This window comes from Mus musculus, chromosome 7, assembly GCF_000001635.26.
Source record: "Mus musculus strain C57BL/6J chromosome 7, GRCm38.p6 C57BL/6J".
Taxonomy (NCBI): domain Eukaryota; kingdom Metazoa; phylum Chordata; class Mammalia; order Rodentia; family Muridae; genus Mus; species Mus musculus.
This window is the reverse complement of record NC_000073.6, coordinates 89,483,698-89,555,786: the sequence shown is the minus strand read 5'-3', so window position 1 is coordinate 89,555,786 and position 72,089 is coordinate 89,483,698. Positions and strand designations below refer to the sequence as shown.

Genomic DNA, 72,089 nt, shown 5'->3' with positions numbered 1-72,089 from the left:
TATAACATAAACACACACACACATATACATATGTATATATACACATACATACATACAAGCATACACAATACACACAAATAAATGGAAGGTCTAAAAGATACACAATATTTATGAAATAGTTGTGGGCTGGATTTAAATGTTTTATAAAACACATGAAATATGAGGCACTGAATGATTTAACTGTCTAAACCAGGAATAAACAACATGCATGAAGTCTGATTTAATCACAGATCATTAACATCTTCACCGACTCCGCTGCAGAGTAGATGTGAATGAAGGCCCTGGCTACCCAGTGGCATCAGTGACAAGCTCTAGCTGTTCCCTCCACCATTGTTCAGGCTTATGGATAAAGACAGCATGTGCTCTTGGCCGGGCTCTTTTCCTCTGTGTAGTCCCTTTGATCCCTTAACAACACCATCAATAAGGAAGGCCAGCACAGCAGGCAGGGCATATGAACCCCCCAGCCTAGCACTAATGTAGTGTGGCTTTTCCTCTTTAACCATACCTTGGCTCAGAGTGCTACTATATCTTTCCTCCTTTCATCTCACTAGAGTTTTAAAGCCCTGCTTTTTTGTACTGGTGTTCTGACCCAGAACTTTCGCACACCAAGCAAGTACTCTAATACTGAGTCTCTCCCTGTACTTCTGACCTCTCCATATAATGATCCATTTGAGTCAGGCACTGTCGTGTCCACCTATAAGTCCCACTTTTGAGGGGTACAGGCAGGAGGATCAGGAGTTCCTGGTCATCCTTGGCTAAAAAGCCAGCTTTTGAGGCCAATTTAGGTTACGTAAGATGATGATGATGATGATGATGATAATAATAATAATAATAATAATAACAGTTATTATTATTATTATTTAAGCATTTTAAACTGCCTATTGTAGTTTGTCGTAATTGTTTTATGGCTTTTGGTAGGAATTGCTAATTGTCTGGCACCTTGACCTCTTTACAGATAAGGAAATTTAAAGATGTAAAGGGTGTCTGCCTTGCCACAGGTCACATAGGTCTTCATCGAAGTAACAGGGATGCACATAGTTTCTCCTATGCAAAGCCTAGTTGTTTCCCCCTCAACAAGATCCTAATGGAAAAAATATATCAGTATTTCATTATACTAAGTTGGAGGCTTATTGTGGGTCTCTAAGGTTACAGAGGAGGATCCAAGGATGCTCTGAGCAGCCATTTCTCTAACAAAGACTGTTTTGATGAAACTATGGTCACTTGACATACCCATGCTGGGCACATCCTAGTACAGATGACAGTTACCATTGTCTGTTTCTCATCAATTATATAAATACACGCTCCTATGGACAAGACTCCCTGCTAGAAGATAAACTGAAGCTCAGGTGGTTAGAAGTTAGGTCCAGGAAAGGGGCCACCTGGGCTGAGAAAGACTTGGTTGTTGTCTTTACACTTTCCCAGAGCTGGACTTTCTGCCAGATGTTAGCCTCTGTGATTGGCCCAAGTGTTTACTCTGGCTCTTTCAGCTGTGAACTTTTAGATCAACTCTAGATTGGCTTCAGTCTGTAGATTGCTTTCTTCAAATTAATAGTTAACTCACATAAACACTATTAGTCTCCTTTCTGTTCTCTTCCATCGTACCTTTGAAACCATGTGCAAATAAATACTGGCCAGAGTGCTTTTCAGGCTGGATGCAGAAGGCCTTTGTAGAGAAAGCAGGTTCTCCATTAATGGGAAAAACTGTGAATCTCATTTTATTTACGACAGGTTAGCTCTTGTGGTAAAACTCAGGAAATCTTGCACAAAGCCTTCAGAGATGTTTAATGTTTCTGCAGATTTTCACTGCCTTTTCTCTTGTTTTCATTTCATCCATTCAACCTACAGTCTTTGATTTCACCCCAAGTCACTAGGCTAGAAAAACATCACAATGACCACGCCTCAGGTTTATGAACTTCAGAGCAGAATAGCACAATACAATCCTGTATTTGTCCTTCCTGGTATTGTGGGGTTTTGTTCTACATGGGTGGTTTTGCATGGGTAGATACAAATAGAGCCAACAAGACCAAGTTCTCAGTGTGGAAACAGCACAGTGCTCAAACACTTGAGTAAAGATATGGTAAGTAATTTGTACTTGGATTCTCTTTATTACCCTGTATTGTTCACGTTTTTTTATAGTCATCTTTTGTTGATTTTTTAACCAGTCTTTGAAAACATCCATATTTATATATTTGAAGAGAAATAGCAATACTTTACAAGTCCTTTATTGTAAGCAAGGTTATTTTATGATCATACTCTTAGTTGAGCTTCCCTGCACCTCCAGGGAATTGGTATTATCTTTTTATTCCCTCTGTGCATTGCTCAGTGTAACTGTGTGCACAATGTTACGTTGTTAATGAATGGCAAGATACAGATGTGGCCTCTGTGTGTATGTGCATGTGTGTGTGTGTGTGTGTGTGTGTGTGTGTGTGTGTGTGTGTGATGGGACAGGTACTTGTTGTACTTATTAGTGTGGATTTGTGTAGATGTGCATGCATGTAGAGGTCAAATGTTGATAGTGAGTTTCTTTCCTAAATTGTACTCTACTTTTATTTTGAGAAATAGGATCTCTTCCACTTGGAAGGACAACTGGAATTGGGGCCAGGGCATCTCCGTGACAAGCTAGAAACCTAGGACAATGGAAAGCTCTAGGAATCTATGAGGGTGATCCTAGCTAAGACTCCTAGAGATGGGTGATATGGAGCCTGAACTTTTCATCTCCTATAACCAGGCAAGACTTCCAATGAAGGGTCTAGGTCATCAACCCAGCCACAAAACCTTCGACCTAAATTTTTTCCTGACTATAAAGATGTACAAGGGTAAAATGGAACAGAAATTGAAGGAGTAAACAACCTGCGACTGGTCCAGCTTAAGATACGTGATGAGGATCCCACTAAAATCAGGGACAGAACAATGCTGCCCACTTTCTCCTTATCTATTCAACATAGCACTTGAAATCCTAGCTAGAGCAATAAGACAACTAAAGGAAGTCAAGGAGATACAAACTGAAAAGGCAGAAGTCAAAGCATCACTACTCTTGTATGATATGATAGTACACATAAAAGACCCCCCAAAAAGTCTACCAGAGAATTCCTATAACTGATAAACTAGTTCAGCAAAGTGGCTGGATATAAAATTACCTCACAGAAATTAGTAGCCTTTCTTTATACAAATAATAAATGGGCTGAGAAGGAAGTTAGAGAAACAATACCCTTCACAATAGCCACAAATAATATAAATTATCTTGATGTAACTCTAACCAAACAAGTGAAAGACCTGTTTGACAAGAACTTCAAGTCTCTGAAGAAAGAAATTGAAGAAGCTATCAGAAGATGGGAAGATCTCCCATGCTCACGGATTAGTAAATTGAACATAGTAAAAATCTTACTAAAAGCAATCCCCATCAAAATTCCAACAGTTTCCAAAGTGTCCTTGTGGTATGGTGAAACATCTCTTAGGTATATGCTCAGGAGTGATGTAGCTGGATAAAAAAAAAAAGAGATACGTGATGAGGGGCCACACTCCTGACACCATTAATGATAGTCTGTTATACTTGCAAACAGGAACCTAGCATAACTGTCATCAGAAAGGCTTCCCACAGCAACTGATGGAAACAAATACAGAGACCCACAGTCAAGCATTAGGTGAAGCTTGGGGAATCTTACTGAAGAAGGGGAGGAAGGATCATAGGAGCCAGAGTAGTCAAGGACACTTCAAGAAAACCTACAAAAAAATAAACTAATCTTGGCCCATGGAGCCCACAAAGACTGAACCACCAACCGGGGACCATGCATTGGATTGACCAAGGCTCTCTACACATAATAACAGTTGTTATGTATGTCTGACTCTGTTGCCTGCCTTTGGAACCCTTTCCCCTGACTTGGCTGCCTCATCTAGCCTCAAGAGAAGATACATCTAGCCATACTGCACCTTGATATGCTGAGGCTGGTTGTTATCCATGGTAGGCTTCCCCTTTTCTGAAAAGAAAGAAGGGAGGAAGAGTGTATGGGAGAGGTGAAAAGGAAGGACTGGGAGAAGAGGAGGGTGGGGAAGCTGGAATGGCATGTTAATCAATCAGTCAATCAATCAATCAATTAAAAAAGAAAGAAATAGGATTTCTCAGTGAGCCTGAAGCTCACTGATTCTCCTAGAGAAACTGGCCAATGAGCTTCAGGGAATCTATCTGTCTTCACTCTTCTCACACTTAATGCAGCACCATTCCTATCTTTTCATGTGGGTTCTGGGGAAACAAATCCAGGCCACTCTGCTTAAGGAGCAGGCACTTTCCCAACTGAGCTATCCCCATAGCCATGGAATAAGCCCTTCCCTCTTTATTTATTGTGTGCAAACATTTTTAATATCAAACCACAAGTGTTTTCCACTGTATTAGGGCTGCTTTCAGCCATGTGCTTCAGTGCCAACCAATAATTGCTGTTATATGACGGTGCTACAGAACAAAACTAAAATGCTGTCCTCCAGGAACCTCCTGGTCCATAGTGGAGTTCTCACCATGGGCGCTAATTAGTCTCACTGAGGATGACTGCTTAAACTCCCGAAGCTTGGGCCAAATTTCAGATGTTCTTTAAAACTCTCCAGATTATTCACTGGGTAGCTACGAAAATGTCAGCTGGTCTTCTGAGGAGATGGCACCTCTACAAAGCATGCTCAATTATAACAGCTCATTGCCTGCTTCACAAGAGTCATTTCCTGGCATTTCATGGGTCATTTTCACATGGATCTCCTTGCATGGATGTCATCAGAACCTAAGACCACAAACAGCTTTCAGAATCTGTCTTGGAGATGATCTGGAAGTAATCTATCTTCTTATTGCATATGTGGTTGGAAAGGCAGTACTGTACGGCAACAAGAATTCTAGAAGCGGTATTCTAAAGTCTTGAGTTTAGCCATGACTCCTGGTGTTAAAAAAAAATAAAATAAAATTCCATGGCTTGAGGTAAGCCACTTCTCATTTCTTTTTTGTTTCTATCTCTGGAAAACAAGAGTTTAATTAAATGATCCTTTAAGGAACCTCCAAGTTTAAATCCTTTAATTCTACATAGCATACAAGTGCAAATTCCAAAAGAAGGAAAGAGAGAAAGAGAGAGAGAGAAAGAAAGGAAGAAAGGAAGAAAAAAAGAGGAGTAGAGGGGAGGGGAAGAGAGGGGATGGGAGAGGAGAGGAGAGGAGAGGAGAGGAGAGGAGAGGAGAGGAGAGGAGAGGAGAGGAGAGGAGAGGAGAGGAGAGGAAAGAAAGGTAAAGTGAGTAGTTTGTGATAAATGATGGGTTAAAATACATTCCCAGAATGTGGTGGCCTGCAAGAATTATGGCTATGTAGCAGGCCCTGAGACCTAAGCACAACCAATAACATGTTAGAGGCATCATACTGACCTTAGAACCCAGCAAGCAGAACCCACCACCTGCCAAAACAGGAAAAAAGACCAAATTTATCAAAGACTAGGATCTAGGAAAGTATCTCAATGGACTAACCTTGTTGTTTGGCTTCTGTAGTTTCTCACTAAATGTTCTTGTTAACTGAAGTGTGGCAACCAGGATGTGTTTTTTTGTGCATAAAAGGCAACTATTCCCATTCTTTAGGGGTGTTAAGACCATGACATCATGAATAAGATAGCCTGTTCTCCTGAAAGATGAGTGTTCTCAGAGCAGAAAGATGAGTGTTCACAGAGGCTTTCTAGTCAATAGTTAGCAGCACCTAAGCACTTGAATAAAACCATCTTCGATGCCCCAAATTCATCCAAGTCCTTCTGCCTGCAGCTACCCCTGTGAGCCCAGGTAAATCTAGCCAAAGTTCCTGTCATCCTAGATTCACACAGTAGCTGTGACAGTGAAGCTCAGAGCTACATGACCATGTAGTCATTGACTCATAATACAGACTTTCTATTCAGCTTTAAGAGTGACCCTGCATATTCTCTAGTGGAATTACCTCACAACAGCTAGGACACCCAAGATGGTTTTACTCAAGTGTTTGGGGTGATGCTGACTGTTGACTATAGAGCCTCAGTCCTGCTCTCTGTGACTACTCCACTTTCAGGAGAACAGACCATACTTACTCTTGAAGTCATGATCTTAGCACCCTTAAAGAATGGGTATAAAATCTTATGAAAAGGTCTAGGCTCCCAAGCTTGCATTGTGACACTTTGGCTGTATTCTATTCATCAAAGAAAGTAACAGAGCATCTCAACTTCAAAAAGTGGAGCAACTTACGTGATGTCTTGATGAAGTCAACAATGATACATTTTGAGGAGTCGTGGGAAGAGAGAAGCATGATTCATGGCTCGTCATTATTTCTGTGCTCCTCCACGTCATTTTTTTTTTCTGGGAATGCTTTCAATCTATCAAGAAAGAGTTCAGTCTTTGGATTCTGTTGACTTCAAGTCCTGCCACTGACATTTATCAGGCCTGTGGTATTTGGGTGAATAACTCAAATTATCCTATGACTGTTTTCCAATAGGTAATTTGAGGAGGATAATAGCATAATAGCATGGGTGAAATAATTGAAGATGGTCATGTCTGCAAAGTTCTAACCAACTTTAAAAACTCTCTGATCTTACAACTAACTGGCTTTCCTGAAGGATATAAGGAATCTGCTTCATTCATTAACTAAAGGCATCAACCTGTCTCATCATTCCCAACATTAACACCAGTCAACTAACTGTTTTTTCTTAAAGGTTTGAATATGGAAGATTTTTAACATCCTGTTATAAACATTAGGCATTAAAATTTGATTGTATTGAGTATTTTTTAAAACACACACACACACACACACACACACACACATTCAGTAGTTTGGGACACTGTTCTTAAAATGAAGAATGTGCCCTGTGGCTTCATCAGGAGTAGTGAGTGTCTGGCATAAGCATAAGTGGGTCCAATTGCTGCATGGTGGGACTTGGCTCCTGGTTGCCTGGATGATACTGGTTTTGGATGAGAACAATCTTCTGTCCCATGGGAACCTCAACCTCTTTTGCACACAATAGACTACCACTTACTGATTTGGGCTTCCTTAGGGACTTGGATTGTTGAGGGTGCAAAAGAACCTGCCTGATGTAAATTCCCTCCATTAAGACATATATAAATTGTCTAGAATATGTAACCTAATATTTCTCTGGGGTCATTAAACTATCTCCTGCTGTCTGATACAGGGTATTGGAGAGAGACCGGCATGACAAAGGGTAAGTGGGCAAGCTTACCGAGCCCCAGTTGTGTTCTCCACAAAATGAGGCAGTCCTGTTTACCTTGCAAGAGTGCTGTAAAGTTACAAAGTAGCTATGTAAAGTATTCTATGCAAAGCATGAATATTAGTAGATCAAATTATAAATTGGGCAAAGTGCCCGAGGGTGCCTGGCACATGATAGGTTTTAAAAAAAATCATTTCCTTTGTTTAATCTTCATCGTCAACTTGACTGGATTCGGGATCACCATCAAAACCCACTACTGAGAGTGTCTATGAGAATGTTTACAGAGCTAAGGAAGGGAAGTCTATCCAGAATGGAGGAGCCCTGTCCCATGGATTGGGTTCTGAATCTGAGTAACAAGGAGAAAGTGAGCAGAGCACAGCATCCATCTCTCTCTGAATCCTGACTGCTGAAGCACAATGACCATCCCACACTCCTGCTGCCATGGCTTTGCTGCTGTGATGGACTGTACCCTCAAAACATGAGGCAAAATAAATCCTCCCTTCCTGAAACGGTTTTGAGAGATATTTTGTCACAGCAACAATAAAACGAAATCCTTCCCAGCACCAAGGTTGAAGTTAAGCTTGAGGCTTTTCATTCATTTTCGCACAAACTAAATGTATTTGGCTTCACTGGTAGAATAAAGAGCATTACATCATTTTAAGTACATTAGCAAATGGAATCATTTTAATAACAATTTTCAGCAGCAATTATATTTTTATTTCTGTGTATATGAGTGCCATGGAACTCATGTGCAAATCAGAGAACAACTTGTCAGAATCAGTTCTCTTTCTTCACCATGTGAGTTCCAGGGATGGGCTTGGGCAGTCAGGCTTGGTGGGAGTGCCATCACCCACTGTGGTGGTTTGAATATGCTTGGTCCATGGGAAGTGCCACTTTTAGGAAGTGTCTTGTTGGAATAGGTTTTGCCGTGTTGAAGGAAGTGTGTCACTGTGTAGGTAGGCTCTGAGCACTCCTAGTGTTCAAGCTCTGACCAGTGAGGAAGAGAACCTCCTCTTGGCTGCCTTCAAATCAAAATGTAGAACTCTCAGCTCCTTCTCCAGCACCATGTCTGCTGGAACACTGCCATGCTTCCTGCCATGATGATAGTAGACTGAACCTCTGAAACTGTAAGCCAGCCCCAATTAAATGTTGTCCTTTATAAAATTTACCTTTGGTCAAGGTGTCTCTTTACAACATTGAAGCCCTAACTAAGACATCCACTGAGCCATCTTATTAGCTCTCAACAGTAATTATGTTTTCTAGTATATACATTTTTCACCTAAAGATATTTTCCAAAAGCTGTGTCCATCACTCAATGGGTTAAAGAATGCTCTACCCGAGTTTAAATCCCCTACACCCATATAAGTATGAGTGTGTTGACATGTGCCTGTCACTCCGGTTCTAGGAGGAGGAGGAGGAGTGGGGACAATCAAATCCCAATGGTTTGCTATGACAAGTCTGACCAAAATGAAAAGTTGAGTGACTGTCTCAGAATAATAATTAATGAAATGGAGACCAATAGAGGCAGATGCCAGATATTGACATCTGGCCTCCACACACATATGCATGACTAACACGGGGCAGGAGGGAGAGGGAGAGAGAGGGAGACAGAGAGAGAGAGAGAGAGAGAGAGAGAGAGAGAGAGAGAGAGAGAGAGAGATGAGAGGGAGAGGGAGAGGGAGAGGGAGATTAAAAAATATCTTTCCAAATCTTTTGGTAACTTAACAATTTAGATTGACTCTCAAACTAATGGATATTTATCATTCATCAGATACCTAGACAGTTTTCAGGAAGGTAGACTACTGAAAGAACATTACTAAGTATAATTTAAAATTTATACATTTATATTCTTTTTCTCAGTTCTAGGAACTGAACCAGGGCTAAGCAGGTTCTGCCACCAAGATACATATCCTGGCTCTTGTTTTTGCTAGAGTTGCACCATTAAGTTTAGATTGCCCTGGAACCATAATCCTCCTGCCTCAGCCTCCCAAGTGCTGTTGTTACAGTTTGAGTCACTACACCTGGTCGTTTCACACATGTATGTGTGGATCAACATATATATTCTACTATTAACTGTGTTTTTGAGAACTTGTGGTATTAAAAAAATGTATAGCGAATTATTCAATTTGATAGCAGATTCACAAAAATGGAATTTTCAAGGCCAAGATTCACTGTTTAATTTATGTTATAGTCAAGTTTCTAAGATATTTTTCAACTCTCTGTAATTATGGGTGGTGTATGTGCTAACTGTCTTGTCTGAATGAAATAAGGTGACTTACTCCTTCCTGAAGGAAGAACCTAATTTTGTTATCTGTCTGTGAGTTGAACTGAATCCTGTCATCTTGCCCAAGTTATCAGTCCTTGCCAATTTTTCAGTTCTTCTAGTTTTCTTCAGTATTTGGCTGAAATATACTAAACTAACTTTTATGATTTATTGTCCATCTCTAAGAATTAATTCTGGGGACAGAAAATCCCCAGTGGGAGAGTCTGATGAGGTCTATCTCAAAGGCACGATATTTAGAGAGAGACCGAGGCTCATGTGACTGAAGCAGTCTACAGGCACAGAAGCAGGGGAAAGCCTGTATCCATTTACAGAACTATGTTTTTGACAAGGAAGTATACTGTTAGCTTTTCCCTATAAAATTCAGTTGGCCTGTATAATGGAGCCTCAGCAGAAAATGGGAGCTGGAAACCCTCCTCCTCTCTGAGTGCCTCCCTCCTATTCTGAGTGTCTCCATTCTTTTTCATTATTTCCACTGGATGATATCTTCTCAGGATTCTAATTCCAGGTGGAATGAATTGCTCTCATCAGTTTTACCTCACTGTTCATGTGGAGCCCACAAGTGGCTAAGAACTAACTCTACAGAGGGCAGGCATCGCTTCCCAGATCCTTTGCTCCCATCCTGTTGGCACAACCAGCACCTAGAACATTTTCTTAAACATTTGACTCCTTCCATTGCAAGACTGAAAAGCAGTGCCTTTGCTTACCAACCTAAGTTTGCTTTTGAGACAAATTTCTCTCCAGAGATTAATGAAAATAACTTCATTCTTCAAGATAGAATTATCTCAAGCATATGACTTTATTCTTCTAGATTTAAAGAGGGTAGTGTTAACATAACCCTTTTATAATGATGTGGGGGGATTGTACCAGGATTTTCCTAATAAAAATATATTTTGACCTCATTTGTAGGAAATGGGGTTATGACTTTTTTATAATGATTAGAACATGGAGTTTATCTTGCTTCCTGACCTATAGACCAGGTCTATTCCTGGATTAGACGATGGGTGTGTTTTTAATGTAATAAAGAGAAAGATTTGAAGTTCTAATCACTAGCCTGGGGATCCTTACGGTGGATGCTGTGTGCAGGAAGAATTTGAAAATCTAAAAGTAGATACCATGACTGCTATAAATATTTACTCTAACTTATCCATAAAATTTTAGTGGTATCACCATTGCTCAATTGTACTTTTCTGTGTCAGTGAACTATTTTGGATGTGGACATTCATATCTAGTTCAGTCATCCTTGGGGCAGACTGGGAATAAAAAAAAAAAAAAAAGACCCGAATTTCAGAAACCAAATATAACAAATATTAGTGAGGAATAGGATAAGGCTCCTCCAGCTTGGAACGTTACAGTGAGTTGGATTTACTGGGATCTTGTGGGTCAAATGAGCCTTAGTAACTAGAATTGAAGTCTGATAAATTAGATTTGCAAGCCCATTGTTTAAACATCACACTCCTTAGTGCAGGGGCACTACACTACTGAAGATGGTCATTAAACATCTTTTCATTTTCCTCCTAAAATGGCAAAAGATCCCTTTCCCTTTCACAAACCTGGTAGCTAGACTCAAGTTGTCAAAACAACTAAACAGTAAGGGAGTAAAAAGAAAAGTGTCAGTCAACCCTAGCAATGCCCAGACTTCCATGTTCACATACAGATGGGACACCAAGATATTAAAAATCTGCCCTTCCCAGCTCTCCACTGTCTTCTCCCTCTGTGGTCCTTGACACTGTGCCCAGTGTCACCCTTCCTGTAAAAGTCAAAATGACCATTCTTTCCGCTATCCTCTCTTCTACTCTCACTGGAATACAGTATGCAGAAGCATTTTGTGTTAATTATTCTTTTATAGCTTCCATAGCTGAATTCTAAAATGCAAAGGAGGCAGGGGATGTGTTTGAATGCTAATTCTCAACTGGATGATTCTGGAACGACTCCTCTCTCTCTCTCCTTGTTTTTTTGAGACAGGGTTTCTCTGTATAGTCCTGGCTATCCTGGAAATCATTCTGTAGACCAGGCTGGCCTTGAACTTGGAAATCTGCCTGCCTCTGCCTTCCAAGTGATGGGATTAAAGGCATGCACTGCCTGGCTGTAACTTTCTTCCTTCCTCTTTCTCTTCCTTCCTTTCTTCCTTTTGTTTTCTTTTTTTCTCTTGTTTGTTTTGAGAAAAATTCCCATGTAGCCCAAGATGAGTTCAAACTCACTAAATAGATGAGGATGACGTGGAATTCCTCACTCTCCCACTTCTGCCTCCCAAATGTTGGGATTATGGGTGTGTGCCATTACTGCAGGCTTAGCTATTTCCCCATCTGACTCAGCTCCATTCCATTCTAGAAGAAGCCCCAGTACTCTCATCACATGGAATAGCATCTACTTCTCTAAAAGCATGGAACTTTAGAAGCATAGAACTGGGCATATGTTAGATGATTCCAAGTGCTAAAAAGACACAAACTCAAATAGCATAGTTTTCTATATTCCCTAAGTTATTCACTCTTTAATTTTTCAAAACTTTTTCTGATTCTTTAGAGTCAGGAACAAAACCTCTCAATTTGGTGATAATACATTTGTAGCTCCCTACTGCTCCTAAGGCTGTAATAGTAAAAGATAATAGACCACAGGCTCAGAACTTTAGGCAGATAATAGTTTCTTCAGCTATAAGTTTATTTTATTCCCATTTCTACCTGAATTATGTTTTGTAAATTTGCCAATATCTCTTTATTTGTAAAACAGAAGTGACAAGTCTTGTTTCATGGATTTGCATGGATTTGTTCTATATGTCATTATCAAGAGGTTTCTATGAACCTGGTAGCCCAGTGGACTGCATTGATGAACCAGGTTGATGTGAACTTTGCCCTTATGAATCTAGGAAGAGAAAGGGAGAAGGAGAGGATTCTTTGGGTATTGTGGCGTGCACAGAGGACATCGCATCTTAGGGAATGCTCAGGAAGGGTACCCAACTTGCACTTGACAGAATTAAACAAAGAAGGCTTTCAGGGCTGGATTGGGAATGCCAAGGTATCCCTCACCTATAGGAACAGTCATTCAACTAGCAGATGACTATCAGGCCGTTGTTAGGCTCCAGACACTAGCCTGTAAACTAATAGATTGTCTATGTATGTATGTATGTATGTATGTATGTATGTATGTATCTATCTATCTATCTATCTATCTACCTACTCACCTACCTATTACTTAGCTATGCACTGCATTGATTCTGTTCCTCCAGAGAATGCTGCCTAATTCATAGGGAATTATTCACTTAGCTGTTTTGTTTGTTTGCTTGTTTGTTTGAATGTTTGCCTTAAAGATACCTACCCAAAAACATTGGCATTTAAAGTATAAAGAGAAAGAGGAAGTGAAAGACAAGGAGAGAGAGACAGAGAGAGACAGAGACAGAGACAGAGAGAGAGAGAGAGAGAGTAATGGTGGCTACATCATAGTGGCTTATAATGGAGCAATTTAGGGGTGGAAGTACACTCAAACCCTGAGAGTGAATTTTAGGAAAGATTGAGGCTTATACTAAGGCAAGGAGTAACTGATTGGTTGATTACTTTCTATATGCTGGCATTATGCTATGGGTTCCACATGAATTATCTCATTTAGTCCTCTAGGGACCCATGGGTATACCTACTGAGATTATTCATGTTTCACTAGTGGGGAAACTCAATGATATGACATGCAAAGGTAATTATGGGTGGCTAAAGTCAAAGCAGACAGTATAGATCAACAGGCAGGAGAACTTCAGCACAGTATCATATACAAAACAACGACAGCACAGAATGCTTTTAGCATCCTGCTACTCCTAGTATATTTTTAAAAAATCATAGCTTTGCCAAGAAAACTCATGGCAAACTTTCTTTTTGTTGCCTATTTGAACAGTGAATGAACATTTATTCAGAGAGTGGAGAAAATATAAGAAACATTTGAGGTGGAGGTGGTCACTAAATCAATCCCAATAATAAAATTGTTTTATTTCTGTCTTGAGGCACAGCACACGGGATGCTAGGCACCATCACCTACAGCAGTTCAGTCAGAATTTGCAGAAGGCCAACTTTCCCTGGGACAGCAGAGTTGGTCCCTAACAGCAGAGTCTGAGTTTGAAATTGTTTCTACGGGGAAACTAAAAACATACCCACTTTGCAATATTTTTTTAATGTTTTAAAACTGCCTTTTTGCTTTCCAAATCTTAACACCCAGAAACTAAAGAACAATGTAAAAACTATTAAATCTTTTCTTTAGGCATTTGCCTGGAAAAAAAAAAATCTGTATATGATTAGCCATCACATACTTCACTGCCCTTCCCCCAGGGTCCTTTACATGGTAATTAAAGCCTGAATATGTTCAATTAAAAGCCACCTTCAACAGGAGTAACTATAATCACAGGGATGCCCAATCCACATATGAAGGTCAGAGGAAAAGCTTGGGTATCAGTCCTTAAATTCCACCTTATTGGGGTCTCTTGTTATTCACTGTTAGCCGGGTTTTCTGACCCATGAGCGTATAGGTCTTCTCTTGTCTCTGCCTCACATCTTGCCATGAAAACGCTGGGATTATGGATGTCCACTGCTGTGTCCAGGTTAGTGTAGGATCTGAGGATCTGAGTGTGAGCCCTCATGCCTGCAGGGCAAGTGTTTTACCTGCTTTGCCTTCTCCACACCCCTATCATGGCTCTTCATCCCCAACCTGTCACTGGGGAAAGTCATGTAACAGCTGTGACTAGTTTGGCTACAAAAATCCCCCTTATCTACTCTCTGAAGGGCCCCTGGTGCTGCCCAGAAATCCTTACTAATCCTGCTTGCCTTCCATCACATTTGCCAGGGCACCTTTCCCAAGTTTCTCCTTTTCTATCATGGTCGGGATCTTGCTCCTTGGAGGACTCAGTTTATTGACTTACTTCATCTCCTACGAAAAACCCTCCGGATCCTTCTTAGCCTGTATATGCTCCTTCTCCAGAATTTGTGGGGGTGCTTCTCCCATCCACCTCCACACCCAAAATATGCGATTAGAGTGTGAGCTCAGATCTCTGATATTCAAAACCACCTCAGTGTTCTTTCCACCACACCTCAGTTTGTTCCCATCAATGAGGACAAATGAGTTGGGCAGCACTGATTTGGTGTGATCCCATCCCTCTTCCCTAACATCACAGCTATGCTGTATTTTAAGCATCTCTGACTCAGACCTCAGCTATTTCTCAGTCTTGATTGTGTGGGCCACACCTCTCAGGGCTGCGTCAGCTGCATATTACATTTGTGTCATGCTGACTTCTTTTTCAGATTACACACCCAGATAGGGAAAAGAAGCAGATCTGAGATCAGCCCCCCACCACAGATGAGCCAATTCAACACCCATCCCCCATACATGTTTAGGTAACCTAGTCAATTTCTAATCAATCTTTATAAATCTATGATGAAATACAGTTTTTAAAAAACATTACCATTTTGAACATGCAGCTCAGCAATAATGCTAAATATACTCATGTTGTGCAACCATCAACCCTATCCAGTTCCACAACACTATTATACCCATGTCTTCCTCCAAGCCCCTTTTGACCCTCACTGTACTTCCCAGCCATGTGCATTTGAACCCTCTAAGCACTGCATATTGGGAAGTAGGTATGCAGTATGTATCCTTTCATGCCTAGCTCATTTGACTTGGCTTTCTTGATGGTTCATCCATGCTGTGAAACTTTTCAGAGTTTGATTCATTTTTAAGGCTAAGTGAAAAGCCTCATATATGTAGACCACTCATTGGTCCATAGACACGTGGGTTGCCTCTGCCTTTTGGATTTTGTAATAATGCTGTGAAGTTGAGTTTAAAAATATCTATTCAAGTCCCTGCTTGGTTCCTTTAGGCATGCTTAGAAGTGAAACTGCTTCACCCCATGGCAAGTGCATGTTTAATTTGGGGGTGGGGACTGCCACACTGTTCTCTATCTTGACAGTTGCTGTACTGGTTTACCTTGCCTCCAGCAACCCATAAGCCTTCTCATTTCTTCACATCTTCCCTAGAGGTTATCATTTGTTGTGCTGATCAGAGCTATCCTGGTGGGAGAATCTTACTGTGGCTTTGATTTATCTATATGATGGTAGTGGTGCTGAGTACCTTACCCGTGCTCTCTGGGCATCTGAATACTCCTTTGGAAAGATAATCTACCCATGAAAGCAAGTCCTTTGCCCATTTGTAACCAAGATAGTTGAGATTTTTGTTGTTGTTGTTGTTCAGTCGGGGGTTCTTTTTTGTTTTTGTTTTGTTTGTTTTTCGTTTTGGTCGTATTGTCCGTGTCACTTTAAGTAAGCATTTATTTCCTTTCTTAAATTTCAAAATTATCATGCTAACTATTTTAGGAACTCAAAACCATATTAAACCCTACCACCTGGAAGAACAAAGAATGCCACTTCTAAAATGTTCCTATAAGTAGCTTCAGGGTTCTGTGAGTAAAAAATGAACACAGTAAGGGTGTAAGGGTGCAGCAGTGTTCTCTTGGCTAATCTGGGGTTCCAGTATCTGAAAGGTATTTCTTGGGTTTGATCTTCTTTCCTAAGTAGCATCATTCTGTAGCTGACTCACTACGTTTTCTTCTTCTTTAACATCACCACATCTACTCGCTCACCACCATGCCCATCTTATTCCTGTTCTTGCCAGATGAAACAGGATCTGTATTCCTCCTGGACTATAAATCAGATCCCTAAATCTGTCTTCCAAAACAGTCGTCATTTCTCTTTACACGAGCTAATATAAATAGCTACGTCTAACACCAATGAGAGCTTGTGCCCAGCTCTGTGATTCTGTGGAGTTCTCCAATGCTGAATGCTCCCGAGCCAGCTGTCAGTAAAGATCTACCACAGTATTTTCATTGCCTCATAATCCTGTTCACTATTGGACTCAGGCCTCAAATGGCTACTATGGCAACTGCATTTTATGCTATTAGAGATCATTCCTTGATCTATCATCTATAGAGTCTAACTTCCTGCAACATTTCCTATCTAATCATTAGATAAGAGAGCCACTTTCTCAAAGCCCTCAGCCTTGTGGTATTTCATTGTTATAATTTCTTCATCCTATTTCAAGATGTATCCATGTAGGTTTTCTAGTGTTTTTCCTTTCCACAAAGCTACCACATTGCTGTTAGTGTGGTCTTGCTAATCATCTGAAAAATAAAATATTTAACCAAGCTTCATTTGTAGAGGATGTAGTTCACTCTTTAGCAACAGTACAGTGCATTCATCTGAATAATTGACAGTTATGATCCAGCTTGGTGAATTATGTATTATTTACTAAAATATTTCATGACTATGGAGTAGAAACCTCTGGTTTCTTTGGAGACTCAGTTGTGTCATGTGATGTTTTTCTGAAAACTGTCTTATGAGAGGATGTTTTGCTGAGAACAGATACATGTTTTTTTTTTTTTTTTTGGAAGCTGCATCTGGATAAAGGGCATGTGATGCTTTGCTGGAGCAGATGCTTCAGAGCACATGTGACGTTTGGAAAGGACATAAGTATAATCCAACAGAGAGTGGGCAACGCTGTGGCTGGTCTTTGTTGGGCGTTGCTGATAGTCCTTTTCCCTGTTGATGCTGTGGAATTGGTTCATCTTGCCTTCTTCACTGATCATCCTTTGTCATGACTTCATAGAGAGAAATGCACCAAAGAACGTCTCATGATATTCCAGTGGCTTTTTGCTGCTTGTGACTATAGGCAGAGACTTGCAGTTTCTACTGGACCCAAATTGTCGCTGATTCGTGAATGGTGTTTATGAGTGCATCAAGCTACCACTGCTGGTTCACGTGAACTGAAAGGATGATATCCTGACAACAAATGTTAGAAGCACACCAAAGAACTCTTCCTAAATAAGTTCACATTCCCTCTTGCACTATCCACTATCTCTGGTGCATGGTGGGCTAGAAGGGATGTTAAAATGTTTCAGAACCCTAATTAAAGTAGTTTTTGAACAATCTAAGCCTACATGAATATACTATATGCATAGTAACAACAAAACTCTCCTAGAGACTTCCAGAACTAGAACTCTACACAATAAGCAATTCCCAATTGGTCTGCTGTTTCTTAATCTCTCCTGGTCACCTTATTTCTTATAATATCTCAATCCTGTGTTCCACCTTATACTAATTACATCCCCAAGCTAGGAAGTAGAATGAACAGGTTTAAATATTCTAATTTTGTTTGTCCCCCAATCTCTCTCAAAACTGTTTAGTTTTCACAGATGCCTAGGGGTTACCCAGTATCTGTCCCTCCGACCACAGCCACACACCCTTCTCTCCCATGGAAGGTTTGTTTAGGAGCCCTAGACTGTCCACTCGAGGGCTGCTTTTATAATCTGTGTCGCTTCACCATACATGTGAATAGACTCTCTAAATCCATGGCTTCCCTACTCTTTAGCATATATACTCTTTTTTCACCTCTTGCCTCTACAAATGTGACTTCCAGGGTCACAGCACAGACTTTGTCTCTGATGGTGACTCCACCCTAATCTCAAACATTCCACTCCCTGATGAGCACCCCATCAGAGCTTCCAGTCCGTGGACCCTATCACTTCTACTTACTATACCTCACCTCTGACCTCACATCCTTCCTCAAACATTTAAAGCCTGTCACTGTAATTAAGTTTGACTCTTATCTCCCTGTCCCATCCCCACCCCCTCCCCCGTTGTTAATTTAAGAACTTCAGCATTCCTTGAACCAACTCACTGCTCTTTCTGGCCTATGTTCAAGCAGTTCAAGACTCCTGGGGTGATAGAGAGAGCCCAAAACTAAGTTGATTGGTTTCTTTCTAAATATATGCCCACAAACCTAATCCATTTTCTAATCCACAATGGTGATTGCTTAGTGATAATAGTTCTAGCTCTGGAAGACTCTAGGAGAATTTTGTTGTTATTATTAGGCATATATTAGGGTTAAAATTTCAAAGCCTACTTTAATAATATTCATGTTGTAAATAAAGAAAATATCTAATAAAATAAAATTTAAAAATTAATATTTATGTAGGCCTAAAATTTTCAAAACCAACCCCCAAAAAACAAACAAACATATACACACATAGCCGGGCAGTGGTGGTGTATGCCTTTAATCCCAGCACTTGGGAGGCAGAGGCAGGCGGATTTCTGAGTTCGAGGCCAGCCTGGTCAACAAAGTGAGTTCCAGGACAGCCAGGGCTATACAGAGAAATCCTGCCTCAAAAAACCCCAAAAATAAACAAACAAACAAAAATTTTCAAAACCTACTTTAATAAGGGTTCTTAAACACTTTAACCTTTTAAAATATGTGCCCACAAAGTCTATTTCATTTCCAGCCACACTCAGTCAAACCCTGCCTAGAAAACCTACCAAACTTCCGCAGAAAATTCATTTCTCACTCAACTACCAACCTTTTTCCTTCCATCTTAAACTTCCCATATCTATCCTCATCCCTTCTCTCCATTCAGGCAAAGTCCTGGAGTCACACACTTCACTGAGCAAATGTGGGTTATCAGCCCTGGACTCTTCAGGTCCTCTCCACTGGAATGTACACACGTCTTCCTCTTTCGTTTGTTTTTCCTAAAGTGGAAGAAATACAACTTTCCACCAGTGGTTAACCCTTTTACTCATGATCTTTACTTCGTTCCCTCTGGCTTTCTTAGAAAATGTGTTCTGTTTGTTTGTTTTCCTTATGCCAGAATACTATGTGTTTGCAGGGCTTAGTGTATAGTGTATGAATTCATGGCCCCCCATTCCTTCTCCTTTGCTGGTGTCACAAACTAGGTCTTTAGCAGAACGTGTGTGTGTGTGTGTGTGTGTGTGTGTGTGTGTGTGTGTATTAAATAGAACTTCAGTGCCTAATGTTTATAACAGGATGTTAAAGATCCTTCCTGAAATGCAAGTAATGCTTACAAGTACACACTCAACCAACATGTTAAATAAATGGATTCTAAAAATAAGTGTTGTTCTTCAAATGCATTATCACAATCACTGGGACTATCTTACAAAGCATTACTATAATTATTTGCTTTTAGAAAATGAAGTTGAGAAGGGGTATTTCATCAAGAGACATATAACTGGCATAGATGACATTCATCTTACAAAGCATTACTATAATTATTTGCTTTTGGAAAACGAAGTTGAGAAGGGATATTTCATCAAGAGACATATAACTGGCATAGATGACATTCATCTTTTCAGGTGTCCATAAAAAGTGCTGTGGCCTGGGTGTCTGAAAAAAATAATATTTTACTTTTTATAGTGATATTTAGAAGGTCAAGATAAAGTCTAATCCATTTCCAGTACAGACCCTTCTACTGGCTTGAGATGGCTAATTTCTCACTGTGTTCTCACATGGCCTTGTGTGTGTATGTGTGTGTGCGTGTGTGTGTGTGTGTGTGTGTGTGCGTGTGTGTGTGTGTGTATGCAAAGGGAGAAACAGGAATATCTGTCTATTGTGTCTTACTTAAAGAACACTAGGATATGAATCATGTAACTTATTCATGCCCTCATCCTTAACACTTAATTTAACATTAGTTACATCCTTAGAGGAGCCATTTCCAAATATAGCACAGTGGAAGTTAGAGTGTCAATCATAAATTATTGAAGATGAGGGACACTTTTATAGTCCATATCACCCACAGAGCCAGGATGCAAATTCAGGTGTGTCTAAATCTATAGCTAGTGCTAACTCACATGGTTTTACGAGATTCAATGTCCCTAGCACTACCCTGAGCCTCAAGGTCTCAGTAGTGACAGAGTTCCCTATTTGCTTCTCTCCTAGTGCATCTTTCAGTGCAGTGAGGAGTTAAGACAAAGCCTGCCTTACTTTTCTGTACCTTTGTGATCCAATAACTTAGCTACAAATGTACCTCAGCTTCCCCAGCAATAAAATATAAGCAATAGCACAAGGTACTTCTAGAACCCTTCCAGGCCGTGACAGAGCAACGTTGGGGTAACTGCACAGAATGCTTTGGAGCGAAATTCCAATTCCATTGCACAACTCCAATTTTTGTTGGCATGAATATTTTCCCATGGAGCATTAGCATCTGTGTGGAGAGAGGTGAGGAACGCTACCTCAACACCAGCCTGAAAGAAAGGCCCCAACATGGCCATATTCCATGCTATTCTCATCTTGCCCCAGTTGAAGCATTAGTTTTTTTCTGACCGAATGAAATCTTTTGTTCTTTGTTTTTGATCATTTGTGCTACCTGTGAGCAGGGAGACATCTCCCTAAAAGGATTGTCCCAGCACTCCAGCCTAACCCCACAGAGCTGGACACCACCCTGTCTGGACATTCCCAGGAATGGAATTCGTCTACTTCTGATCAATCAATGGACAGCTGAAAATACAAATAGCAACAACTAAACATTGTTGTAACCACCACCTAGATATTGATACCTTCATGTGCTATGGTAACTGTGCGTCTCCTGGGTGCAAGACAAATGGCCATCCTTCCATATCTGTACATTCCAAATCCAATCCAGCTAAGAGGGCATAGGAAAATTTTAAAACTCACATTTGTCCTGAATAATGTCAAGATGTTTTCTTTATGTTTTTAAAATGTATTTGTGTATTTATTATGTATTTTATTATCAGATGTTCTCAAATAACATTTGAGGAATGTTATTTCCTCAAAACCAGTATATCAACTATTTACCTAGCATTTTTATTATATTAACTCTCACGAATAGTTGAGTGAGTGAGAGAGAGAGTTTTAAAGATTCAGGAGGATGTGCATAGACTATAGGGAAATCTGCCATTTTATATAAAGGACTTAAGTGTCTGTGATTTTGGCATCCCTGAGGGTCTTGCAGCCAATGCCTCACGGATAATGGAGGATTAGTATAATCATTCTTGAAGTTAATAAGTAGCCATGCTGGAATTAGAACCATGGAGCTTTGTTATCCAGTCTGTATTCTGAACCATGAATGGCACCATAGCCCTCTCCTGATTCCTGAATCTTTATCTTGCTTGTCCTACAGTCTCTAGTGTCTTGAGTTCTGAAAGAGGAGGCCATGCTAGAGTTCAGAGAAAGGAAGCTTGGTGCCAGTGAGAGGTTGGGGGAGTCAGGGGGTACCATTCTGGGAATTCAGGCAACAGCAAGAACATGGAATCTCCAATTACCACTGAAGAATTTTGGGGATAGCTCTGTGGCCAAGGCTCCCATCAGCCTATGCTTTTCTTCCCTCTTATGATACCCATAGCTGCATGGGAACTATGAATTCAGCAATCTCCTTCAGGGTCAATGAGTTCTTCTAGGGCAGGGCTATTGTCAGGTCAGCTGGCCATCCCAGTGCTAATTCAGCTGTCCATTAGTAAAACAAATACCTGTGAAAGTCAACGTAAAGGAGGAATTCAGTCACATTCAGCCCATGATTTAACTCTATTGATTGTGGGCTTTATGGTTAGGCAGAACATAAATGAAATGAGTGTGCAGTAAAGCAAGACAGCACCTGCAAGGCAGAGTAGGTGGCATTGTGTTGGGGTGAGGGTATAGAAGTACCACAGGTGACAGGGAAGAAGAGTTTAATTCTCATCACCAATGGGAGAAGGTTTATGGTAGTCTGGACAGGCCTGTGGGTATTTAAACTACTAAAGCAAATGAACTGTCAGAGCAAAAATGAGGGACCATGGTCAAAGACGGGAGACCATTGTCTCAGTCATTGAGTCACCTGTCCTCTAAAAGATAAATCTCATCTTACAGTTGCCATCTGACCCAGACTGGATCAAAGCCTTCAGAGACCCTCCTCTTCTTTCCTTCCCTCCCTCTGTCACACACTCCCCTGCAACATTTCCCTTGGAATGTTCTTTCTCACGCTCGGATTAAGGTCTATGGGTCAAACTTGCTTTGATGCTTGAAATACCTTTGTCCTTCCCTCCTGTTTTCTTTTGTAATGAGTCTTGGTATTCAGAGTTAAGGGGGAAAACAAGTAGAAATTATGAACTTGAGCCTATCTAGAAATTAAACTATTGAATGGTGGGAAAGAAGAAACTGCATTATCCTGATTATTTCTCAGTCCACAGAACCACCAACTCAGCAGAGTGTTGGCCTTGGGGTTCCAAGCCACCTCTATCTATCCCCTTATGCCTCAGTCCTCTAGAACTAAAACTTCAGACAGGCACAGACATGGAACTGGGAAAGGGAGGTGCCGCTTTGGCACCGGACTCTAAGTGGTTTCTTGGATTTTTTAAATGTTAGCCATTATCTATCTATCCAATTTTTAATTTTTTGAGCAAAGCATATTCAACAGAGGATTGGAATTTTTTATTTACTGGGTTTGGCTCCTAAATTCTCTGCCCAGATTTATTTTTCCTGTGAAAGGAGAGTTGGAAACATTTCAAAGTATGTTTTAAAGGAACTCTCTGAGCTCTCTAAAGATCTAGGATGGGTAAAATGGCCATGCATTGTGCTGCATAGGTCCTCATCTCTCATTCTATTAGTAACCAAATGGGCAGTCTCCATCTGTGGTCCTACAGAGAGCTCACATATAGCCCACTCCCAGGAAAGTCACTTCTGAGAGACTTTCTCATGCTCTACCACTCTCCCCTTCTGTCCCTCACTTCCTCCCTCCCTCCCTCCCTCCCTCCCTCCCTCCCTCCCTCCCTCCCTCCCTCCCTCCCTCCCTCCTTTCCTTCCTCCCTTCCACTCTCATGTTGTCTTTTGCTCAAAAAAATTAACTCTCGTTTCTGGGCCCATCTACATGTCAGGCATAATAGTGCTGTGGGTCATCAAATTCAATCTCCCTTCCTTGGTCTCTCCTTTTAAATTACTTGGCAGAAACACTGTAATAAATGAAAGAAGCATAGATCTCAGATCACCTATCTCTTCTGCATGTCCCCAGACTTCCCAGTGCCTAATTACGAAGCTGCACAATTGAGAGAGAAGTGGTCCCCTCTCTACTGTTTATCAGGATGCTCATTGACATCCATGTTTGTTTTAGGACTCTTCTGAAAGCAATGAAGGTCATGATGCTTCTAGGCTTTGCCAACATTGTAATATATTGCAGCTACCTACAGCCTCTTAAGAGATGTGATTATAGGACCTGCTTACTGTATCAAGACACCCAGTCCTGGCTAGACCGGTGCCAATGAATGCACATCCATGTAATCAAGAGCAAGAGATTCACCTTACAGAATGATTGTACAACCGAAGAAAATGTCACAGTATTCTCGCAACAGGTAAGCACCCCTGGTATACTTACATGCTTTGTAGAATGCCAATATAGCATTTAGGTATTGCGGGCACTGTTTGATCCAGCTGATGGCTCTTACTGTGACTTGAACCACTACCCCATTTCAAACAGAATCCATTTCAGAAATAATTTAAAGGAGGAAAGACTTATTTTGGCTCATGACTTCTGGCTTCAAAGGGACAGTCTAGGCAGGCACAGGGGAGTGGCACAGGTCAGGTCAGGATGGTGGGAACTGTGGCAGTGCCTATTCATACAGGAAACAAGAGGCAGGAGCAGGAACTTAGGGAGAGGTTAGCAAAACCAAAACAAGAACAACATAAAACAAAGCACCCACAATTCAAAGACCTGCTCCTCATTGCAAAATGTGCATGAAGAAGTCGGAAGATAGATTTGGGTGCTTGTCTTCAGGTGCCTTCCTACAGTCTTTTTTTGAGAAAGGGTCTCTCATTGGCCTGGAGCAATTCCATATAAGCCAGTCCAGTTGGCCCATTTGAAATCCAGGCCTGGGCCTCCCTTTCCACATGGGTTCTGGACTCTGAAATCAGGTTCCCATGCTTTGAGAGTTGAGTGTTTTAGCAACTGAACTATGTCTCCAGGTCTAAGAATTCCAAGTCTTTAGTATGTTGATTGAATCCTGGCATCTGACAGTTCTGAGGTTATTGTGAAATTATATGAATAAATAAAGTTACCTCTTTTGAGGGGCAAATTTGGATTGAGTTTTTACCAATTCCACAGCAAGATCTCTAACTTCCTCTCTCTACCAAAAGCTGTAGTTTCTCCCTCCAAGACATCTCCAACCCAACTTGTCATCTCCATCTCTATCTAATCAAGGTGCCATAAAGCGCTTGTTTGAAGGTTCAAAATCTCAGTCTCTCAGCTTCCTCTTCTTCCCCTCCTATCGTTCTACTCAAAAGCTGCCTGAGGGATCCTCAGAAAGCATAGGTGTAATAATCAAGGTACTTCTACTTCATTACAGTGTCTCACGGACAGAATCAAGTTCAGCATCTTTGGTCTGACCCTCCATGCCCTCTGTAGTCTAGCTGTGGTCTCTACCTTTTCCACTTCCGGATTCTGCGACCTCACATGGCTTATACTCAAGGATTAGGGATTCCTATCAGGCATTCAAATCCTTGGAGCAAGTGTGATGTAAACCTTAAGTAAACTTGCTCTCACCCAGCTTGGATCTTCCGGTCTCCAGGTCAAGTGACATCTTGCACGTTTGAAGTTGAAGTCTGCCCTGACACAAGACCAGAAGCAGCATCCGCAGTGTCTGACACGTCCATTGCTGTGTTGCTTCAGCCAGATGACTTGGCACTTCTTCGTCTCTCTACATGTTGTCGTAGCTTTAGCTGTATACACCTGCCTTCTAGAAATCGTCCCCACTAGATAGTCACTCTTCTGCCACAGCTCTATTTCAGACTCCCATTGTATATATTCCCTCTCTTCCTAGCTAACGTTTTATACACGTTTATCTAATTGGTATAAATAAAAGGCTGAGTAGGTTTTTTAATGATTTTTTTTTTTTTTTAGTCAAGGTCATTTTATAAAACCCGGACTGGTCTTAAGTTTGTCCTTTTATTTTAGACTCCTAAGTGCTGAGATTATAGGCATGTGTCACTGTGCCTAGTTTATTGTTTTTTAAACTTAATTTTTGAAGACCACCAATAAATATATAGCTAAATAAATAAGTAAATAAACAAACCTTCCCTATTCATCTACGCTAACTTGAAATAGACCTACTGAAGTTCATGAGGATGCCAGAAAATTGGCACTCTTAGGTACTACTATAAATGTCATGTTTCCCATATTTTGCACTATAAGCTTTCCTTCATAAGACTAAAAGTTAGGCAACTTTTTTGACAAATCTCTTACAAGCTCTAAATTATTGTTGCTGAGCTCAGGAAGCACATAGAAGTGTAACTTAGAAAGCTGGTTAAGTCCTGCCAACAGGAGGAATAACATGCACTCATGTAGTGAGCTACACATCACCAACTGTTACCACAGAGATGACTTCACTGCTGGCTCAGACAACCCTGTTAGATCAACAGAGAAGGCCTCATCAGTACTGTTCAACCAGTGTGGGAAAGATAACACGTAAGAGGGCCTAAGCAGTTAGCAAGATTCCATATGGAGATCCTGGACAGGACTAGTCCTAAATCTCAGTATTTCTGGCCCTATCTCAAGCTCTTCCAGCTGTCCCTGACACTTGCCACTTTGGGCTAACACAGGTGACTTCATTCCTTACCAGTTATTGGCCATATAAATACTGGGTTCCAGGCTTTGTGGTATAAGGAGTGGAATACAGAATAGTATGACTCTTCTTATTTCCAACTAGCCTTCCTTTCTACTTCTCCTAGATGTAATTGTATAAGGTCTTTGTTTCTCTTTCTTCCCTCAAGACTGTGGGTAGAGCCAAGGCAGATGAGAGACAAGTCCAGGTTAGCAAAAACAAAGACTAGGGTTCCCTTCACCTGGTGCCACCCTGTTCTTGAATTTCTTGATATAAAAGATAATTTATTTCTACATTACTGTTAGGTCTCCAAGTCTCTCTTGTGTAGAGGCATCACAACATGGAACTGTGATGCTTGAGTCCCAGTCTCCTTTCTAACACTCCAAATTGGGGGTCCTATTGTTTGGAGTTTGGGATTCTTCACAGTAAAAAGAAGCGCATGAGTTTGATTGTGCTTAGTGTATCTGGCAAATGCAGCAAGGAGTAAGGATCACTTGGTGCATGGTGGGTTATAAACACCCTTTATTGGTATTCCAACTATATCGATGCTACACTTTTGCAAAGTACTCTTTAGACCATAACTTTACACAAAACATTTTTTTATTGGCTCTCTTACCCTTTCTCCTCTTGTCAGAGAGGAATTGGCTAAATCAAAGACAAATTCTTAGATCAAAAATACAAACCTCTGAATGAACTTCGTTTCCCTAAAGCTCAGAGATCAGTGGGCAGGGCTGGGCAGCGGATAAAAGGCTTTGATAGTAAAACTCCGCATTGGAGGTGGGATTGGAGGGCTGCTCCGAAGACGAGAATTTGCCTCAAAGTCAGCAATGAATTCTTCAAAGAATAGCCTAGCAAATCAAAGGCTTGTCATTTATTTGTTTTTAATTTTCTTGCAGAAAGGTTTTTAAGGATTTAGTAGTGTAATTTTACTGCCTTATAAAGAAGATGGAGGGGGGTGGGGGAAAAGCTGCCATCTCTTGTCTTGAAAAGCAGGCTAGCTTAGATCATCTGACTTCACCAGTCATCCGTTTAGAAGAGTCGGAGCTCCTTGTCCTTCAGGATGAGTTCCAAGACACCCAGTAAATGCCAGGAAACCAAGATACTACCAATTCCCTTGTACACACACTCTCTCTCTTTTTTACTATATGCATATGCCTACAATAAAGTTTATTTTATGAATTAGACACAGAAAGAGACTAATAAAAGTTAATAATCAAATAGTTCAGTTATAGCAATAATCTATATGAATAGGGCTTGCACTTTCTCTCAAGCTATCTTTCTGTATGTTCTCCTTTTCATTTAAGGGGAGTGCGTTATAGCTTCTCTTGGTTGTATCTATATTACCAGTTTACTCTTCTTGCATATTGGTACCAGACCATTATTGTTCATTTGTTGCAGACCATTATTAATTAAATAAGGGCTATTTGAATGCAACTGCTAGGATCCTGAAACCATTACCCTGATAACTGGGGTGATATTCAGTGATTTGGGGATTAGGAGCGCATATGGTATGTACACTGGACGAAGAAATGATCCATGTTCCATGGTGGAATGGCCCAGCACAAGATTTCATCAGATTATGCTAAAATAGTGAGCCATTTAAAATGTGGATGTTGCTTATTTCTATGATTTCTATGTAATATTTTCAGACTTTAGCGAACTACCAATAACTTAAACTGCAGAGAATGATAGCTTGGCTAAAAGAAGCCATTTTACACAGTGATGCTATCAAAGTAGCTTGCGTACTTTAGACTTCATAGTATTTCTGTACTGAAGCCAAGTACATTTCATTTTTACATAAAACAACAATAACAAAATATCATATCATCAAGGGTGGTACCACATTAATAGAATCATATATGTACACACACACACATATTATCTTTTTACATCCTGACCACAGTCTCCCCTCTCTCTTCTCCTTCTATCCCTCTGCCCACCTCCCCTCTCCACCCTCCATCCATTTCTCCTTTCTGATAAGAAAGGAACAGGCCTCCCAAGAACATCAACCAGCCCTGCTATGTCCAGTTGCAGCAAGACTAGGCACCTCCTCTCCTATAAAGGTAAGATGAAGCAACCCAGCATGAGAAAAGGGTTCCAAAGGCAGATAACAGAGTCAGAGACAGCTTTGGCTCCCACTGTTAGGGATCCCACATGAAGACCAAGCTATACAGCTGTAACATAGGTCTAGGTCAGTCCCATGCAGGATCCCTGGTTAGCAGTTCAGTCTCTGTGAGCTCCTATCAGCCAGATTAGTTTATTCTGCGGGTTTTCTTGTGGTGTCCTTGACTCTTCTGTCTCCTATAATCCTTCCTCCCCCAAGAACCCATTTCTATTATCAGCATAAGCCAGAAAACCCCAGCTGCCTGCTATCCCTCGCTGGCAGATGAACCCACTGCTCATCTGTAGAGGATCCCTCACTCTGCGCACTCGTAGTTGTTGGAACAGAGCTCCAGGCAGCCTTAAGAAAAGAAACAAAATGCTTTGACTATTGAAGGAAAAGCAAGAGAACCCAGGATCCAGGCCACCAGGGAAGCACGAGGCTTGTGCCCACAGTGACCATGGAGTTACATGTTAACAGTTGTGGTTTAGGTCGTGATTTCCCGGCGGCGGGCAAGGACAGTAATGTGAGTAACTACTTCCAGATCTCACTGATTCTAGGAGATAAATGCCCTCACTAATTTTAGTATACTGGAAACCCGGATAAGAGAGTCACCCCTCCTTGAAGAAGGTTCCTACCGCCAGCTGCTGGTGTCAGTACTAGACTCTTCTGGCAGGGTGACCTTCAATGACTCTGCCTTATGAGAAGATTCTCAGAACTGACACCCTCCCGGAGCCCAGGGACAGAGCTGCAGGAGAGGCCTGCCTGCCTGCCTGCCTGCCTGCATGCCTGCCTTCCTATGGTAAGTTCCCGGCTCCCAGAATGGAGCTTCTCCCTGAACCAGGGCAGCCGCCCCAGAGGGGCCTCTCGCCTGCCCTCCCACAAGCCCGTTAGCTGAAGAACAGCTCTTCCAGTGTTCTTCAGGGCTTTGACAGGAAAATCACACTACTGATTACTCCTGCAATTTTCCTAATCCAAGTGCCCAGGGCAACAGGAACCAGGTGCCGGCAGTTTGAAATAAAGCAGCTTACTTCTCCGAGCAAGAAGCACGGCGCTTCTGGAGATAGAAACTCTCCTCTTAGCCTCTGGTGGACCGACTTTAACACACTTTCAAAATGGGACCTAGCTACACCACTCCTGGGCGTGCACCAGAAAGACTCTAAGTTTAGAGATGCTAGCAACACGCTTGTTACTTGTCCATTCACCAGTCCAGTTGTCCATCAGCAGATAGTGAATTGATAATGAATGTATGATATGTGTAAACAATGAAATTCTACATATCCATGGAGAAAAAAATGAAATTATAAAAATTTCGGGAAAATGGATGGTTCTGGAAATGATTAAGAGAGGGGACTCAGAAAAATAATGCATATTATCTCTTATATGTGACTCCAGCTATTAATGCTTTTCATAGATGTATGACATTAGATTTTATATAAGCATATAAATATAAATATGTATGAGAGTAGTTGTGGTTATTGGCCCTGAAAGTAGGAAAAGGACTGCAAAGGGGGAAAGTGAGGTTTTGAAGGATATGCTGGTTAAAGGAAAGCAGAAAGGCAGCTGAGGGGTAGGGAGGGGCAGAGGATTCTGAGAAGCAGCAGGAGGAAGATCAACAATCAACAGCAATCTTCAAAAATGCTGTAGAGGAGCCTAATACCTGTGTGTAAATATACACAGCAAGTTCCACACAGGATGAAACAGTGACGTTCATAGGATTGGTGTGGAAGATTAAAACTGTAACTGATGGCCACTTCCTGTCATGGCTCTGGGTGCTCAGAGGGAACTGACTGCACAGCAGTCCTTACCTCCACAGACACAAAGGAAAACCCAGGGGCCTTGGATTGTCTAAGAAGAGCAGGGACAGTCCCAAGATCAGTTTGTTGCTTAAACACTCCCTGCTCCCTCTCTTTAAAATATCTCCCTGTCCCTTGCTCTATGGCCTCCATTACCAGTGACACCAATCACTTGTCTCTGTGCTGAGCATACAAGGGTGGACAGTATGACATGATGTCTCCCTCTGTTAGCTTTTAGATAACACTTATTCATAGAAGTTTTTATAACAGTAAAAATAATGAGTAGCTAAAATGGAGAATCAGTCATTATTCAATATGTTAATGTTTTTATGTGGTTGCTAATTTAATTAATATTGACCTATGAGGTAGATACTGGTCATAACCTGGTTTGGCTCTTAATGTGATGGGTACTCAGGTGATGTATCTCCCACGTGTTATCTTCCATTCAGTGTCCCTGGCTCCATGCCTTAGAGGCAGCTGGACTGACCGCCTTGCAAGCTCATGCTGGTAGATCCAGGATATCAGAGGATGAAGGGGCTTTGTTGGGGCACTTCTATGTCCATCCCTTCTTTCTTGAGGAACAGTTTCTCCCAGTAGCTGCACCTCTCCGTGGACTTGGCAGTAATTTCAGGCAGGCTTCCCTCTCTAGTAAGCACGCTCACCTGACATTTTGTCCCTTCTTCCAACCCCCAGCCTAATGATGGCGTAGAATTCTGGATGGCTCTTCTTTCACTCCTCAATCTTCTTCTTACCTCTACCAGATGGCATTTTGTTAGAGTCTCTTCATTTGAGTCCTTCTAGGATGAACTGTGTTCCTGCGGAGTTCCTGACTGATATGCCCAATTAAAATAATGTGCAGCAGAGATGCAAATTCTAGATGCCAGCCCAATATTTAACAGCAGACAAATAGGAATGTAAAATGATAATAAAAGAAATTAAAAAGCCACGAGAAAGTTGTAGACAATCACTACAGGAAATCATAAGCTGATAAGCAATATTTTTTAGAGAATGGACATTGTGCCAGGCCTTCAAAAACTGGTTAGAGCATAGACACAGGATTTGGAATAGTGTTTCAAATATGGCCAGGAACAGAGGGGTCAAAAGTGCTGGCCACATCTTAGAAGAGAAGGGGCTCAGTCTCATAAGTAGAGTACACTTAGAAATGGTGTTCCCCAAATGTTCTTCTTTAGAACCTTACTAGCCTATAAAACATTACTCTCATATTGAAAAACATTAAAAAATTTCCCAATCAAGTAAGCTTGAGTACCATCTAATAAATGAACTGAACAAGATTTATTTATTCAGAACTTCTCAGAGCATTTAGGATGCTAATAAGCACATCAAATTAACCTTTAGTTTCAAAGATAATCTGCTAATACCTATAAGAAATATCGGGGGTGTGATATTTTAAAAAAACACACATTTTCCCAATAGGATTCTATGTGGGTCTTCCTGGTAGAGCACTTCAGAACAGAATGGATCACCCAAATCCAGAGGCTCCCTGAAAATGTTCTCACGACTTCATTGGGATGCCTCAAGTCATGGACAAATGACATTTAGAATGCAACCATATAGAAAAGGAAGTTAAATTTATCACCTGGGTATGACTTGGAAGAAAGCAATGCTGATCAGAAAGCTGAAACAGAGGTTTGGACTTATTTGTATATTGGACAATATTAGAACTCAGCAGTAAAACTTCACACAAGTCCTGTCCTACTCATCATGGTTAGCCATTCAAATTACATCAGTTCTACTACTTTTAGCTAATTAAAATGTTATGTTTTAATCTATCTAATAACTGTTTATATTCAAATTGGTTGAGCCTTTACAAGGAGCTCTTGACTCTGCTGTAGAGGAAGAGGCTATAGACTACAGAGGAAATCAAGATGGATTTCCTGCTCAGGGGGCGCGGGGGTGCTCTGAGCCACTTCAGCTTCAACATGCAAATAGACACAACCAGAAGGTACTATTTTCATATAGTTCCCTGAGAGCAAAGAATGATCTGAAACACCCAGTGCCTGAGGGTTTGGAAGCCTTCAGACATGAGTCGATGTCTGAGCTTGAAGGGTGCGTAGGATTTGCCAGACAGAAAAGCTGTCTCATGAAAGACATTGAATTCAAGCATCCAGACTCCATACTTAACCACATAAAAGCTTCTTGTAAGAGAGAAAAGAGACCCCAGTATTTGTGGATAAATATAACCAGAAATTGAAAACAAAACAATTTTCTAAAAAAAAAAAAAAAAAAAAGTTTTCTAATTTGAGAGAATTTTTTTTTTGTAATGTCAGAAATCTTTGATTTCTTTTTTGTTCTTGATGATTCAACTCTTTATAGATTTAGGGAACACCAGAGAAACCCAGTGTTAGCCTCTGGAGACTTTTCAAATTTGACCAAAGAAAATGAGAAACACATAGTTATTTTGAAGTGTTTCTAATTTTTCAGTTTAGAAGAATGCCCTCAGTATACAGGAAATCGCCAGCACCAGAGTTTGTTCTCCCTCCTGGCAGTTGTAGCTCAATCTGGTCTTCACAATAGGGTGAGAGTAAGGCTCTCCCTTGCAGTGCAGCGTCTGTCTGTCACTGAGTCCCATGAGTGCCCCTGTGAGGTTCTAATAATATCTAATATTAGGCATCTGCTACATTTATATTTTATACCTCTCTTATTTGTATCAGTGGGATGATGGCATTTAGTTTTAAATGCTTATCATGCATAATCTCTAACAAATCTAGGATTTTTTAAAGTTTTGATATTCTTCCTTTGCTTGATTAGATGCTTGGAAGATTTCATACTTTTAATGTTTCACCTTGTCAGTTTTTTTTATTTAATTATGGAATCTGTTGTGCTCTTTAAAAAAAAAAGCAACATAAGGTTTTAAATATAACATTGTAAGAAAAAAGAAACTTCTGCCCTTAAGACACTAATAAATGTAAGTATAAAGGCTTGTCAGTGGTTTAACAAGTATTTGTTGATTAAATAAATTGGTGATGCCTTAGAGAAGATTAAAGGAAGAGGCATGAAGGGAAAACTTAAATCTATAATTTTTCCTAAATTCAATACTAAAAGAAGCCTTCTTACTTATAGACCACAGTAATAAAAACATCTGAGGACTGAGTGGCAACTTGAACTAATTTATTCTTTGAGTTTTTGAATTAAATGTGTAAGCATTGATAGCATTTGATTCATTCATCCAATAACTTTTAGAATGTTTAATGAACACTCATAATAGCAATAATAATGATTATTAATAACCATAGCTGATAGAAATACAGAGTGTATTTAATGCTGAGTTGATGACATCATTAAATAGCCCTCGGTTAGCCTGGAGCACAGATTTGAGAAGTGAAGCGCAGAAAGTCACATCCTCTATTAATGTCGCCCGCCCAACAAGCAAATGAACGCTAGCTCACCAGCCGGCCTCTAGAACTCCACATTCTTCTATGGCTTAGGTTCCCACAGTAAACCCTGTGGAGGCCTAAACATTTTAAAAAGAAGTGCTGGGCTTCTCCGTCCCCCAAAATGTCACAGACTCAGACTCTAAGAAGGCATCACCAGGAGTTCTGACTGCAGGTGAGAAAGCAAGGACAGTGAGCAAGCAAGGTGTTTTACCGGAGGGCACACCTCTTTTATGGCTCAGAGAGGTTTCATCCCCCCACCCCCATCTGCTTCCTTATCTCTCATTCCAGCCTCCTTCTCATTCACTATGAAGAGCCGACAACGCCCACTCACTAAGCAAACTACTAGCTCCACATAACGCTTTGTGAGAGTCACCGAAATAGTAAGAAAGCACCTGGAAATGATTATTTCAATAATGTTTCAATCTTGCGTCAAAGCATAAACATCGTCGGTGTTTGTCGGTGGTGTGTGATATTTCAATATACACGTGTACTGTGGAGTGCTTTAGCCAGGAAACAGATCTCCTCTGAAGTAATCTAACTGATAGCTTCCAAACTGACTAGCTCAGCTCCTTATCGGAAGCACTAGAACAGGAGAGTCCCGGACGGACGCAGTGCGGACTCGCAGCTAAGGTATGAGACAGGCCAGCAGGAGCCTCAGCCGTGTGGTCTACTAGAGCAGAACTTGGGATCCTGACTGAAGACTCTAACCTCAGTGTCCTGACTGCAAAACGGAGGAAACAGTAATCCCTGAATTCTCAGTACAATTAGTGGGACCATTACGAGATAGACACCTCACGAAGTAAATTAATCTTACGGAGGGAATAGAATTTGTATTGTGAGGCTGCCTTGGGTATAGAAGTGAGCCAGCCATGTACGTTCTTGTATCACCACATGATGCCCAGTGACCTATTTTATTAGCACAGGCACGTCCATCGTAGATTTCTCAGCCACGAGACTCATGAGCCAAATAAGTTTCTGTTCTTTATAAAGTATCCAGTGCGTGGTGCTCTTTTTCAGCAGCATATGACAGACTAACATATCTCTCTTTTTCTCTTTTATCTTGAAGGTTACATGCAATAAAATATACCCCATGCCACCAAGCATAATGTGTTCATTAAAGGACGCACCCATAATCTTTACAGCCCAGCCCTAGCTCTGCTCCCTCAATCCTTGCAGATTCCTCAGTTATACAGTAGAAATGCTCTTCTCGTCATATGGCAGTGTGGTTCCACAGACTCAGTAAGATAATGTATATTAAAACCTTGCCCAGAATCTGGGGGTGTATGTATCCCAGTGGTAGAGCTTTAAGCCGGTGTGAGCAGGTGCTGTATCCGATCTCCAGCAATTCAAAGTGACAAAGGCAGTAAAATGAAACTCCCGGGCCTTTACCTTTTGAGTTCAATTCAAATCCCATTGCCTCGGGGAAGTCTTCAGACCTGGCATAATAAGAAGCAATGATTCTCTCCCATTTTCTAACTCATGTTTGTTCCTTGACCTAGACTATAATTCCCTTTACCTTGTGTCAGATTTTGTTTTATGACCATAGCTTTTAATGACCTGCACCAAAAGGGTCAGGGGCATTTGCGCAGCCCCAGAAATTTTCAACACAGTGGACAGACAGTAATCTCGCAGGCTTCACCCCGAGCGCACTTCTAACTCCTCAACTGCAGTGCACATAAAAAGGGTTGAGAAGGCAGTGAGGGGGCTGGGGTCCTTTCCCCCTGGGGGGAAGACAGACAAGTACAGAAAAAGAAAACAGCAGACATCTATGTGCGGCATGGGAACACCTGCTGTTTACACAGAACACATCTCTCAAAGGTCAAAGTACCCTACAGATCCATCATGTTGCTGTCCGTATGGCCGCCGTGCAGATGACCTAAGGGCCAAATTATTTTTCTATAACGAATCTAGGAAACATCTAAAGCCAGAGTCCTGTTTAAGCCCTGGACCCTCTGTACGTCTGTCTGTGCTGTTGTTTGTTTGTTAGCTGTTTGGGGAGAAGACGGTAACAACTGGAACTGGCCGAGAGAGGGAAGTGTTCTGAGGCCCGTCTGTGCCCCAGTTTTTCTTTATGATTGATGGAAGTAATATTTGTTCTTCCTGGCTCTACTTTGAAAACTACAACTGTTAAGAAAAATAAGCAATAACTGTCAAAAAAATGGACAGAGGTCTTGCTATATGAAAAGGCTTCAAAACACCGTCTCTTTGCACAGTGGAGTAGCCACAGCTCATGTTTATTACCTGTTCCCTGCACATAAAGAACTATTCTCAAGCACATTCTGCGTATTTATCTATTCAACCTTTAACGCAACCCCAGCAGCCCTGGTTGTATAGAAGGGGCTACTGAGGCAGGGAAAGGTTAGGACAAAAGCCACAATGCTAGTCAGGAGCAGATCCTGGCAGGGTACCACACAGAACTGTGGGATCTTATGACATAGAAACAGTAGCACTGGCACTGTACTATATAGTCTTGGACAAAATAGTTCTCAATGCTCAATGTGTTTATATGTAATGGTGAGAAGCCTACAAGGTCAAGATTGAGGATAGACATGATGTCAAAACAGAGGGACCAAGTCTTTCATGCCATTTTAGCCATTCCTGTAAAGTAACGGAGCCAATAGTTTAGTTAGCCCACATATCAAAGGAGCTCTGGTATTAACGCTGATAGGCAGCTAACAACACATCACATGGCCGTGTGGCCTCTAAAGCAAGCAGTTATTTACTTAACTAAGAGCAGATGAAGCTGGAGGGTTTATCTGGGTTTTTCTTTGGTAATAATTCTTGTGCCTTTGTCATTTCTGTGACCTCTTGAACTGCACTAGGTTTTAGTTGGTGTAGTCATAAAGAGTTCCAAGTCCATAAATATAGCTCGATTGGGAGCTATAAACCCTGGGAGACCCGTAATTTAATTTGTTTTACTTGTGTGATCTCAAAGAATCACTCTAAGCATGTTCTGGATCATTGAGATAACCATCAGTACTACTTTTCTATTGCTGTGATAATACCACATGGCCAAGGCAACTTAGAGAAGAGTTTATTCCAGCTTACAGTGTGAGAGGGTCAGAGTCCATGGAGGCAAGACATGGCAAGCAGGAGGCTGAGAGCTCAGACCTTAAATCCCAAGCACAAAACAGAGAAGGTGAACTGGGAATGGTGCCAGCCTCTGAAACCTCAAAGCCCACCCCCAGTGACACACTTCCTGAGTCGAGGCCACACCTCCCAAGCCTACCTAAACACCACCACCAACTGGGGACCAAGTATTTTAAATGCCAGAGACTATGGGAAACATCTCATTCAAATCACCAAGAGTTAATCTGGTTTTTATGTGCTAAGCTTTGGCCCTAGGAAATTACCACTTTCACAGTTATGTTAACAAGAAAGAGAGCTGGGAAGAACAAGAAGTGAGAGAACAGAGTGTTTTAGGGCCTTGCACAGACCACAGGAGTGGAAGCACTGTGGAGAACTGACTGAGAGAAACCCTAAATTTTACTGTTCCGGAAGAGAATCTTTGTATTCGATCAGTTTGAGTTTTATTCTTGAGTTGTTCAAACGTTTAAGTTTTCACCTAGCTTTATGTATACACTCACATTAATGGATTGTTTAAAAAGAAAATGTAAGCTAAGACAGGGGAGGTCTAAGAAGGTTTTGCCTTTAACGTGGTGGACAATACTAGTTTCCTTTATGTTTGAGAAACACTACTCAACAATGTGTTCAGGGCTTTCCTATTTAAAGGCAAGGCAAACACTAGCTCACTGGACATGTCACTAACATCCTGGTGTGGAATAGGATGTCAGGCCCTCCCTTTCTGAGGGCAAGCTTTGACAGGAAAAAAGGAAGGCTACTCTGGGATTGACAGGAGAAAAAAGAAGGAGGAGGAAGAGGAGGAGGAGGAGGAGGAGGAGGAGGAGGAAGAGGAGGAGGAGGAGGAGCAGGAGGAGGAGGAGAAGGAGGAGAAGGAGGGAGAGGAGGAGGAGGAGGAGGAGGGAGAGGAGGAGGAGGGAGAGGAGGAGGAGGAGGAGGAGGAGGAGGAGGAGGAGGAGGAGGAGGAGAGAAGAAAACGACCTCTGCAAAATTTTGTCCTACTGTTCAGGAGCTGTCTGACTGCTAGCAAGATTAGGCCTCTCCAGTCCTCCAGTCCTGAGGGGAAATCCACAGCTCCACCCTTTTCATCTCCATGACCTGCATGAAGGGTTGGTTCACAGAAATGGATGTGTGGATAGTCTTAAGAGACTACTAAGACTATATAGCATTAGATATTTAAATAGTGAGGTCACCAGGCTGACTCAGTCCCCCAGGTGTGGACTTCTCCAGTGATTTAGGGAAACAGGCACCATAAGCTAGGAGGTGGCTCCACCAGCTGGTGCCCTGGTGCCCCAGTAAAGACCAGGCCGGGGGCGTCACCAGTCAACCCCTGGGAAGCTGCCAAGTCCGCGATCCCTTGCTGTGCTCTGGGACCCAGTATGCTAGCAGCTGAACTGCAGGGCCTGCAACCTCGGTAGCCTGCCTCTGGATTACAAACTGAGGTACACTCTAGAAGCGCTAGAGGAGGAACTAAGGTGGAAAGGAGCTCGGTCGTCACTATTCAAGGCGCACAGAATGCGCACGGGTGAGGAGCTTACAAGTTTGAATTCTGCTTTGCAAACTTGCCTAGCGGCGCTCCACGCACCCGGGGTGCTGGAGGACTGGAAGGTTGGAAGGGACCGCCCACTCTGGAGCATTGCTTTAGCAGACTCTGGGCAATGTAGACCCCTAGAACTTGGTGTGAAGTTGTCTAGAGCGGGAGAGTGCAAGAGTCACTGGTAGGAGCCGTTCATCGGACACGGTGCAGGGGCATCGAGTACGGGGACCCGCTGGTGGTGACGCGCTGCGGAGACCCACCTGCGCGGGGCCCGAGGGTTCTGGACCTCTGAATAGCAGGGTGACGCTGGCTGGAGGCAGGCGGCTAGGGGAAGGGGAGGCGACGGCCGGCGGGCTGCGCGGCTCGCGGCTGGGGGCGGGGCGGGAGGGCCCGGGAGGCGAAGGGGAGGGGATGGGGGGCGGACCGGGTGCTGCAGGCTCTGCTGGACCTCAGGCTCGCACTCGGCCACTCTGCGGAGCAGGCATGGGAGCCGCGCGCGTCCTCCGGGCGCCCACACCTGTCTGAGCGGCGCACGGCCGCGGCCCCGGCGGGCTGCTCCACGCGGGTGAGTGCGATGCGGGGACCCGGCGTCTCCCGCTGGGTCCGAAGGACCAGGCGTGTGCCGGAGCCGGACAAAGAGTCGGGTGCGCGCGGGGTGGGGTGGCTGCGGGTAACACCGGGGAGTTTGCCGTGGCTTCCGCACAGACTCTGGGCTTAGGACAAGAGCCTGAAAGAGCCTCCCTCCCCGGACACCGGCTCTGTACAGCGTTTGGATTCACTCAGTGTCTCTCTTAAAGTGGATGGGGAAAAGAAGGTTTTGAAAGCGCTGTCTTGGATGCAAGGTGTTGTCTAGGGGTCAAGTGGAGCTGTGTATGGCAAGGTGTCCCTGGAGAGGTCAAGGTAGGCTCTCCCCCACGAACACACACTGTAACCTCTACCATTTTCTTTCTTTGAGTTTTGCGCCTACTGTATCTGACTTCATCGTGCTCTGAGCATTAATTTTTAACCTGGCACGTGACTATGAACACACCTTAACAAGCAAGAAAAAGTCAGCAAACACAAGTTGGGATCAGGCTCTGTGCTGGGTGCCGACTTTGCTCTGAGTGCTAAATCTAGAAAATTATGCCTGGGCTATCAACAGTTGTTGGAAGCAAATATTTCTTCAGCATGTAGCCATTTATCACAAATTGCTAACTGAAAGAAAAGATTTGCCCTCCCCTAGAACTTTTAAGAGAGGAAGATGTGTTTAGATGGAGCAATACCACCCCCTCCTGAAATGGAGCCGATTCTCCCTCCCACCTCCCTCAGAGCATCCCTTGAGAAAAGCCTCTGATTAAAATCCTGTTTGTTTTATTGTCCATTGGGTGACATCCACGAGAATTTAGAAACAGCCCGTAGCCTGTGGAAAGTTCCAGATGATTCAGGATCTCGGTTAGTATAGAAATTGCTACTCCCAGGTCTTGTAAGTGAACTTGAGAGGTCCTAGCGAATGCCTTAAGGACAGATAGGTCAATACAAAATAGCCTTATCAGGCTCTGTGAGAAGAGTTTGATTTATAGTTGAAGTTAGGTTTTTCCAAAATCCCTATTGCAAATTAGTATCAGGATATTGTTAGACATTGTTTCGGGGGGGGAAAGTGTTTAAAAGAACTATTACCTGTCTTTCTAGGAGTCTCCTAGGAGTGAGGTACAGTAGTGCATGCCTGTGAATCCTAACACTTCGAAGGCTGGGGAAGGCCAGTGAACTTGAGGCTAGCCTGTGTTATTCAGTGAACATTTTTAAAGAGTCTCTTAGAACTGGATTGGGGACGGGATAAAGAGACCGAGGATTCTTTTGAAGGCACTACATTCATTTTTTTTCTGAGTGTGCCATAAATATATGAATAAATCTTCACTTGTATTTTCCATTATTATAAACAGGCAGTAGGCAGCTTGTCATGCTTTCTCTGACCTTGGAAGGAAGCAGTCTTCCAAGGTAATTAATATGGATTTCATTTCTGTCTCACTGATGACTATTCAGGTAGACAGTGGATGTAGGTATATTTTTCTGCCTGTGGCCTAAGTGCCAAAGTTCCCATTAGTGTGTCTGAGAACATTGTTGGCCCAGGTCTGCTGTGCTAATAGTCTCAGGTTCTCCTGAGCATCCCTCCCATGGATGTTTTAGGAGTTAATGCACCGGGCATTATTCATGCATAATTCCAAATAACTCCAGGGATTTCGTTTCTCATGGTCTCACCATTGACAGCACTCTGTAATTGCTCTGCTGCTAGGCTGTCTTGGGATTACTAGGATGGCTCATTTTGCCTAAAACCTGATAGAGAAGTTAAGCTCTGTGTGACCATGAGATTGTACTTGATTTGCTGGGCTTCTTAAGTCCCCTCCCGTTTCCTTACAAGACCATCATTCTTAAGCCATACTGTGACTGGGTCTGTCTTGCCTTAAGGGGTTATGTGATTCTGGAAAATGAGAGCAAGCTTGGCTTCAGTGTATTCACAGAGCTTTGTTCATTTGTAGGCATTTGCTTGGGGAATTAGCAAAGCCTCATTGTTCAGTGTCCCTGGCTACAGATTTCATGGAGGACCCTTTGTCGCTCTTCCAACTGGTGTCTAGCATGAGCACCACCTTCATGTACTTTCTTACATTTTATTGTGGTCACAGGAAACCGTACTTTGTAGAATAGACAATAGATGTCTGAAAAACTAGATGTTCTCTTGTAGCAATTGCTGGCTTCTAGGAGTTAAATCATTCATTCAAACATTGTCCCCCATAAGGAGAACTGAGTTGTTAGCAGTTTTGAAGACTGTCCTCTAGAGAATCACAAAAGTTATTCTCAGTACTCCAGTCCCTAGTCCCTAGTCCTCAGTCCCTAGGAAGGTTATTGTCATTGGCACATCTGATAATGTGCAAATTCCCTCTACCATAAAACTATTATTGGGCTTATGAAGTATGTTTGTAAAGTGTAAATATTTTGATGCACTAGATAACTAGACAGTGGCTAATATTTGCAACCTGGGCAGGGAGTGTGTAGTCTTCTTGTGAGTCAGATAGTCAAAGCTGGAAAAGAAATGCAGTTTCTCTATTACTAAGTATGATGAGAAAAATCGCTGTTTACCTTGCTTCTCCATTTTGCTTTGCTACTGGGTGAAGTAATTCATAAAAAACATTTAGTTGGAAAGCTTAGAAGATAGTTTATGTGCATGAGGAACCTGTATCCTGCAAAGGTTCATTCCTAGAAATGGAATGTGACAGAACTAACATTTTTTTTTCATCCAGATTTAGCTATAAGAAAGATAAGGTTTGGCAATCTTCATTCCTTTCAAAAGGTGTTGGCTTTCCAAACAGCTCTACAAGAACAAGATGATCCACTTTTAAATACTACAGGATTTAAAGTTAGGTAGCACATGCATCATGTTTCTAGCTGAGAGATTAAAATTGTGTATGTTACATCCCTGAATGTCTATGTATAAATCACTTTAAATAGGATGACAGAGCAAATTACTTTGGATGCTTATAACTTTAATAGCCAAGTGCCAGTTTAAGTCTACATGAGGACTTCACATTTAGTTTTATGTCTCAATTGCTCAGCAGATATTCCCAATCAATTTGGAAAAATGTTCTGCACTAATTTCTCGAAGTCTATGTCCCTTTCTATGTTTGGACTAAAGTTTTAACTTTCAGAGGCTCATAGAAACCTTAAGGAAAATGTAGAATGAAGATCGTCTTATCATGTCAATGAATGCAGTTCAACACCACTGCGTACTTCTAAGCCTTGTTTCTAGCTAAGAGAAACTAGTGCTTCCAAAGTACCCCCAAATTTGATCTTACACAGAGAAAGCTGTGTTTTTCCTTAAGTGGATAACAGTCTTTGCCATAGATGGCCAACTTCTCCCTGACTCTTGGCTACGTGATCAGAACTTAAGTTGTGAGCAATCTGAATTGCTAATAGCCTATCATTTAGTAGACTCTTTAAGCATTCTTTCATTTGTAAGTGATCTCTGAAGTTCTTGGCATGTAGTCATCTACCATGTTGCCAAGGAGTAAATTTGACCATCTATACTGAGAGGCTATCAGGACAAGAGCCAAGCTGACTGACTACCCAGTACCCACAATCCAAGGAAAGCTGGGTACCCGTCCATGCAGTACCGCTCACTGGACTGGTTTCTAAAGACGTTACTTCTCTTTTAAACACGGACTAAGGGGGGATGGCATGTTGGCACTTGTGAAATGGGGTGTACTTCGGAACGTTAGAAAGTATTCTTTAAATAAATAGGGATTTGCTGTATAGGCAAAGCATTTGGAAAGAGGGTTTAATTTTGCCTGAGAAGAGGATTAGTTCATTAAAGCGAAGTTCCTAGTTGGATTTTTAAAAATGTGTTTGCAGTGGTTTCAGAGTTTTCCTGACATTCGCTTTCCTGACACCCTTGTCACAAACTGTTTCATTTTTAAATAGATGAATAAAGCTATAGACAGTAGGACAAGTTTGGTACAGTTGATAACTCAGATTCTATCCAGTTATGCACTTGTTTCAGATTTGGAATTCATCGTTTCATGTTCTGATATTAGTATATCTTAGCACTCCAGTTTTTCTTGTCTACTAAAAGTATTATATGTGTCTTACGATAAGTGTAGCATGGTCCTCTCTTAGATCCTATGCTCACCCACACATATTTTAAAAAGAGGAACACTTGACAGCTTAGGCCTCTGGATTCTGTGTCTCCTTAAGATAAGATGAAATACAACTTGATGCATTGTGCATAACAGAATTAATGTTTTCCACATTAGTCAAGCAAAGAGAGGATGGTTATGTTGCAGTCTTCAAGGGAGACATCTGATTTCTTTAGTAGATCCCATTTGACAGGGATTCTGGTGTGAGTGGAGTGGCTAGTCAAAGTGGGAATTATTATAGAGCAAAGGCTGTTCACACCAAAGATGAGCTCAAGAGCTGGGTCCTCAGTATAGCTGGGTCCTGGTATAGTCAGGCTGAGACCACGTTCTACACATCTCCCAAAGTGTTATCATCACTACATGTCTTAACTCTCCATTGTAAGGTGGACTCTGTTAGCATCACCACACCTTCCCTGGTCGCTTTGAAGCATTAGTCCTGACATCATTGTACCCAGCAAGCACATACAAATACGCGTGTGCACACATCCATTTCCTCCGTGACTTCACAGGTGTAAGGATTCCACTCTCAAGTACCCAAGTACTCCCCAAATACCCAAGATCTTTTCTATTTACAAAGATGGAGAGAAGTAGAATTTTGAGGACTTAGGAAATACCGAGGAAATGAATTTTTTAAGGATCTCGTTCCTTCATTTCTCCATTTTTATTTTCCTTAGCAGAAGTAGAGTTCAAGGCAATGGGGCAAAAGAGATAGCAGAGGGGACAGAAAACACGTTTGAGTGTGTGGATATTAGGGATGTGGCTCGGCTTGCTCAGGTAAGTTAGGTAAGATCAGTAGAGTTTTCGACCTTATATAAAGCAAGCACAAGGCACTCAGAAGTTGCCAGTGTATCTGCACCTTGCAAGAGAAATGGAGTAAAAAGATAAAGAAATCACTGTTTCCTCTTGTGGATGCTTTGTTCCCTTAGCTGGACTCTTGAGAAATACCCCCCCCCCCCATTCTGCTCTGGGATGCCTGACTGTGAATGAATTACCCTACCCACTGAGTCAGCTGAACCAGAAGATTTGGAGCCAGCCGGAGCCCACTGATGCTTAAGCAATGATGAAAGCACTTCCAACCCTCTTTGTAATTGCTTTTCTCCAGAGATGATTGATCGGGGCTTTCAATACATCTTTCAGGATACAGTTTGTACTCTTGCATTTAGTACACACAGTGCTCTACAACGGGCTTGTTGCCTGCTGCCTCTACCATCTCTGTACACCCCTGCCGAGCTGAATGTAATTCCTGAGCTGACTCACACTCATGCCCACCCCCATGCTCTTGCATGCTGTTCCTTCTGAGTGTCTCCTTCTCTATCTCCTAGTGTATCTAATGCCTTTTCAACACCTCCCCTCAGTGGAACACCTCTCCTCCTTCTCTTACTTTCTGCATCTAACTTTGTACCCTTTGTCTGAGCCACCTCACCATCTATGCATATCTGTCCCTGGAAATCACCATGCAGCATCAAGAACTCTATTTCCTGAATTGCAATATTAATTTATTCTTCCAGCAACGTGAGCATCCATCCCATAACTCTTTCACATGTTAGCATAGGTCCAAGGTAAAGATATTAGACAAGCTGAAAACACAGATACAGACATCTGAATAACCAACAGCAATAATCATAAGGTTATTAGATACAGTGTTTAAAGCTTTATATCTTGAACATTGACCCTTTATTTTGCAGCATAATTCAAATATCTACAATTATTTACTTGTATGGAAGTGTGAAGATGGTTATTCAGGATCCAACAGCTGTTTCAGCCACACCCTAAAATATAAAATTTCAATGTATTTGGGGTGAAATGCACCCAAGTTGCTGAAGGTTGGATCAAAGGCAATGCCTAATTTATTTTTTTCCAAATTCAAAGCAAAAATCTGCAAAATTCTCATGTCATCTTCCAAGTGCATGCATGCATCATGTAGGAATGATAAGATTTCTAGTATGACTCCACCCCTCCCAGATGCCTTTGCGACCAGTAAAGTGTCTGCTTTAGATTTATTATCTAAGTGAGCATGTTGCCCAGAAAATTATGTAAGAACTTACTGTAATAGAATAAGATAACAAGGAAGGAAAGGGGCCAAGGGTGGGTGGGTAGCTAGACAGGAGAGGACAAGGTATATAGAATCAAGTTAAAAGAACATTCAAAAATCTCATAAAAATGAGAGCTGGCCATATGTTCACAGAATAGTGGTAAATTTTCTAGATGTGGCCCTGTAATGTCCCATGGTCTTTACTTCTTCATCATGAAGGGGGTGGGGAATAGCTTCATTTGGATTTGAGGTGTGGAAATGATCCTAAGGTCAAGCAAGTCCTTGCATGTAAGTGAGACCATTACCTGAGGGAGGCTCTCGCTTGGAACCTGAGGAATGTTCCCAGTCTTAGAAACATGACCAGCGTGCGGCTGTGCCCTGCCAGGCTGCAGTAAATGAACTGTATAGCTTTCATCCTCCTGACTTCTTGTCTTTGTTTCTACAGTAGCACTCAGCATGGCTGGAATCCCGGGGCTCTTCATCCTTCTTGTCCTGCTCTGTGTGTTCATGCAGGTGAGTCCCTACACCGTTCCGTGGAAACCCACATGGCCGGCTTATCGCCTCCCTGTAGTCTTGCCTCAGTCTACCCTCAACTTAGCTAAGGCAGACTTCGACGCCAAAGCGAAATTGGAGGTGTCCTCCTCATGTGGACCTCAGTGTCACAAGGGAACACCACTGCCCACCTACGAAGAGGCCAAGCAGTACCTTTCCTATGAAACCCTTTATGCCAATGGCAGCCGCACAGAGACTCGGGTGGGCATCTACATCCTCAGCAATGGTGAAGGCAGGGCACGAGGCAGAGACTCGGAGGCCACAGGGAGATCTCGCAGGAAGAGGCAGATTTATGGCTACGATGGCAGGTTTAGCATTTTTGGGAAGGACTTCCTGCTCAATTATCCTTTCTCAACATCGGTGAAGTTGTCTACTGGCTGCACTGGCACCCTGGTGGCAGAGAAGCACGTCCTCACTGCTGCCCACTGCATACACGATGGGAAAACCTATGTGAAAGGGACACAGAAACTCCGAGTGGGCTTCCTGAAGCCCAAGTATAAAGATGGTGCCGGAGGGGACAACAGCTCGAGCTCAGCCATGCCAGACAAGATGAAGTTTCAGTGGATCCGCGTGAAACGCACCCATGTGCCCAAGGGGTGGATCAAGGGCAATGCCAATGACATCGGCATGGATTATGACTACGCCCTGCTGGAACTCAAGAAACCCCACAAAAGACAGTTCATGAAGATTGGTGTGAGTCCTCCAGCGAAGCAGCTCCCAGGGGGCAGGATCCACTTCTCTGGTTATGACAATGACCGGCCCGGCAATTTGGTGTACCGCTTCTGTGATGTCAAAGATGAGACCTACGACCTTCTCTACCAGCAGTGTGACGCCCAGCCCGGGGCCAGTGGTTCAGGGGTCTATGTGAGGATGTGGAAGAGACCACAGCAGAAATGGGAAAGAAAAATTATCGGCATCTTTTCAGGGCACCAGTGGGTGGACATGAATGGCTCTCCACAGGATTTCAACGTGGCAGTTAGAATCACGCCTCTTAAATATGCCCAGATTTGCTATTGGATTAAAGGAAACTACCTAGATTGCAGGGAGGGGTGACATGCGTCTTCTTGCCAGCACCAATGGTCTTTTTGCACTCATTGTAGGAGAGGCTAGCTTTTTATCATTGACTCTTGTGGTGTGAGTCACATAGTATCTTTTACCTAGTATTCTTCAAATGGCAAAAATTATTGGCTATATTATTTTAAAACTGTTGTGTGCGTTATAGCATTTAAGCAGTCTGAAAGCATACTTTTGCATAGAGACTTTAAAGTATTCGGGTAATAGGGCCTATTTGACAAGGAAGTTAAACTTTCAGTTTTTGGAGAATTCTAATTTTTGTCTGATCCAAACTTGCTTCAGAGGTTTATATCAAATACGTGACACACAGGGAATATGAATTCTTATGTTTGTATATGTATATGTTTTCTTCTGAGAGTCATATATTGATATTTTTGTAATGTGTGGTTATTATGCTTCCAGATAATGATAGCAAAGTCTTCAATAGGCAATTTATAATGTTTTGGATTCAAACATTTACGTAGTAGTCCTTGAAGAGAACAATAATTTATTGGCTATATTGATACCCATATAAGACTGTATCTTACAGTGCACAGAATTCCCACGCTGCTTTTAGTTTTGAAAATAAAACTTTCCCTTGTAAAAACTGCTGTTCTGCTTTTGTGGGACGTCTGTATACAGTTCTGCAAAGCTTGCTATCACACCAGAGTGGGCAAGACCATTAATTCCAATCCTCCTCTTGGCAAGGTTTTATTCGCATGTCTGAAGCTAACAGTTTCTCGAAAGACAGTAAGTGGAGCCTAATTAGAACAGGCTGAAAAGCTTCCCAGCTAGCACTTGTGGCTACAATAAAAAACAATTCTTGGATTTTCTCCCCACAGTGAGGCACATCTCACAGTTTATCATTTGGATGAGTAATTTAAAATGAATTAAATTCCAGAGAACAATGGATGCACTGCTCCATAGATGTCACTGCAGAGTAACCACTTGTTTGAAGCCTAGCATAATCGCACAGCCTAATCCAGATTTATTCTGCTTAGTTTTTCAACGTTTCCAGAGAGCTTTACATTTGTTTAGTTGGTAAACTTTTCTCTCTCACTGCACTTATTCTATAGTTTAAAAAAAAAGTTTGAAAGTAGCTTTAGGAAAACCAGTATAGCTTTATTTTCCCGACTTCAAAGTGGCATCTCGTGCTGGAATGGTCTAGGCTATAGGAACATAAAACCAGACATAGCAGTCAGAAAAACAACTGGAGGTGGTGGGTGAGATGGCCCAGCAGGCAAGGATATTTGCTGCCAAGCCTGCCAGCCTGAGTGCAATTCGTGGGACCCAAATGTGGAAGAGGAGAACTGACTCCCACAGGTTGACCTCTGACCTCCACTGGCACACCAGTGCAATCCCATAAATACACAAATGTAATTTCAAAATCAGAGGGCTGGAGAATGGCTAAGTAGTGAAGAATGTTTGCTGAGGAAACATGTGGACTGAGATTCAATTCCTCCTGGAACATAAGATGAACAGACATGTAATCCCAGTACTATCAGGGACAAAGATAGGAGGACTGATGGTCCTTGCTGGCTTCTGGCCCAACTCCAAGTTCAGAGAGAGACTTTGCTACAGAGGAATAAGGCAGAGAATAATAAAGCAGAACACTGGATGTCCTCCTCTGGCAATACACACACACACACACACACACACCCAGACACACTACATAAAATAATTCAAACAATGGGGGAGAATACAAAAACTAACAAGAATCATACATTCTAGTAAATGTTATGTAAACAGAATCACAGCATTAGGGAGAAATTACTGACTTATTTTGTAGTTTCATCTTGTGACTCTTAGTCTAAATCTATCAGCGAGGAGACAAGCAACATGAGGTCGATGTTTGAGGGGTTGCATGCTGGGTAATTTTAGCTTACATTGTAGCTCTAAGAACATTCAAATATAACACTGTCAATTAAGCATTCTCCCAGTGGCTTGTGTTTCTTGAGCTTTATTTTTTTTAATTTTTATTATTAGATATTTTCTTTATTTACATTTCAAATGCTATCCCAAAAGTTCCCTATACCCTCCCCCCGCCCTGATCCCCTACCCACCCACTCCCACTTCTTGGTCCTGGCATTCCCCTGTACTGAGGCATATAAAGATTGCAAGACCAAGTGGCCTCTCTTCCCAATGATGGCCGACTAGGCCATCTTCTGATACATATTAGGCTAGAGACACAAGCTTGGGGGAGCGGGGTACTGGTTAGTTCATATTGTTGTTCCTCCTATAGGGTTACAAACCCCTTCAGCTCCTTGGGTACTTTCACTAGCTCCTCCATTGGGGGCCCTGTGTTCCATCCAATAGCTGACTGTGAGCATCTACTTCTGTGTTTGCCAGGCACTGGCATAGCCTCACAAGAGACAGCTATATCAGGGTCCGTTTCTTGAGCTTTATGAAGGATAATCCTGGTAAGGCCCTGGAGTCTGTGCCGCAGGCATTCCTCATATCATGTAAGTGCGTAAGGCATAGCAAAGGGACTCAGCAGGGCTGGGGGGAATCTGCTGAGTTCCAGTACATTGCTTTGCAATCAGGCAGAAATCTCATCCAACTTAAGGAAGAAGAGGCATGTCTATTACTATGTCTGGTCTGTGGGAGTTTTGTTTGCTTTTGCATATGTGTGCAAGAGGTACAGTGTGTATGTGGGGGGGTACTTTGAAAATAGACAATTCTTTTATGAATCTCCTTGAGTTTTAGATGTGGGCTTTTAAAAAATAAAGTTAGAGAGCGGTACAAGTCAAAATAATAGCAGTTCTTAACTTACTGGTCGATGCAGTGTACTAGAGAATAGTACCCATGTGCATGGAATGGTTAAAGAAAACAATGGACTATTTTAATATGTTCATCTTTTCATTAGTGACAAACAGTGGTATTCAAGTGTCATAGTAGGGCTAGGGAGATGGCTCAGTGTACAAAGTACTTTTTCTGCAAGTGTAAAGACTAGCGTTCAGATCCCCAGGACCCACAAAAGAGCTGGGAAGACTACAACCCCAGATATAGGAAAACGGAGACAGTAGATCCTTGGAGCAGACTAGCTAGGCTATCCAGAAGCAACAAGGTCCAGGTCCAGCAAAGATCTTATCTCAATAAATACAGTGTGCAACGTGGAGGAAAATACCTGACACTGATTTTTTTTTACCTACTTATGCACATGCACTGGCACATACACATGCACACACATGCACACACATGCACACACACATGCAAACACATGAACACATCATACACATACGCAACAAAAGAACATGTCACAGCAATTGAAAGAGTGACTTTCTGGTAGCAATGCAACGAATACTATACCTGTATTAGTTGTGAACACTGAAACAGTATATTTCTCCCAAGGCTAGTAGAACCATAGATCCTAAACCATGCCCCTTAAATTCATGTCATTCCAAGTTTTCTGCCAGAACTGAAAAGGGTATTGTCATCAACTGGGAGGGAGATACCTCTTAATGCCCCCCTCCTGTTTGCACACTAAAAGCTATAAAAACATCTTATAGGAAAGAGACCTGTGACTATTTTTAAATCTGCATGTCAGCAAATGTGTCTGGTCACAGAGCCTTTGCATTCACCCTTACCGCTTCCAACAATTTTGCCCTTGCAATATATTTTAGGTGTTGTTGTTGTACAAATCTCTTAGTCAATGAGACAGAGTGGAATATGTGAGGAGCTACACATTGGGCTGGGTATCTGTGCCTTTGGGGCTTACTTAGACCTTGTAAATAGGATTTGGAGATGTCCAGCACATAAAACGGAAGAATAAATCTAAAAGCCATTTGTCTGTGAGAATCAGAAGGTGGTGACAGAGTTTAGGACATACTTGCTAGCATGATTCCAAACTTTAGGAAGAAACCAGTGTAAAAAGCTGTAGAAATAACATTCAGAAGATACAAACTATGAACCATTATGTGTCAGAGCTGTGTATGAATTCCTGCCCTACCTGTTTGGGATGACAAAGAGGTTAGAATGTTGAGACCATACTCCTATTTCCCAGTTCTTTATGGATCTTATGCTACCTCCTCCCTGGAAAAAGTTCCAAGGATACCTGAGCTACATACTTCCATGAAGATCTTTCCTAACCCTTACAAGATTTTCAACCCAGAATGTGTGAGAAGGATGGAGTTCACTGGCTGACTTGAGAATCTACCACCCGTCAATTGGAGACTGATGACGTGCGTACAGTCTTGCAGAGGAATTCAGACTACTCTCCTCAGCACCTCCTCATCCAGGGTTAGTGAAGGCCCTGGGCCAGGGATGCCAGCGGACAACCCCTGCACTAGATTTGATTCTTCATTTACCTAGCATATGCTACTACTCATGTCTGCTCTTTTCCTTCATTCTTGTCATGAACCATTTCAGTGGTGCTTTGAAGTGGTCTCCATCCAAGTATAGATGGTCATAAGATATTTCCTTATTTATCATCCAGAACAGGGTCGTTCTGAGGGTGACTGAAAGCAGATATAGTATAAAGATGCTGAGGCACATTTCACATGTGGCAAACTAGCATGTTTGTTCATCGTTCTAGTTTAATTCTGGTGCCAAAACACTATATCCAACTGCAGCTTAGGGGAAGAAAGGACTTATTTGGCTTACACACCAAGGTCTCAGTCCATCACCGGAAGTCAGAGCAGGAACTCGAGGCAGGAAGGGAGGACTGCTTACCATTCCACACAGCACTACCTCCAACAGGGAACTAGCATGTAGCCAAGAAGGTGCTGCAGAGAGCATGGAGGAACCCTGCCTCTGGCTTTCTCTGGGACTCTTATTTGGCTGTTTTTCTTATAGAGCTCAAGACCACCTGCAAGGATGCAGTGCTGCCCATAGTGGGCTGGGCCTTCCACATTCATTATTAAGACAACTGCAGACATGCCCACAGACCAATCTGAAATAGGTAATTTCTCAACTGAGACATCTCCTCTCCTTAGACTCTCGACTGTGCATCAAATTGAAAATGAAGGTTTACCAGGACAGTCAGTCTGGTTGCTAAATCCTTGAGGCCCTAGACAGAATGTGGACCATGAGCCTTGTAACAACTTGGGGTGCATGCCCCTGAAGTTCTCAGCTCAGGCTTTCCTGTGGTTCTAGCTACATTCCTTCATCAGAATTCTGAGGTCTTCCCATGGGGGGGGGGGCATTTCAAAGACCTTTTGGTAGGTGCCTAGGTGCTGGGGAGATAACTCAGTAAATGAGACCAAGCCTGGGGACCTTGAGTTCAATCCCAAGTGGTGGGACGGTGCACACATGCAATCAGAGTGCTGAGGAAGCAGAGGTAGGCAGGTCCCTGACCGCCCAGCCAGCCTAGCTGAGACCCTGTCTCAAAAAAGCAGAGTGAGTAGCATCTTCAGAAATGATTGATACCCAACGTTGACCTCTGGCCTCCACAAGCATGCACACACAGGCACACTCAAATGAACACACACACATACATACACACACACACACACACACACACACACACACACACAGAGAGAGAGAGAGAAAGAGAGAGAGAGAGAGAGAGAGAGAGAGAGGCGCATATATACAAACCCTTCTGATGGAGCTAGAATGAATGCATTTCTAGCAAATGTGCTACACTTGTTTTTTTACTCTGGTATTTCCCTAGCGGAAGGAATAAACCCCAAGATAGGTATAAACAAAGTAAAGGACTGAGGCAGAAAACTGGAATGGGGACAGGATGGTTTCATAGTTATCTGGTTTGTTTTAGCAAATAAGTCTCCGTGCACTTTAATCTAGAGCCCCAACCCTTCTATGTGGTTTCAAGATTTCACTCTTTATGTCACCGGCTCCTTCAGAGGCCTGGGATGAAGCAGATGAAAGGGGAAAGTCTCTTTCTAGTTCACTGCGAGTGCATCCCCAGTAGCTGCTACCTCCCTTTAGCTCCCACCTCTGGTGATTTAATCATCCCCTTCTTGCTCATGGGTCACAACCATCTTTGAACTCTTAAAGCCTCTCCAACAGTGAACCAGCAAGGAGTTCCAAGCCCTGTCATTGTCTTCCATGTCTAAATCGTCTAGGGCCAACAGGCTTTCCATACTTGAAAGCTGCCAACAGCAAATCTGGAGAGGAGTGGTGTTCCAGATGCAGTGAATTGGAGTGAAAACCCACCTGTCAGGATCAGAGTTGTACTATTAAAGAAACAGCCAGAGGTCATTGTAGCCAGAGCAGATGAAACAAAAAAGATGGCTGTTGGGAGAGAACAACCTGACCAGCTCATGTAGGAAAGAAGAGTTAAGACACGGAGTTATAACTCATTGTACTTGCTGTGAGACATGAACAAAGAGCTTCCAGCAGGGCTGCTGAGAGGATCTACCCAGGACCAAGGTATGAATGGATGGCAGTGCACTAAAGGGAAAGGAAGGGAGGTTGTGTTGTCCTCCAGGGACCAGAGATTAACAGAGTCTCCTTTTGCGACTCTCCATACTCCTTATTAAAGAGCTAACCCTGTTGGCCGCAGGTACTCAGTCATCACCTACAAATAAATGGTTGATTTGCCAGATCTTCTTATGGGGGCTCAGGACAGTTTTGCCCACAACAAACACAAAGTCCCAGGGCCAAACTCACCCAGGGAAGCACAGGTTTTAGTGAGCCATAAAAAATGGCGGGTTCATACATGGACACCAAACAAGAATCAGCTGGGAAGATTATGTTGACCTGACGGCATATTTGAATGAGATTGTCCTAAGTGTTAATTGATGTGGAAAATAAAAAATCCAGTCATCTATGGCTACACCATTCCCTACACAGTGAGTCCTGGATTGTAGAGCGCAGATCCAAGCAACCATGCCTGTTCTTCTCAGCTCTTAGAGTCCCTGTACCTCCCGTGCTATGGTGGACTGAAACCTGGGGTTGTAAGCTGAATAAACCTTTCCCCCTCCCAGAAGCTGCTTTTTGTCAGTGCTTATTTTTGTAATCAGCAATAGAAATGGAACTAAGACACTGCCATGTGCCCTGCCAAGCTTGATGCAAGAGTGTAAGTTGGCTCCACAGACTACTTTCTCTCTCTGTGTATCAAGAGTGTAAGTGTTAAATGCTCTCTTGGTTTTGATTTGTCACTTCCCTTGTCCTTAGACTTCTAAAAAGACCTCAAATGTGCTTTTTCATAAAGAAGCATGACAGTTTTGAGAAACAATTGTCCCAATTCAATGAAACAGGATTGAAGTGTTTGGCGTTGTGGAGAATGAGGGAAGCGAATGGCTGGCTTGGGCTCCTCGGTATGGGAGGCACAGTGAGGCGGTGCCAGCACTAGCATGTCTCTATAGGAACACACATATATCCTCCCCGTTGTCTCCCTCCTGGACAATTCTCACTGCTTTCTCTACCAGTTTTCTCTACATCCCACTTGTGTACTACATTGCTGATGATCTCTGCTGCTGGAGTACAATTTCAAGAGGACAGTGCCCATGTTATGTCCTAATAAGTGTATTCCAAGGCAATCATTGAGTAAATTGTCTTATTAGGTTTAGATAATCTATAATGCTATGGTTGGGATTACTTGAAGCCAGAATAAGACTCTTGCAGCGTCTTGGACCCATCCTATCTCACTTCATTACCCTAGCCTACCCTTTCTTATCCTCTCCCTCCATACCCTACCCACCCAATCTTATTTATACATTATATCCTGTCCTGTCTTGTCTTAGCAGGTATTACACCATCACTGTCATTTATATCTGTCTTCCCTGCGAGTGTAGGAGCCTTGTAAGAGAAAGAGCAGAATTCTGTTCTATCGTCCACTGGTGTCCTGTGGCCCAGCATAGGAATCGCTCACTGAGAAAACAGATCTTTGTCATGACTTGAACAGTAGTCCAGTGTCTGCTTCCTCAGCACATCTCACATGTGATCCGGTGATTGGTTGCTCAGTGGTCTGCGCTGTCTGTCCCCTCTGCAGCTCCTTACCACTAGTCTCATTCCATTCGCTCCTTTTTAAGATGATGACAGCAACCTCTAGACTAGAGTATGAGCCTCCCAGCTTGTCTTGGCTGCCTCAGACATGTCTGAAGCAGAGACTTGATCCCATTTTGTTTCCCCTTGACTAGAACTCGGTCACTAGAACCCCAAATTTCATTTTCTAACCTTTGAATCATATATATATACATATATATATATACATACATATATATGCATATGTATATATATGTATATATATATATATATATACACACACATACACACACACACACACACATATATATATGATATATATGTATGATATCCAATATATTGATCAAGTTTCTTCTCCATTGCTCTCCAGGCTCATACGGTCTGACTTTCAGCTAAGCCCTACTGAACATACCTGTGTTTTTTATCTTTGGTCATTGGTCAAGCTCCCCTCCTCTTAGCTTGCCCTTTCCCATCTCTCCAGGCATAATTACTTACCCAGCAAACAATCTACAATGGGTACCAGTCCCACCCCCACACTCATCCCAGAATTGCAGAGAGAACGTTGCACATCTGTGTGTTCAAGATGCTTGCGTGTCACTATAGTAAAGACACTGTCCCTATTTCCCAGGGCTCAGGGATCACCCTCTCTACAGAACTATCTTGGCATCAATGACATGTAATTACCACTCTGTGAGTTAAACTAGCTGAGAATCTCCCATACACTTTAATAAATCTCCCAGTTAGTGTCCAGCCTCACCGCTGCATTTCCTTTCTTGGATTTATTAATACCAGTTCTATATCCAGTTCCCCGATGGGAAAAAATGCCATGTTTGGCAAAGCAGTGTGACCCAAGCGTGACTAATGTCCTCTGTGGATAAGCCATTCTGGGACACAGAACATTTTCCTTTTAAAATGGCATGCTTTACTACTCCCAGATAATTGCCAGGGCAGTCCAACGCAAAGATAGGAAACTCCACAAAATATCTCATCTTGCTTTCCCACTGTAGCAAAGATGTTTGTCGGCCAGCTACAGCAGAGTACCAGGAAGAATCATTCTGTACTGATCACCTCAATTGTGACTGTTCTTCTGTTCCATAAAGTCTCTAACGCCCCTGCTCTGTTCTTTTGGAGTTCTTAAATATAGAAAAATGCCATCAAGACTTACTGGGAGAAAGGGGAATTTAAATCGAAAAATCTAATTTTTCATGAGAGTTGTGGAAAAGGCTAAAACATTGTGATCACACTTGAATCTATAAACCTGGGCATTAACACGTGTAATTCCTTTCAGTTTATTGTTTACCAAACAGCCAGCGTTGGGTAATAAACACTCGCTAAGCGTGCTCAGATTTTCTTTACTCTCTGTCACTTTATATCTACCATTAATTAAATGTCCTTCCCATTTGCGAGCATTTCAAAGTTTCCCACTGCCCTGGAGAAGGAATTTAAAACCGTCAGGTGCACTACTCTAGCGCTGCAGTTTCTCCTGATAGCACAATTCTGTTTAGAGAGTTGTTGCTTAGTGTTTCTGACCAGTTAGGAGGAATTCCCAAGTCAAGAGTAACCTTGGGTAAAAATCAACATGTTGAAATATCACCTTGTTCTGCTTACTGCGTGATCTCAGCTTTCCTCGAATAGTATAGAAAGCAACTTTTCTCGGCCGCCGCTGCTTTTCCCCCATTCTTGGGTTGCCCCCTAGTGGTTTCCTTGACTTATAACTATGCTGCTCTCCTCCAATTCTCCGAACCCAAAAGGGACTTTCTGGTGGCTCTACTAAGTATTTGATTTAACTTTGTCTTTTCCACATCTTCTCCCATTTACAAAGGGGACATCCAAACACAGCCTCTCCCTTTTCCCTTGAAGGTAAGCAATGTGCAAAGTAGTCCAGGCACTTTGTGACGATCGATGCATTCTACTGACCGCGGTGAAATCCTTCCTAGAAGTTTCCATTGTGGCTTTGCTTCAGCGCTGTTTTCCACTTGCCTGGCGTTCACTTTCTCTGTCAACATTGGCGTGATGCCAGGTAATCTAGGGGTGCATGGATGACTTAAAGGCTGTGTTGCACTTTGAAAATGCCAATTATATATGCTGAATGCAGCTGGGCGCGAGTCCCATACTCTCATCCATAATAAACAAGTTAGCACTCTGGGGGCTCCCCCGCAGTTGGTCCCAGACTTCTTGGCTCCATCTGGATAGTTGGAACTGTGACTTGTTCACGCCCAACCATTTGAGCTTCATCCAAATGCCTTGGAAAGCCTTTGAGATCCTGTAGAAAATGAAGGAGAGGCCTGATCTGTGAGTGTCAATGCCTGACTCTCTGCTGGATGTTAGATCCCAGACATCTGTACCAGGAAGCTCAGTGCAGCAAACATTACTAATTTAAAGCCTTATTGGCTCATTAAAGAGTACCAAGAAGTTCTCAGAATTTAAAATGGTTTTATTAAAAGATTTTTCAAGAAAAATCTTACTTTTGTTAAAATCTAAATTGTAAGAGGACAGTCGATCACACAAGCTGATGCTATTTCCTCTCCAGCAACACAGGGTCTGCAGAATTGGATTAGAGACTTCTCCCAGCAAGGTTGGAGTACTGGGGATGGAGAGATGATTAGGGACACCTGCTGCTCTTGACAAGGACATTGGTCCAACTCCTAATACTCACATTGGCCAGTTCTCAATGGCTCACAATCACCGGTCACTCCAATTCCTTGGGATTCAACACCCTCTTCCTGTCCTCTGTGGGCATCTATATGGACATGGCGCATATACATACACGCTGGTAAGCACATACACTCAACATTTAAGAGTAGAGTGAGTATAAAGCAATCAGTGGGGTAACAGTACATGGTAGGAGGATACTTACTTCTTTGTATTTATAGAACGTGCTGTGTGCAAGGCACTCATTTAGGTAAAACTGAAATGGTGCATGCCCTTGTGAACGTCACATAACCACTTCCAATGAGATAACATATGAAAAATGACCTCATCTTTAGAGATGTGCACAGTCCAGTAAGATAAGGGATCTTGTGTTCTACATGACTGTGGAAAGGAGAGCCAGGATCAATGCACGGACCCTAAGGGACACCTGTTTGTCTTCAATGAAAGAAAGACTCAGTTACAATCAGCACTGGCCACAAACAGAGTGACCAGCGGCTATAGGGAACGAAGGGGCATGGCCTGCATGGTTCCTCTCGGTGGAAACAGTTTGTAAGATATTTGGAACTTAGTACAGAGAATTTCTGCAATGTTATCAAGGAGGGAATAGGTGGAATCCATGGTTCCTTCTGCTACTCAGTTTCAACACACTGGGGATGTGATGGAAACTGGGTCATTGCCATGGCTGGATGTCTTGTTAACAAGGGATCGCGAGAGCATAGCTATAAGATCTGTTCTCGATCACAACGACCAAGAGCCACAGATTGCTGACGTCTTCTGCCTCTAGCAATTAAGTGCCTGACTCTGGATCTGCCCAGGCTCAGGCAGGGGCCAGGGTAGGGGAGATCCTGTCAGGCTTCTAAAAACTAGGAGTCTGCATCTAAGCAACCAGTCACAAACATGAGGTGGTGTGGGTAATAGTATACATATGATTCATTTAGCTCTTATTTTTCTTACTTTAATATTTCCAATCATAAAAAATATGGAAAAAATAAACATCCTTAATTCTGTCTTATAGATGAGCAGACTGAGGAGCTGAGAAATTAACAGAAATTAATTAATAGTGCTATACAGCCTATTTAGTAGTAAAGATAGGACTTGAATGTGCTGTCAGTGTGCTTCCATTATTCCAGGCACCTCTGACCCACACACAGTGGGGAAAATGGAAACTGGACTGAGACAGGTGAGCTATGTGTGCCTCTCTTGCCCAGGACCTATGCCCTAATCTGTAAAGGTAAAGAGGAGCGATCATAGCAATTTCTATCCCATTTTAAAGCTTCCAGTCCCAGAAACTCTGTGTTCCAATGGCTGATTAGAAATACGAGGATAAATGAGACCATGGTTTGCCCAAGCAGAGTTCACGGAAGTGGAAAAGACATGTGTTCATAAACAGGCTGCAAAGCAAAATCCTACTGCTACTAACAACTACCTCGTGCTTCAAAACCCACTCCTTTCAAAGGAGCCAAGCAAATCCTCATTACTTCCCATCAAGCATTGAGAACAGGAGGCTTGGATAAGAGAGGTTAAAGATTTCAAAGGAAAGCCAGAACACCCAGGAGAAGAGGGGATTGAAGAGAATGTGCTATGTAGCCTAAGGATCTGAAATTGTGGTGAAATCCACTTGTCCTTTGGAATTCTTAGATGCACAAGACCTGGTGAGTAGTAGTAGAAAGGGCACCTGCTAGCTCTCTGAGCTCCTTTGAGGACTAGCTAGAATATTGTATCTATTTCTATGTCTCTTTATAAAAGAAAACTTTACTAAATCCTGGCCCAGAGTCTGTGTTATGTATGGGCAATGGACTGAGGTGGAAACTTGGGTACCAGCCCTGGAAGTGTAGGAATTTGATTGAATATGGTGTCTTGACTGTATCTGCAATACAAAAGATTGTTGCTAAGCCAGTGGGCCCAACTTTCTGAGCCTTTGAAGAGTAGAATGATGGGAAGCGGTCACTCCTCCTGTTGGCCCCAGTAGATGCAGCTGAGATTAAGGTTAGATGTCTATGTCAACAGAACAACATAGAAGACAGGTTGACATACCCAATGACTTCCTAAAACAGGTGCAAGAGCAAGCCTACCTTTCAGCTTTGTGGACTGTGACTCAGAGTCTTCTATAAAGCAACAACTCCATGGTATCATGGAACCTTGGCTCTCAGTGTTAGTTTTGAAAGACTGTAGGAATAATGTTCTGATTGATCGATCATTGGCATTTCTCGAGAGATGAGGCATTGTGCCTCTTTGCCCTTTAAAATGTTTCACTCATGTGAGTTGGTGTCACCATTAAGATGAGCAGTGTGGAAATTCTGAAGAAAGATAAAAATGGATTTATTGAGGGGAGAGGGCTTAATTGGTAAAATGCTGGCTCCAAAAGCATGGGATCCAGGTTTGATCCAAGAATCCACATAAATAAGCCGGGCATAGTAGTGTATACTTGTAACCCCATGTGTTGTAGAGATGGGGACAGGCAGAATCCTGGAATTCACTGGCCAGCCAACCTAGCCTAACCTGTGATTTCAAGGCCAATGAGAGACCTTGCCTCAAATAAACACAAAGTGAGCAGTTCCTGGGAAACACACATGTATGTGCATATGTACATGCATGCCCACTTGAGTGTGCAGGGATACCTACATGAAAAACATCCATGAATGTGTGTAGATACTTCAACATCTATGCATGTACACACACACACACACACACACACACACACACACAATTCATCTACCACTACAGAGACCTGTGTATTTAGTCTGGGCATAATTGGGAAGCATTGAAATCTTTAGGCAGTAAGGTCTAGAGGAAAGAGGTTGGAGGAGTTTGCCCTTCAGTGGAATATTGTGACCCTCTCAGCTTCTTCCTCTATCTTGCTGCTTCCTGACTGCTGTGAAGTGAGCAGTGTCAGACCAAGAGGCTCAGCCTACATTGATGTCCTGCCTCACCCAGAACATCATCCATCATCAATGCTGTAGATGAGTGTAGAATGGAGCTACTAAAACTGTAAGCCACAGTAAGCATCCCTCATAATTGTTTATCTTGTATTTTTCACACAGTGGTGTTAAGCTACCAAGTGGGAATATATCCAAAGGAATTGAATACCAAAGAGATACTTCACCATCTATGTTTATTGTAGTTTATTCACAATAACTAAGACAGGGAAACAATGTAGATAGCCAAGCATGAATGAATGGATAAAGCAAACATTCTCTTATAAGTGATAAATGATAGGTAGGTAGGTAGGTAGGTAGATTGATAGATTGATAGATAGATAATAGAATCTATTCAGTCTTGAAGACTCTGCAGTCATGTCATTGGCAGCAAAATAGTTGGAACTGGAAGACACATGTCAAGTGAAATAAACTTGATACAGAAGGGCACAACACCCTCCGTGTTCTCTCTCATACATGGGAGGTAAGTGATAGACCTGGGAAGGAGGATGAAGAGAGGCTAGATTAAATCAATGTCATATGGAACTATCACATGGAATCATACTGATATATATCATTAATAAATGTTTATGAAAAGTTTTCCTTTGATTGTATCTGGGGTTGACAGGATGGCTCAGTAAGTAAGAACTCTTGCTCTGTAAGCCAATGACCTCAGTTTAATCCTCTGAATTCATACAAAGGTGAACAGAGAAAACTGACCCCATAAGACTGCCTCTGACCCCCATGTGTGTGGCAAGGCATGTGCATGCCCAACCCCTACACCATTGCACATAATGATAATGAATAAAGTCTAAAAATAGTTGTTAAAGAATCTTTACTGAGCCACAAACAAAACATGTTACTTTTATCTTTCACTTTCCTGGTGTTCTTTTTATAGTTTTTTTTTTAAACATTGTAACTGAATTTCATGGAACATTTTACAATTAAACATCCCTTCTGCTCTCTTTCCTTAATAATCTTTTTAAAAATCACATTTTCTCAATAGTATGTGCTGCTCTTCACAGTTCATAAAACACAAATTCATGATCTCATGAATGGGTTGAAGCCCATGAGACCACAAAGCAATCATTATACACATTTCAAAGGTGAGAGAGCTGCAGGGTAAAGAATTGAGTCATTTTCTCCAGGCTGCTCCACTCTGTAGGTGAGCTTGGACTTGAACTCCACCTGTGCTGTTGCGCGCACTCAACAGGCCAGGAAGAACGACGCTGCTACAGGATCCTTCTGCACACGTTTATTCAGTCCTGTTTCTTCTTGTTTATATCTCTCTTGTTTATATCTCCCTTGTTTTTATATCTCCCTTGTTTTTATATCTCCCTTGTTTTTATATCTCCCCACTAATAGTAATCCTCTCTTGAATAATAATCCTCCCTCTAGCCTGGGCCTCTCACTCTTTTATACTTTCAGTTCCCATCCACGCACAGCAGGCCACGCCACCTCACCAGGCACGCAGCTTCAGCTAATCAGGGCAGCAGGGGCAAATCTCCATCAAACTGGATTCACCTGAATCCTGGTACACCTGCGCAGCACTCAAGATGTTTGTGTCTTATATGAGGAAGTCAGGTGCAAGTCATATGACTTAGCTGCAGTCCCTGGCGCCTTTGGGACTGCCGCCACACCCGCTCCCCACAATTCCCCCTTTTTTCTTTTTTGGCAGAGAGAATGTCTGTAGATAGCCCCCCGTAGTCATGCCCCTTACCCGTCCTTGGGTGACAAACAGCATTGGTTTGATCCCTGTCTTAGGTTGGTGACATGCCCAGGGAGTCTTATCACTGACTACCTCTCTATCATGCCAAGCCACTCCTGGGGAGATTGTGTTTTGCTTGCGGCAGGTGCATCAAAAGGCCAGGATGTTGATTAATCTATGGCCAGATCTTAATTGCTGCAAGCAAGCCTCATGGGTGAAGGTAGAGGTCTGATCCCCAGTGTGCAAGCATAGGGGCCCTACACAAAACCATCCCTTAGGCTCATCACCCAGAGAGGTCTTGGCCAGCTCCCGTGTCATTTTTCCTGGGGGAAGGGAACTAGGACACTGAACCTTCATGCAATCAGACATGCCTTCCACAGGATGCCAACAGCAGCTATCCTCTGTGCAGTGCTTAGCCTCGCACCCCACGGCATAACGCAGCATAATTTCTTTTAGAGCGGCAAACCGAATCTGAGGAGATTGTCCCGCCTCCACTGCAGCAAAAGCCTATGCTACCATGGCGAAAGTGCGGGCCGCACACTCTGCACCTAACACATGTGCCAAACACAAAACACACACACACTATAACAAGCATACATCCCAGGGCTCTCATCCCCGCTCATCTTCCCTGAAGCAAGGGATAGATAGCCAGAGGGGACATCTCTTTAAGGGGAATTCAGGGATCAAAAAGGCATAGAAAAATTTGAATGTCATGTCGAGCTGGTATCGGCTTCTGGAATACCGAAAGGATCTCTCATCTCGGCTCCATCCTTTGTGCTTGTGGGATCATCCACCACATCCACAGGGGCAACTGGATCAGGAGCCTCATTCTTGCAGCGTCTCACCAATCTCTCCGGCACCCAAAGAGGTTCCATCTGGTCCTGTGGAAACACACAAACAGACCCTCTCGCCCACGTCAACACCAGATCTGGTCGATCCTCTCCAAATCTCCAGACAGAAGGTCCACCTACAGGTGGCTGCTGAGGAGGCATAGGGAGAGGACGCAGAAGCTAATTCGCCTTCCTCCTCCGCCTCAGCTCTTTTATTTTGTCCTTTATGTCCACCTGATAACACTGTGTCTCCTTTCTTTTTCCTTTTTCTTTTTAAGCCCTTCTCCTCTTCCGACATATTTTCTTGTTGCTCTATAAGGATTTTCTGACCTGTCTTGACTGCCTCTACACACAGTTTCAAACAGTAACAGAGTCCATATATCAGAACAAACAAGACCAAAACTATCAGACCTACCCACAAAGGGCCAATGGGAGAAAAAAGCATAACTACACAGCGAGGATCTATTGATCACTACACTGAGGTTATCATAGTTCCTTAACTTGTCCCCAAACCGGGAACTTTAACTTGTCCCAAAGCCGGGAACCTTTCGTTACCTTGTGCCTGCTTCCTGGCAACTTTATGCTCACCTCTATTTTATCAGAGGTCCTTCCCAAACTCCTGGGGTCGCAAGTTTCACTCACCATGAACTTACCCTGCCGGCAACCACTGACTGCTGAAAGTTCTGAACTCGGTGGGGGAGTCGGTTCCCCGTACGGGCCACCAATTGTCGCGCCTGCTCTCGACCAGCAAGAACGACGCGACCACCAGTCCTTCTAACAGCAGTTTATTCAGTCCTCATCTTTCTTCTTTCTCTTCATCAGTACCGTTCCCCAGCTGAAGAGTTCTGAATCCACGCCGGATCCTTCTCAACAGTCTGTTTCACGGGAACCTTTATTAACCCCTTCTTCCCCGTTATGCAGTTCTGAATCCTCCCTGTAGCAGGGGGTCTTCGCTCTTGCCTGAAGATGTTTCTTTTTCCTGGGTTTCGGCACCAACTGTTGCGCGCACTCAACAGGCCAGGAAGAACGACGCTGCTACAGGATCCTTCTGCACACGTTTATTCAGTCCTGTTTCTTCTTGTTTATATCTCTCTTGTTTATATCTCCCTTGTTTTTATATCTCCCTTGTTTTTATATCTCCCTTGTTTTTATATCTCCCTTGTTTTTATATCTCCCTTGTTTTTATATCTCCCCACTAATAGTAATCCTCTCTTGAATAATAATCCTCCCTCTAGCCTGGGCCTCTCACTCTTTTATACTTTCAGTTCCCATCCACGCACAGCAGGCCACGCCACCTCACCAGGCTCGCAGCTTCAGCTAATCAGGGCAGCAGGGGCAAATCTCCATCAAACTGGATTCACCTGAATCCTGGTACACCTGCGCAGCACTCAAGATGTTTGTGTCTTATATGAGGAAGTCAGGTGCAAGTCATATGACTTAGCTGCAGTCCCTGGCGCCTTTGGGACTGCCGCCATACCCGCTCCCCACACTGTGCCATGCTGGACCCTGGGCCTGAGTGACTGTCCCATGTCAGCATGGTTGCACATCTGAGTTCTGACAGGCCTGATAGGGCATGGATTCTCCTTTTATATGATTTTAAAAGGCCAAAGACTGAAGAACCTGGTGTCCAAAACATGATCAAATCAGTGATGAAATACAGAAAGCCAGATCTGTGAATCAAAAGAAAGGTACATGTTTGGATGCTAAATAAACTTTTTATGATACAAAACAAGCCCTCCCTAACACCTCTAAGACTCATCGCTAGATGACATTCCGTCTACATGGAGAATACACATATATATTGTTGGGTAAATAACTAGATAAGTGAATGACTGCAATATTCTGGGCCCTTGAGATACAGCAATGAACAGGACCCTAGTCTTGAGGCCAAGGTACCTCTCTGTGAGGAAATATTGTTTACTTTGAGACTAAAGGCTGAGAAGGATTTGTGCAGTGGAAGGAAGTGGTGAGGTAGATGGAGAATGTTTAAGCATAGACAATACCATAAGCACTAACCACGAAGCTCCAGGGGTGAGCTTTTAGGAATGTAGAAAATGTTGATATATAAGCACAGGGTAGCAGGGATGCCAGATGGACCCATGAGGCAGACAGGACCTAGTAGATAAAGGTCTGCACCCATATACCAAAAGAGTCTAAGACAGAGAATTGTTTGTGCTTTGAAATAAACATCATAGAAAGCAGATCATATATGGGCATGAAATGTTGGGAAACTACAAGAACCAGTTATAACTACCTTGTATGAAAGCAGGGACTTTGTAAAAAAGGAGACATGGAATATGGTGTACGGGGGAGGGTACCCAGGGCTGAAAGAGAAGCATGAACAAAGGCCTAGTGGTCTTCCAGGATCAGGTATCAGTTTATATTGTTCAAAAGAAAAGGACTGGGACTGGGGTGATGGCTCAATAGTTAAGAACACTTATTTATTTATTTATTTATTTATTTAAGCACGCCGATAATCCCAGCACTCGGGAGCAGAGGCAGGTGGATTTCTGAGTTCGAGACCAGTCTGGTCTACAAAGTGAGTTCCAGGACAGCCAGGACTGTACAGAGAAACCCTGTCTCGAAAAAACAAACAAACAAACAAACAAAACCAAAACCCAAAAAACAAACCAAACAAACAAACAAAAACAAAAACCAAACCAAACAAACAAACAAAAAAGAACACTTATTTAATGTGCAAGCATGAGAACCTGAGTTCAAATCCCCAGCACCTATTGAAAAGCTGCATGAGGCCATGCATGCCTGTAACCCCAGATCTATGAGTGGGGCAGAGTTGGGCAGTTCCCAAGGGCCCAATGGCTAAATAGTCATCTATTCAATAAGCTTCTGATTCTCTGCCTGACAGGAATAAGGTGAATAGAGGAAGACACTCATTGTCATCCTCTGACCTCCACACACACATCCACAGGGGTGTACACCTGAATGACTGCATGCATGTGCCATGTACACAAAGCTCAGATAGATGGATAAAGCAGCAAGCATGCGGTTGTAAAGTTCAAGTATGTTACATCAGGAAAGAAAGAGGACCTGGAGAGGTGGCCCAGTGGTTAAGAGCACATACTGACAATGCAGAGGTCCCAAATTCAGTTCCCAGCACTTACAGTAACTCCACGACAGGTGATCCAACACCCTCTTCTTGACTTCTGTGGCCATTTGCACTCATGTGCACATACCCATAAACAAGACACACATGAATAAACAAAAATTTAAAGTAAAAATAAAATAAAAAATAAGGTAGGAAAGGAAGAAATCAAATCATCTCTGTTTTCAGATCCTATGATCCTATACTTCAAAGGTTTTAAAGAACATCTTCAAAGGCTACCAGAAAGCTCTGTTATCCGATAAATAGTTGCAGCAAATTAGTTGGGTAAGCTATCAACATAAGAAAATCAGTAACTTTATTATATATCAATAACAAAGAAATTAAGACCTATTTTATTCATAATTTCCTCTAAAACATCTAAGCCTAAGCTTAACCAATGTGAAAAAGTTCTAAAATGAAAAATTTAAACCACCAAAAAGGCTGGAAAGATGGCTCAGTAGTTAAGAACACTGGCTACTCTTTCTGAGGCCCTGGGTTTGAGTCTCAGCACTTGCATGCTTGTTCACAATCATCTGTGACTCTAATCCCAGGGGAATCTAATGCCTTCTTCTGGCCTCCAAGGGCATTGCATGTACATGCTACATTGACATATATGTAGGCAGAATGTTCAATGGCCTCCAAGGGCATTGCATGCACATGCTACATTGACATATATGTAGGCAGAATGTTCAATCACATAGAACAAAAATGAAAATTTAAAAGAATTCTAAATAAATAAAAGAAATCCCCCCAAAAGGAATTGAAGAAGATACTAGTAGATTGAAATATCTCTCATACTCATGGATTGGAGAATGAATATTGTGAATATTGATCAAAAGATTCAATATAAATTCTGTTAAGTTCCACTTACTCTAGTCACAAACAGAAAAAAAAATAAAATTTATATAGTTTTACAGAAGGCCCCAAGCACCCAAGACAGTCCTAAGAAGAAAGAATACTGAAGAAAGATGCTAGAAACATCAAAATATCTTATCTCAAATTATATTACAGAACCAAAGGGACAAAAACAGAGTGGTTCTGCAACGCAGAATGATACCTGAACCACAGAATGGAGAACAGAGAACACAGAAGCAAACCTACATATTACAGACACTTGATTTTTCAAAAAGGTGTCGAAACATACACTGAGAAAAGACAAATGCCCCCCCCAAAAGACTCCAACAAATTGTACTAAGAAAACAGGATTCTCATGTGTAGCATGGAATAAGGAAAGTATAGGGAATCCCACCCTATACAACATCAATTAAAATCAAAGACCTTTACACATAATCTGAAACTTTGAAACAACTAGAGAAAAACATTTAGAAATATAAGTATAGAGGAGTTTCTGAAAGGAACCCTTAAAGCTCAGGAAGTAATAGATAACGTGAATAACTGAGCTAGCACACACACAACCACCCTAATCAAAATAACAGGAAGTAGCATTGGTCATTAATATCTCTCAACATTAATGGATTAAATTCCCCAGTAAAAAGACACATGCTAGTGGGATAGATGCATTAGCAGAATCCATCATTTTGGTATATACAAGAAACACATCTCAGTAATAAAGGTAGTCGCTATCTCAGTATAATGGGTTTTTCAAGCAAACAGACCCGAGAAACCAGCTAGAGTAGCCATTCTAATATCTAATAAAAGAGACTTTCAACCAGAAGTTATCAAAAGAAACAGGGAAGGACACTTCATACTCACTAAAGGAAAAATTTACTAAGAGGACACCTCAATTCTGAACATTTATGTCCCGAATGCAAAGGCACCCACATTCATAAAAGAAACATTACTAAAGCTTAAACCACATATTGAACCACACACATTAATAGTAGAACACATCCACACCCCACTCTCACCAATGGACAGGTCATCAAGACAGAAACTGACAGAGGTTATGATTCAAATAGACCTAACAGATATCTATACATTTCAACCAAATACAAAAGAATATTCTCACCACCTAACAGAACCTTCTCCAAAGTTGGCCATATAATCAGTCACAAAGCAAACCTCAACTGATACCAGAAGATTGAGATAACCCCATGCATCTTACCAGATCACCAAGGATTAAGGCTGAACTTCAACAACAACAGAAATAACAGAGAGCCTATATACTCATGGAAACGGAACAACTCTCTACTCATTGATTATTTGGTCAGGGAAGAAATAAAGAAAGAAATTAAAGATTTTCTAGAATTCAATGAAAACGAGGGCACAGCATACTCAAACTTATGGGATGCTATGCAAGCAGTGTTAAGAGGAAAGTTCACAACACTAAATGCCCTCATAAAGGAATTAATAAGTTCTCATACTAACAAATTAAAAGCATATCTGAATGCTCTAGAAGAAAAGGCAATCACACACAGGAGGAGTACACAGCAGGAAATAATTAAACTCAGGGCTGAAATAAATCAATTAAAAACAAAGAAAACAATACAAAGAATCAATGAAATCAAGAGCTGGTTCTTTCAGAAAATCAACAAGATAGACAAATTTTTAGCCAAACTAACTAAAGGGCAGAGAGACAGAATCAAATTAACAAAATTAGAAATGAAAATGAAGATATAACAACAGATACTGAGGAAATTCAAAGAATCAATGGGTCTTACTTCAAAAGCCTTACTCCATAAAACCAGAAAATCTAAACAAAATGGATGATTTTTTTAGATAGATAGCACTTACCAAACAAAGTTAAATCAAGATCAAGTAAACAATCTGAATAGTCCTATAACCCCTAAGGAAATAGAAACAGTCATTAAAAGTCTCCTAAACAAAACAAAACAAAACAAAACAAAAGCCCAGGGCTGGATGGTTTTAGTGTAGAATTCTACCAGACCTTCAAAGAAGAGCTAACGCCCATACTCTTCAAACTATTCCACAAAATAGAAACAGAAGGAACACGGCCAAACTCATGCTATGAGGCCATAGTTACCCTGATACCTAAACCACAAAAAGACAAAGAAAGAGAACATCAGACAAATTTCCCTTAATAACAGTGATGCAAAAATACTCAATAAAATACTCACTAACCGAATCCAAGAACACATCAAATATATCATCCACCATGATCAAGTAGGCTTTATGCCAGGTATGCAGGGGTGGTTCAGTATATAAAAATCCATCAATGTAATTTATCATATAAACAAACTAAAAGAAAAAAACACATGACCATCTTACTAGATGCCAGAAAAGGATTTGACAAAATCCAATATCCTTCCATGTTAAAAATCTTAGGGAGAGCAGGGATACAGGGGCATACCTAAAGACAATAAAGACAATATATGGCAAACCAATAGTCAACATCAAGTTAAATGGAGAGAACTTAAAACAATACCACTAAAGTCAGGGTCAAGGCAAGGCTGTCCATTTTCCTCGAGATAGTACTTGAAGTTCTAGTTAGAGCAATAATACATCTAAAGAAAATCAAGGAGATTTCAAATCAGAAAGGATTGCAAATCTAAGTATTGCTATTCACAGATAAGATAGTATACCTAAGTAACTGCAAAAATTTTACCAGAGAGCTCCTACAGCCAATAAACAACTTCAGCACAGTGGCTAGATATAAATTAACTCCAAAAAATCAGTAGCTCTCATTTAAATAAACCATAAATGGGCTGAAAAAAAAGTTAGGGAAACAGTACCCTTCAGAATAGCCACAAATAACATAAAATACCTTGGTGTAACTCCAACCAAGTAAGGGAAAGAGCTGTGTGACAAGAACTTCAGTCTCTGAAGAAAGGAATTATGGAAGTTATCAGAAGGTGAAAAGATCTCCCTTGTTCATGGATCAGTAGGATTAACATAGTGAAAATGACCATCTTACCAAAAGTAATCTACAGATTCAATTAAATTCCCATCAAAAATTCTAACACAATTCTTCATAGATCTAGAAAGAACAATTCTCCATTTCATATGGAAAAACAAAAGGCTCAGGATACCTAAAACAATCCTGAATCATAAAAGAACTTCTGGAGCAATCACCATCTCTGACTTCAAGCTGTACTACAGAGCAATAGTGTTAAAAACCTCATGGTGTTGGTACAGAAACAGGCAGGTTGATTTACGGAATCAAATTAAAGAGCCAGAAATAAACCCACATACCTATGAACATTTGATTTTTGACAAAGAAACAAAAACTATACAATAGGAAAAAAAGAAAGCATGTTCAACAAATGGTGCTGGTCTAACTGGATGTAGAAGAATGCAGCTCGTCCCATATTTATCACCCTGCAGAAAACTCAAGTCAAAGTGTATCAATGGCCTCAACATCAAACTGGACACACTTAATAGAACAGAAAATGGCAAATAGCCTTGAATGCATTGGTATTGGAGATCATTTCCTGAACAGAACACTAGTGGCTCAGGCTCTAAGATCAACAATTAATAAATGGAACCTCATGTAACTGAAAAGCTTCTGTAAGGCAAAGGGCACTGTCAATAGGGAAAAATGACAACCTACATTTTGTATTTATATTTGGGAGAAGATTCTCACTGACCCTACATCTGACAGAGGGCTAATATCCAAAATATATAGAGAACTCAAGAAGTTAGACTTCAACAAACCAAATAACCCGATTTAAAAAGGGGAGGGGGGAGTATGGAGATAAACAGCATTCTCAACAGAGGTACCTTGAATTGCCAAGAAGCACTTAAAGAAATATTCACTATTCTTAGTCATCAGGGAAATGCAAATCAAAACAACCCAGAGATTGTATCTTATACAAATCAGAATGGCTAAGATCAAAAGCTCAAGCAACAGCATATGCTGACGAGGATGTAGAGAAAGTAGAACACTCCTCCATTGCTGGTGGGATTGCAAACTTGTACAACCACTCTGGAAATAAATCTGGTGGTTTCTCAAAAAAACTGGACATAGTTCTACCTGAAGACCCAGCTATACTGCTCCTGGGCATATACCCAAAAGGTGTTCTACCATACCACAAAAACACATGCGTGTTCATAGCAGCCTTATTCGTAATAGCCAGAAAATGAAAACAACCTGTATGTCCCTCAACTGAAGAATGGACACAGAAAATGTGATTCATTTATGTAATGGAATACTATTCAGCTATTTAAAAACAAGAGCATCATGAGTTTTGTAGGCAAATGGATGGGATTAGAAAAGTATCATCCTGGGTGAAGTAACCCAGATGCAAAAGGACATGTATGTTATGTACTCACTAACAAGTGGATATTAGTCATAAAGTACGGGCTATACATGATATACCTCACAGACCCAAAGAAGTTAAAGAAGAAGAGAGGCCCAAGAGAGGATGCTTGAATCTCAACTCAGAAGGGGGAACAAAATAGTCATAGGAAGCAGAGGAAAGCAGGGAAGTGGGTACAAGAGGAAATGGGAGGGGAATGGATGGGGTGGTCAGGATCAGGTGTGAGACAGGAGAGAGGGAGCCAGAAGGCCAGGAGAATGAATCTACAGATGCCAGGGCTAGGGAGTGGTGGAGACTCTAGAACTCCCAGAGACTTGGGACATGAAAGGCTCTCAGGAGTCAATGCAAGTGACCTTAGCTGACATGCCTAACAATGGGGACATGGAACCTGAAGAGGCCACCTGACTAGCTAGTCAGGATCTCAAGTGGAGAGATAAGGACACCAGAACACCCACAAAACTTTTGACCCAAGACACACACACACACACACACACACACACACATTCATATTCTGAAGTATTAATGGCTGACTTGTTGCTATGGTGATCATAATACTCCATATAGAAAGCCAGACTCCTTCTGGGTGGAGGCTGGGGACACAGTGCATGCTGTGGTGGTGATCCCACATTCTTATTCTCCTACCTTCAGAGCTTTCCATAGCTACATTTGTGAAGGAACAAATACTCAGCAAGTCCCCATTCCTGTCATGATCTGACACACTGATGAGTTCAGTGTGTGGAGGTGTTCCAGGGTTTAAGACGTGAGAGCCAGAAATTTAGACTTTTGGGTCAGTAAAATTAGGTCACTTGGCTCTAGTGGGAGGATTTGTCAGCAGCAGGACTTTCCTGAGAGCAGAGGACCGAGTGGGTCTAGGGAGCATCTTCTGTAAGGAGGCAATGGTTCAACATCATCAGCACTTATAGTTAAAACATGTCCTGCCTAAAGAACCCATGGCAACTGACACTGAACACTATCTTGGTGGGACACAGTGTCTACTACTCCACGCAGATGAGGAAACTGGAATCAACCAGTGCTCTTAAGTCACTCCCCCGAGTTCATACAGAAAGTGGGTGACAGAAGAGTATCTCAGTCCAGTTCTCTCACTCCAGCTCGTACCGCCAGACTTTGTTTTTAGTGGAAAGGAAGCAGTCATATGTGTATTTGAGAATCACCCTTCAAGTATCATGGCAGGGACCCAGAACATTGACAAAAGATCACCCTAGCTAGGAATTCTGTAGTTTTGAAGACTTCCTAGAACTGAAGCCAGTCAGCTGAGTTCAGAGATACTGTGCTCCAAGAGAAAGAAAAAAACTCCAAATGCCGGCTGGAACTCCTCTGTACTCAAGATAACTTTCAAGCCAATGGATAAACAAGAGCTTTGGGCGGGTCCTTGATCTGTGAAAATAAATATGTGCTTTGTCAAAGGCCTGAGGGCACAGCCTCCACCCACCTATTCTCTGGGGCTGGGGCTGGGGAGGCTGAGCCTTCTGCCTTCCCCCACAGAGTGTCGAGGATGTCAGTTTAGAGGAGGCTCTCTGCTGCCAGCACTGTGGCAGTACTCAACTCTCACATCTACATATCCCCCAGTGTGTCAACCAATACTTATGATGTACCCACTATGTCCCAAACAATTAGATAGATGTGGACATAAATGTCCAAATTTCCCAAATGGGGCATCTATGCATATTTAGGGAAGGGAGATTCTAAATTACAAATCCCTAAGTAAAAGATTTATTCT

At 42.1% G+C, this 72,089-nt stretch overlaps 1 protein-coding gene across 8 annotated transcripts; it reads left to right on the top strand.

Annotated features, from left to right (window-relative positions):
* Positions 1–28,599: 28,599 nt before the first annotated feature.
* Positions 28,600–48,004, top strand: Prss23 (protease, serine 23). Of its 8 annotated transcripts, none has more exons than NM_001360752.1 (2): positions 28,600–28,768; positions 44,917–48,004. In NM_001360752.1, the coding sequence occupies exons 1-2, from the start codon at positions 28,654–28,656 to the stop codon at positions 46,074–46,076; spliced, it is 1,275 nt and encodes a 424-aa protein (NP_001347681.1). In that variant the 5' UTR covers positions 28,600–28,653; the 3' UTR covers positions 46,077–48,004. The 8 variants fall into 8 exon arrangements, with proteins under 8 accessions (NP_001347681.1, NP_001347682.1, NP_001347683.1 ...); NM_001360753.1 differs by lacking the exon at positions 28,600–28,768 and adding an exon at positions 37,242–37,347; NM_001360754.1 differs by lacking the exon at positions 28,600–28,768 and adding an exon at positions 37,583–37,763.
* Positions 48,005–72,089: the final 24,085 nt, after the last annotated feature.

Coding starts and splice junctions, on each gene's coding strand:
- Prss23 (NM_001360752.1), top strand. CDS start 28,654: ATGACTCTGCCTTATGAGAAGATTCTCAGAACTGACACCCTCCCGGAG. Junction 28,769..44,916: donor TGCATGCCTGCCTTCCTATG/GTAAGTTCCCGG, acceptor TTGTTTCTACAG/TAGCACTCAGCATGGCTGGA.